At 40.7% G+C, this 60,948-nt stretch overlaps 3 protein-coding genes across 5 annotated transcripts; 1 reads left to right on the top strand and 2 right to left on the bottom strand.

Moving 5' to 3' along the window:
• Positions 1–3,993: 3,993 nt before the first annotated feature.
• poll (polymerase (DNA directed), lambda) lies at positions 3,994–12,695 on the bottom strand. Its single transcript, XM_057844737.1, has 9 exons — positions 12,680–12,695; positions 11,197–11,342; positions 10,834–11,128; positions 9,577–9,685; positions 9,138–9,464; positions 7,958–8,131; positions 5,904–6,032; positions 4,434–4,602; positions 3,994–4,355 (listed from the first exon to the last, which is right to left on the bottom strand). Exons 2-9 carry the CDS (start codon positions 11,309–11,311, stop codon positions 3,994–3,996), a joined length of 1,680 nt encoding a protein of 559 aa, XP_057700720.1. The 5' UTR covers positions 11,312–11,342; positions 12,680–12,695.
• Positions 12,696–13,312: 617 nt separating this feature from the next.
• dpcd (deleted in primary ciliary dyskinesia homolog (mouse)) lies at positions 13,313–20,383 on the top strand. The gene is made up of 6 exons (XM_057843884.1): positions 13,313–13,707; positions 14,454–14,534; positions 14,627–14,751; positions 14,832–14,965; positions 17,443–17,545; positions 19,037–20,383. Exons 1-6 carry the CDS (start codon positions 13,644–13,646, stop codon positions 19,139–19,141), a joined length of 612 nt encoding a protein of 203 aa, XP_057699867.1. The 5' UTR covers positions 13,313–13,643; the 3' UTR covers positions 19,142–20,383.
• A 947-nt stretch (positions 20,384–21,330) lies between these two features.
• fgf8b (fibroblast growth factor 8b) lies at positions 21,331–35,332 on the bottom strand. 3 transcript variants are annotated; one of them, XM_057844435.1, is made up of 5 exons: positions 32,509–35,332; positions 28,383–28,419; positions 27,772–27,952; positions 25,045–25,151; positions 21,331–22,077 (listed from the first exon to the last, which is right to left on the bottom strand). In XM_057844435.1, the coding sequence occupies exons 1-5, from the start codon at positions 32,553–32,555 to the stop codon at positions 21,787–21,789; spliced, it is 663 nt and encodes a 220-aa protein (XP_057700418.1). In that variant the 5' UTR covers positions 32,556–35,332; the 3' UTR covers positions 21,331–21,786. The 3 variants fall into 3 exon arrangements, with proteins under 3 accessions (XP_057700418.1, XP_057700417.1, XP_057700419.1); XM_057844434.1 differs by lacking the exon at positions 32,509–35,332 and adding an exon at positions 28,502–29,184; XM_057844436.1 differs by lacking the exon at positions 32,509–35,332 and adding an exon at positions 28,502–29,184 and having other exon boundaries at positions 27,772–27,904.
• Between the last annotated feature and the right edge of the window lie 25,616 nt (positions 35,333–60,948).

Here is a 60,948-nt window from a genome sequence, read left to right as displayed (position 1 = left end):
AAATTCACAATATTTTTCTAACTAAAGTTTAAATTATTACATTAAAATTAGCTAGGTCAGATATCAGAGGCACTAAGAAGTTCAATAGAGAACAATGTGACTCAATAATTAGTAGCACCCAGGATCAGTTTAGAGTTCTACTGATTAGAGTGGTGGTCCAAAAATGCTCCCACACAAGACGTGCCTCACATACTTCTTCAATAACAGAAGAATGCTTTTTTCCCACCGACACTGCTTCTCTCTCTGTCTCAGCCTCCCCTGGTAGCATGTTCTGGGGTCCGGTCTATTAATTAACTTGGATGTTTTTGTTATGTGGGAAGAAGACCACAAGGGCAAAGGGAGAACATGGAAAATTGGCACTGAAACATGAGCTAATGTAAGGCAAAACGTCCTGACCACATTCTCTACTGTCTGTCCCATTTTGCCAATTATATAAATAAGATGCTGGGTATAAACTGTAAAACAATGTACAGCCAGCAGATGACAATGGTAAAATTCATTTTTAATTACTGAATGAAACTGTTCCTTATATGAAACACATTGATTTATTTTTCTTTTCTGCAACAATTCTCACACCTAATTAACCAATTTTTTATGCTTAAACATGAAATTGCAAACATATTCATGTTGAATAAATTATATCAGTGGAATTTACCATGATTAGTTGCTTCAAGTGGCAGCAAGATTTTTGACATTTAATATTAGCTACGGAAAACAGTGCGATTATTAAATGATTTTTTTTTTTTTTTTAAATCAACTTGTTCTGTGAAGCCAGTACTTAAAGGTTGTGCATTATTGTGCAGTATATTTAATTTCCATCCATCCATTATCTTCCGCTTGTTCCGGGGTCGGGTCGCGGGGGCAGCAGCTTTAACAGGGAAGCCCAGACTTCCCTCTCCCCAGCCACTTCAAGCAGCTCCTCCGGTGGGATCCCAAGGCGTTCCCAGGCCAGCCGAGAGACATAGTCTCTCCAGCGTGTCCTGGGTCGTCCCCGGGGCCTCCCGCTGGTGGGACATGCCCGGAACACCTCTCCAGGGAGGCGTCCGGGAGGCATCCGAACCAGATGCCCGAGCCACCTCAGCTGGCTCCTCTCTACGCGGAGGAGTAGCGGCTCGACGTCGAGTCCCTCCCGGATGACCGAGCTTCTTACCCTATCTCTAAGGGAGAGCCCGGACACCCTGCGGAGGAAACTCATTTCGGCCGCTTGTATCCGGGATCTTGTTCTTTCGGTCACGACCCAAAGCTTGTGACCATAGGTGAGGGTAGGAACGTAGATCGACTGGTAAATCGAGAGCTTTGACTTTCGGCTCAGCTCCTTCTTCACCACTACGGACCGGTGAAGAGTCCGCATTACTGCAGACGCCGCACCGATTCGCCTGTCGATCTCCCGCTCCCTCCTACCGTCACTCGTGAATAAGACCCCAAGATACTTGAACTCCTCCACTTGGGGCAGGATCTCATCCCCGACCCGGAGAGGGCACTCCACCCTTTTCCGACTGAGGACCATGGTCTCGGATTTGGAGGTGCTGATCTTCATCCCAACCGCTTCACACTCAGCTGCGAACCGCTCCAGTGAGAGTTGGAGGTCACGGCTTGATGAAGCCAACAGCACTAAATCATCCGCAAAAAGCAGAGATTCAATGCTGAGATCACCAAACCGGACCCCCTCAACGCTTCGGCTGCGCCTAGAAATTCTGTCCATAAAAATTATGAACAAAATCGGTGACAAAGGGCAGCCTTGGCGGAGTCCAACCCTCACTGGGAACGAATTTGACTTACTGCCGGCAATGCGGACCAAACTCTGACACCGGTCGTACAGGGACCGAACAGCCTTTACCAAGGGGCTCGGTACGCCGTACTCCCGGAGCACCCCCCACAGGACTCCCCGAGGCACACGGTCGAACGCCTTCTCCAGATCCACAAAACACATGTAGACTGATCGGGCGAACTCCCATGCACCCTCGAGGACCCTGCCGAGGGTGTAGAGCTGGTCCACTGTTCCACGGCCGAGACAAAAACCACACTGCTCCTCCTGAATCCGAGATTCGACTTCTCAGCGGACTCTCCTCTCCAGCACCCCTGAATAGACTTTACCAGGGAGGCTGAGGAGTGTGATCCCTCTATAATTGGAACACACACTCCAGTCCCCCTTCTTAAAAAGGGGGACCACCACCCCGGTCTGCCAATCCAGAGAGGCACTGTCCCCGATGTCCACGCGATGTTGTAGAGACGTGTCAGCCACGACACCCCCACAACATCCAGAGCCTTCAGGAACTCCGGGCGGATCTCATCTACCCTCGGAGCCTTGCCACCGAGGAGCTTTCCAACCGCCTCAGTGACTTCAACCCCAGAGATCGAAGAGCCCACCACGGAGTCCCCAGACTCTGCTTCCTCAAAGGAAGGCGTGTCGGTGGAATTGAGGAGGGCCTCGAAGTATTCTCCCCACCGGCTCACGACGTCCCGAGTCGAGGTCAGCAGTACACCATCTTCACTATACACAGTGTTAATGGTGCACTGCTTTCCCCTCCTCAGGCGCCGGATGGTGGACCAGAATTTCCTCGGAGCCGTCCGGAAGTCGTTTTCCATGGCCTCGCCGAACTCCTCCCATGTCCGGGTTTTTGCCTCGCCGACCGCCGAAGCCGCAGTCCGCTTGGCCAGCCGGTACCTGTCAGCTGCCTCCGGAGTCCCACAGGCCAAAAAGGCCCGATAGGACTCCTTCTTCAGCTTGACGGCATCCCTTACCACTGGTGTCCACCAGCGGGTTCGGGGATTGCCGCCACGACAGGCACCAACCACCTTACGGCCACAGCTCTGATCGGCCGCCTCAACAATGGAGGTGCGGAACATGGCCCACTCGGACTCAATGTCCCCCACCTCCCCCGGGACAAGGGAGAAGTTCTGCCGGAGGTGGGTGTTGAAACTCTGACAGGGGATTCTGCCAGACGTTCCCAGCAGACCCTCACAATACGTTTGGGCCTGCCAGGTCTGGCCAGCATCTTCCCCCGCCATCGGAGCCAACACACCACCAGGTGGTGATCAGTTGACAGCTCCGCCCCTCTCTTCACCCGAGTGTCCAAAACATGCGGCCGCAAGTCCGATGACACGATTACGAAGTCGATCATCGAACTGCGGCCTAGGGTGTCCTGATGCCAAGTGCACATATGGACACCACTATGTTTGAACATGGTGTTCGTTATAGACAAACCGTGACGAGCACAGAAGTCCAATAACAGAACACCACTCGGGTTCTGATCGGGGGGGCCGTTCCTCCCAATCACGCCCCTCCAGGTCTCACTGTCATTGCCCACGTGAGCGTTGAAGTCCCCCAGTAGAACGAGGGAGTCCCCAGAGGGGGCGCTCTCTAGCACACCCTCCAAGGACTCCAAAAAGGGTGGGTATTCTGAACTGCTGTTCGGTGCATAAGTGCAAACAACAGTTAGAACCCGTCCCCCCACCCGAAGGCGGAGGGAGGCTACCCTCTCGTCTACCGGGGTAAACCTCAACATACAGGCGCCAAGCCGGGGGGCAATAAGTATGCCCACACCTGCCCGGCGCCTCTCACCATGGGCAACTCCAGAGTGGAAGACAGTCCAACCCCTCTCGAGAGGATTGGTACCAGAACCCAAGCTGTGTGTGGAGGAGAGTCCGACTATATCTAGTCGGAACTTCACTGCCTCACACACCAGCTCAGGCTCCTTCCCTGCCAGAGAGGTGACATTCCATGTCCCAAGAGTTAGCTTCAGCAGCTGGGGGTCGGACCGCCAAGGCCCCCGCCTTTGGCTGCCGCCCAACTCCCTACGCACCCGACCCCTTTGGCCCCTCCCACAGGTGGTGAGCCCATGGGAAGTATATTTAATTTTATAAAAGATAAATTATATTTAATTTATCTTTTATAATTTTATGTTTAAGATGCACATTTAAAATTAACATTCAAAGCTGTCTGTTGTGGAGTTAAACTGACCTGGATTTGAAAAGAAAAAGCAAGACAAACCATCACCAGTCCCTTTCACAAGGCTCTCTGTATGGTATACCCAAGAGATTAAAAACATCGCTCTCTTTGGGTGTAGGTAGGGGAGTACCAGCATACACCTTGGCACTACCTTGACGCACCACACTTTGGTTAAGTGAATGTTCTGACAAGCTCATGTTCTTTGTCTTTGCCAGGGCTCTCATGGAGCGGTTGAAGTGTGCAGAACCGGTAAAATACATAAGTGCACAGGCAAACTCATTATAGGGCACCACAATAATATCCAGTCTGCGATGAAGGCGGTCTGGCCCTGGCAGGCAGCATACGCCCATATATTTCTTCTGCTCTCCATTCTCCTCGTGGCTCACAAGGTCATCTGTTAAAAAACCTTGGGAATGATAACACAATGATAACACATAACAATTAAATCCCATTAAATTTAAATTCTAAAGATGACAGAGCTTACCAGTGTCATGAAGACTCTGAAGCACCTTCCTGAATACACCTTTGTGGGACTTTCCATCAGGGTGTGAAATAAGCACGTCAACATCTCCACATGTGCTTTTTCCTCTGCGATATGAGCCACATGCCATTGCCACCAGACCCGGATCAATTGCTTGGGCAGCATTCCTCACCTGCATAATATCAGAAATACCTCATCAAAATCCTGATCCTGTGTTGCGATCACTATGGACATCTCAGGGAGTGAAAATGGGGGAGGTGAGGAGTTACAGTTTCCAATTAAAATAACTTCGAGGGCATATCTTGTCTATTCATTAGAGAAGTGTACATTCTTAAGTCATATTTCATGTACACGTTCTGACAGCTCTGGAGGAATATCGTTACATACAATACAAATAGTTTGGGGAATATTAATTTTCCACGAAAACTAGTTCAACGTTCAGTTAACAATTGTTAAAATGAACAAGTTCAGATCATAAATGAAGATTTGAAGGTCAATTTTCTTCAAAGATGAACTAGTTCATAGTTTCTTTTTGTTCGAGTGAGTCGTTACCCCCAAAATCATGGTATTTGACCAATGTTGCCACCCAATCAGTCTATGTGTATTTTACACCCTGTAATCTCAAAAACATAAGGAAAAACCTGCTGCTTTAATAGTTGTTTTTAGATACGAGGAATTAAAATGTAAAAAGGACCGATTCTGAAGAAGCAAATACCAAAAATCTGTCATGGGATCCTGGCTGAGGTAAAATGCCTAAGATGTACCATAATTTTCGGACAACAAGCCTCTACTTTTCCCCCCTCATTTTGTTAATAGGTAACAGGTTATTTGACAGCGGTGTCATAAGACTGCCATATGACTGTCATAATTATGACATGACATTGTCAAGGGCATTAATGAATGCTTATGACAGATCATTAAGTGGCATCCGGCACATTATGTCACTAACTCCATTTATGCCCAGCTCGGATCTTTTACATCCATTCAATAGGGAGATATTTTTTTTGGATGACACAAAATGACATCTGTCATAAGCATTCATCAATGTTCATGGCAGTGTCATGTCATAATTATGATGGTCTTATGACAGTCTTATGGCGCCACTGTCAAATAGTGTTACCAAATTCCATAACTGGCGATTAATGAAACAACTACAACAGTAACTGGAGAAACAATTAGCACAGAACATGAGTTTTGGTTTTGTTATTTACATCTGTAGCACTGCATGCTAGGAGGCATGTTGGACGACACCAGTGTTGACAACAGGTGTCAGCAAAGGTTGTCTGTCTCTCCCAATTTTTTTTTTTTTTTTTTGGCGTAAAGAAATACAAAATACCGGGGTCATGGATATGCATTATTACTAATACAAAGTGTATTAGTAAGAAAAACAAAAAAAAAGCAAAAATAACCATGTGTCAGTGAGTGGTACCTTGTTTTTGGAGATACCAAATATAGAAAAAAAGATGTATTTACCACTTTCTCAATGGCTGAAGCTTCTTCCCTAGGCATTCTGTCAAGAAAGTCATTGTAGTACTTGAGTCCTATTTTTTGATTGTTGTTCAAGTGGGCTTTTGTGCGGATGTCCTCCAAAGTGCGGAATCCCTGACAAATAAGTAAACATTGAAAGTCCAACGCAGCACTGATTCTTCCAAAACTACGGTAATACATGAAAGGGATTATCTTTTCCAGTCCAAAACACATCTAATCATGTCACGTTAATACAACCCCGAGCAAAAAGTGTGGAATCACCAGTCTCGGACAAGCACTCACTCAGACATTTTATTATGTAGAGCAAACTCAGTTAAAAAGCTTGTAAAAATAATGAATTAGTTCAAAAGTGCAACTCCTTGGCATTCAGAAACACTCAAAGAAATGAATAAAAAAAACATTGTGGTGGGCAGTAAATGTTACATTTATACAGCAAGTGCAGGGAAATAAATATAGAATCGCTCCATTCTGAAGAAAAAAATATGGAATCACTCCATTTTGAGTTGAAAATACAGACACATGCCGTCAATTTCCTTTCCTTAAATGGGCCTCTGCCCCATATTAGATCTGTTCGTTAGTCAGCAGTTAAAAACAGTGCAGTTATCACACCTTGGAGGGCTGCTGGACCAAGTGGATTCACAAGAATCATGGCTCCAACAAGAGAGATGTATCTTGAGACCAAGGAGAGGATTATCAAACTTCTTGAAGAAGGTAACGCTACATGTATGCTTGCCAAAGATGTGGGCTGTTCACAGTCAGCTGTATCAAAAATCTGGACCAAGTACAAAAAGCATGGCAAGGCTGTTAAAGTTAAGCATACTGATAGACATCCAAATGTCATGACAACAACTAAAGGCCATATGTCTTGAAAACAAAGGATGTGCAACAAGACCAATGAAGAAATGGGAGGAAGCTGAGTCAAGAACTGTGCAAAATCGCCTATAGGAAATGGGATTTTCATACAGGAAAGCTAAAAGGAAACCATCATTGACACTTGAACAGAAAAGAACTAGACTGCAATGGGCTAAAGACAGGCAATCATGGACTGTGAATGACTGGGTGAAGGTTATTTTTAGTGATGAGTCAAGAATCTGCATTGGACAAGGTGATGATGCTGGAACTTTTGTTTGGTGCTGTCCCCGTGAGATTTACAAAGATGACTGCCTGAAGAAAACATCAAAATTCCCTCAGTCCTTGATGATATGCGGCTGAATGTCAGGCACAGGCACTGAGGAGATGGCTGTGGTTAAATCGTTAATAAATGCACAAGTTTACATTGAAATTTTAGACCGCTTTCTTCTTCCTTCAATTGAAAATATATTTGGGGATAATGAAATCATTTTCCAAGATGACAATACATCATGCCACAGAGCTAAAACTGTTAAAGCATTCCTTGGAGAAAGACTCATCCAGTCAATGTCATGGCCTGCAAATAGCCCAGATCTCAACCCTATTGAAAGCCTGTGGTGGAAATAGAAAAAAATAGTCTACAGCAAGGCTCCGACCTGCAAGGATGATCTGGCAACTGCAATCAAAGAGAGTTGGTACCAAATTGATGAAGAATACTGCTTGTCACTCAACAAGTCCATGCCTCAGAGACTGCAAGCTGTTATTAAAGCTAGAGGTGGTGCAATTAAATACTAGAGATGTGTTTTGATTGTTATTTCTTTGTTTGTTTCTCATGATTCCATATAGTTTTCCTCAGAATGGAGTGATTCTATATTTATTTCCCTGCACTTGCTCTACAAAAGTAACATTTACTGACCACCACAATGTTTTTATTCATTTCTTTTCGTGTTTGTGAATGCTAAAGAGTTGCACTTTTGAACTAATTCATTATTTTTCAAGGTTTTTATCTGAGTTTGTTCTACATAATAAAATGTCTGAGTGAGTGCTTGTCCGAGACTTGATTCCATACTTTTTGCTACTTTTGTGCTTTTTGCTCAAGAGTACTTTACAGCAAAGTAATTCTGAACCTAAATCTTAGCTTATTCCTTCTTGGAGTGTGCATGTGTGTTTTGTGAGAGTAGGTGTTTAACCTGTTGGTACCACTGCTGTGCAGTCTTTGTTCCTGCACCCCAAATGTTAGTGAAAAGCTCCATTATTGGCACAGCTTCTCCAATGTGATCGAGCTTGCGCAGATGACCGCTTTCCATGATTTCGTCAATTTTGTCTGCCATGCGTTTCCCAATTCCAGGGATAAGACATGCCTCCTGTAACAAGAGTAGAAACAAAAGGAAGGGGTCATTGTATCTTGTCAATGGAGGAAGTGATGCACAACAATTAATAGTAAGCAGAAGAGGTAAAGACGCAAAACTGTGTTTTAAGAAAAAGATACAATTATTGGTCGCCGGAATTTTAGTTTTTTTTTAAGTACTCTTCTATGTAGCTATAAAAATGTTATATCACATTCACATGCCATTATGACAGTTGTGGACTAAATTGTTAATATTCTGAATCGTATTTAACCCACTGGCTGCCATTGATGGCAAAAGTTGAACCAGAGTTGCTTTAAAATGAGCTGTTTTTACATTGACTACACAGTAGGTTTATGAAATTATCACTTACAATACTGAAACTAAGTAACAATTCAATAACATTTAATGGTTTTAATAAACGACCTCACTGGCTGTCACTGACAGCAAACATAGTCAAATCCAATCAGGTCAAAATGGATTGGACATCCATGGCTGTGAATGACGCTTAAGTTCATTCAATGTCTATCAATGTCAATGGCAATGACTGGGTTAATTTCAGAAGGATTTTCAACAATGCATCTGCTAATTAAAGCCGGCATATAATAACCACCGTCAAGAGATTTATATTACAAAATTAAGGAAACAAAATTATAAGGGTTTTAAAATTATTATAAGGGAAGCATTGAATTTCTTTCGGACCAGCTCAAACTAATATATAAAAAAATTAAAAACCTAACATCATCACTGCACACAGTTAAGGTAATTATACTATTACATGTAAATTCTGTCATTAGGCGTTAAATGGCAGTGTTGAACAAGTACAGTACATGTTTGTGTCTATATTTGCAAATCAGGACAAATCGTTTATTTTTAAAAAATCATTCATTCATTTACCATACTAATCAGGCCTCTCTTGTCCCGTGTAGATAGAGTATATACGCCATTAGGACTGTCTATTGCTACAGATAGGACATGTTTACTGTTTAAGCCAGTAGTATCTCTTCCATTCGTGTTAGATTACCTGATACGAAGTAACAGGCTTGTGATAGCTCTTCAGTGCATTGATTGCCTTGGAGTAGCCCAGTGCCCTCCACTTGTCTCCTTGGTGTGTGTAAGCCTTGGCCAGTACTTCAAGTTTGTCAGTAATATGTTGGTTGAAGTTATTACTTTTGGACTGAGAAGATTGTGCACAGACCCACTTCCCTGATACCCTCGCAGTCTCCCGAGTAGGATCAAGGCTAAGTCCAGGGGCCTCTTCTTTGGGCCGCTGGCCTGTGATCAGAGCTTCCATGTGACTTTGAGTGATTCCGTCTTCTTCTCCTTGCACATCTTCTTTGTCTAATATGCTCTAAAATAGAGAACATGCGGACGATAAGGTGTTTTTTTCTGACAAAGGCAACATTTATTTGGAGAACTTGATTTGACTTTATGACTTCTCTCCTAATGTGCTAGACACTGACCATATCGAATGTCTCCCCTTGCTCGCTTTGACCACACTCTGGCTTTAGAGTCATTTCAGTCGTAGATTTTTCATTTGATAAATCTTTTTCCTGTTGAGTTTCTGAATCCCTAAGAAGAGAAGATATCAAAAGACTGAAGATAACACCAACTGACATCTATCAAAGGGCCTCATGTGTAATATCCAGAAAACACCTTCACCAAATCTATTGGAATGTCTATGTTAAGTCTGAAACAGATTTAACATAAGTTACAATACGCATGTGCCGGTATGATATTTTTACGGTATGATAACCTTAAGCCAAAATTTCACAGTATCACGGTATTGCATTTAGAGCTCTAAAATGTTTTACTTTAAGATATCTGGGTCTAAAAAATAGATAGTAAACTTTTTTCCATTGAACAGGATTTTTATTTTTCAAAACATAGTAGCAAATTGGAACATAAGTATAATGTTAAAGTTAAAATGAATTAAAAAAAATAACAAAATATTCTAAATAAAATTGAAATAAATGCAGTCCTTTAGGCGAGCCTAAACCCACAGCCACAGTTCAACATTATTACCATCAGAACAAAAATACTAGTAATTAATTTCCATAAAAAGCACGTGTGTATGACTTGTGGCATGTTTACATTATACACACATTCTCTTTCTCAACACAGACGGTTGCCAGAGAAAAAAAACACCATGTTTTACCATCGCTAGACACTAAAAACACTGTAGTTCACTTTTGTAGCTGGTGGGAAACGTTCATGATAGTGTTTACTAACATTTAGTTTTGAATAAATGCGAAATCATATTGGAGTAATTGCCTCCTTGGCAGACACCCCCGCAAACCTGTTTTACACATTGGTTGGCCCTACTCCTTTAAGCCGCGGCCATCTGTAACTAGTCTGTAACCGAAGTATTCCCATACCAGCAATTTAGTTTTCTTTGATAAGGGGAAAAGTTCAGGAGTTTCACCTCCTCCAGCCGTCATGTAGCACAGCTGACTCACTGACACTGAGCAACAACAGTGGGGGAGGGTTGAACCATACAGCTGCAAGATAGGGATTTCTCCATGCATTTTTGGGATATAAAAAAATGCTAATACCTTAGGGACGGTACAACGGAAAATTTTTGCGGTTTTTAAACCTTGACGTTTCCATACCACGGTATACCTTGAAACTGGTAATCGCCACATGTCGAGTCACAAATGCATGTAAATCTGTATTCACAAAGGTTTAACCACGGCAGTGAAAGCAATGATAGTCATTACCTCTTTGGTAAAAGACTGTAGCTTGCTTCATCCAAGAGTTGTTTCTCACTAATACATGTGCTTAACCAACTACATTTCACCAGATGGACCCCAGAAGGCATTGTATCCACCTTGATGAGACGCAAGGCTCTGTCACACTCCATGCTGTCATCGACAACGACATGAGTGACACCAGCACAAAGAGACGTCTCCGTCTGGCCTCCATTCTGTTGAATTTGTCTTTGGAAGATTTGACATCTTGCGTTTCCAATTCCCGCAGGCAGAATGTACACTGAGATACCATTAAAGGTATTTCCTACAAAAGAGAGACAAATGTAAAATGTGGTGCATGATCTGACTAGAAACAAAAACAAAAAGACTCACCTGTGACCTCAAATTGATCAGATTTCTTCTTTAGAGGAGGAGAATCTTTTCCTTGACAAACTCGAGCCCTTTTAACTTTGGTAAAAGCTTTCATAATACCTTGACATGATTCCATCTTCAGGCTGAAAAGGGTAAAGCCTAGAGCCCTGCCAAGAGAATATTAATTAAAACTGTGGACATGATCTAACTGTATATCAGAAAATGCTTTCAAATATCAACTTTTCAGGTTGTCCTTTGTTGGCCATTTATTGTATTTCTAAAAATATTGGGCATTAATGAAAATTATTCTAAAAGTGTATTAAGATTTTTACAAAATTGACAAACCACGATTATGTTTCCTGTCTACCAAATTGAATTCATGCTATATATCAAATATGTGGGTTTGGAACACCATTTGAACAAACTCCAACCATGTCCTAATGTCCTTCATTTATTTGCTGGTTTACATAACATTGTGAACAATGTAAAGATTGAACCCCTGGCACAAATTTTATAATGTCACTGGGAAAAATCCTTAGATCATCCTCCCTTTGTTTTTTTTGTTTTTGTTTTTTTTGGGGGGGGGGAGTTTCAATTTTCAGAACCATGGTTACACAGCTTTGAGTTTTTCTCCCCCCCTCCGCAGAACGATATTACTAATTTTGTCAAAAGTGACTAAGAATCGGTCACTTTTGAAGAGGTCATCATTAAGTTATATACTGAAGTAGCTGTATGAGATTATTCACCTGATTCCATACGTGCAGAAATATTTTTTCTCCTTTCAATTAGGTGTCAATTTGTGAATAGTGCAATTCACAAGTGGATTATGTGTGGCTGATTTTGCAAATCTGTTGATAGCCGATCATTTACTGCCTGTTGGCAGGAGTAATTAACATTTACTGGGATTATATAAATCTTAGGGTTGTTTCATTAATTAAGGTCTATTTCTGCATTTTGAAAGTTCTAGTAACCTGATCATGGGTCAACAAAGGTTAATTTTAACAACAACAACAAAAAAAGACCATTGTAATAGGGCAGATGAGTCCGCAATGTACATTATCTGAAAGTTGTACGTGAATACCTAAAGAATTTTGAAAAGTACAGGATTTTCCCGGCTGCAATACAACTCGGGTGGCCTTTTTAAAGTTTTTTTCGAATTCAAATATTGATAACTTTTTCATTGGATTGCTAATTTGCAGGATGTAACTATTTTTTGAAAATGTTTTAAGCATAACTAAATTTAGCACGTTTCGATTACAGCATTAATGATACATATTCAGCATCGTTATAAAATATATGACATTAATGTCATCAGTCTGCATTTCTTGGGCTGTTTCGACGGAACTGATTTAAAAAACACATATCTTCCCGTTACACAGCTAACTTTAGCTTCTGCTGTCGTTGCAGACAAAATTGGTTAATAAAAAATCTGTCCGTGTATCTATTAGTTACAATCAAATGCACTCACGCACTTTAAAAATCATTTCCAATGTTCTGTACTTACCCCGTCAATAGGAACCGTTCACAAAATAAATAAAGTGACAGAAACCACTTCCGGTTCAATATTCAATATTCCCCAACAGAATTCATTTTTGTTTTCCCCATTTTTATTTTTATTATTATTTTTTTGAACCGCTAGAATTGAAGAAAGCATCTATTATTCCAACTACAGGAGTTGTTGTATTTTTTTTCTTAAATGTATGAGTACATGTACATTTATAATGTCCTCAGACGGCAAAACTCTTCCGGTTTATTTAGCGCTGCTCTATTTTGCCCATAGATGTCAGAGAGCTAGATGCGGAATGCGCGCTCTGAGCGAACTTGGACAGCCATTATTACTTGTCGGCCATTTTGTGTCAGAGTCGTTTGATAAGTATTTTATTGTAGTCAAAAAAATCTATGTACAGTATTGCTCAGTTTTCAAACCGGAATCAAAGCCACGTTCGTTTGAGAAACCGTCATTATTTTTGCTAAGTATTTTAATGGAAAAAAATCACTCACCTTAGGTTCGCTGTAACAGACCCCACCTGAAAGGTATACTGTTTCAAGATGGCCACTGGTAACTAACGCCGCCCATTCCGACACTTTGCATCTAGCGCTCTGTGCATGCGATATTTATGCCCCCCTGCTACCCGGCCCGTCGTTTTACTTTCACTGAAATACTGAATTACAATTGAAAAATACAATTACTCTATGCTTCACGCGTCATGTTTTCAAGGATTTTCAAATCCAGGCAGGGAATATTTTGATGAGCTTGTATGAAAAACAGATAAGTGTAGTTTGAAAGCAAACAAAACATATTATTTCAAAAACGTGTCACGTTTTTTCCCTTTAATATATAAATATATATATATATATATATTACTTGTCTCGTTGTAATATAAACGGCTCCGATTCAGTATCTTTAGTTTACGGTGAGTTGCCGTGGTTACGGTTTTATTCCGGAAATTTCTCTGCACAACACAAACATGGCTGTGCAAAACTGGATCGATAATCTAAAATCGTCCACGAAAACTGCTTTGATTCACGATGGTGAGTAAAAGAGGTGAAACAGTTTGTGCATAGAATTAGAATTGTGGCTTCTCAATATTGTTTTTTCCATTTTTTTTTTCAATACTTGAATGTTTGTGAACGTTTACTTGGGAGAACTAAAAAGGAACAGCAAAATTACTGTTTGAAAAAAAAAGGCTATAGTTATTCAGTTAGTTTTCAGTGCGGTACTTTGTATTTTTCTTTCCTCATGAGGCAAGATATTTATTACTTCATAGCACTGACTTGATAATTAATTGATTGCTTTAAAAAATGTTTTAAAGCCTTTATATATACACTACAGTATTAACGATAGACACACAGAGAAAGAGTTGCTTGGTATATTGGAGACTAAATTAGCCATTTGTGTAAATTTGAGTGCGAATGTTTGTTTATGTACCCTACAAATGGTATGCCACAAGTCAAGTCTAATCCAGAGTGATTCCTTTTATTCCCCCCCATTTTTTCTAACCTGTCCTGTTCAGCTGCTTAGACTGGGAGAATATGGATCTGAGTATCCTTATGGTCTGAGCAGTTTTAATGTATCACAGGAGAGGTCCAGGGTGATTGTTATTGTCAGCAAGAATAGGCTCCAGGCCAGCTCACCTGATACTCTAAAATGAGGACAAGCATTTTACAAAATCAAAAAATGTTATTTAAATCCATGGCCATTATTGTGAGTACCCAAACTTAATTGAATATGCATGTTTGCTCCCTCATTTTCATGTTCATCCATTCCAAAACATAAGGGAGAAGGAAGATCCACTACCTCTTTGCAGATGGAAAAGAAATGGCAGAAGAGTATGACTTGAGAACTGATGAGCTTGTTGGTAAGTACTGCACAGTACATCATTCAATAGCCACTAATTTGTTTTCATGAGATGATATAGGCCGATTTTGTGGACTGTTTGGTGATCTGTAGTGCGGAAGTGGCGTCACAAAAGCACACTTGGAGCTCAGGGTCAGTGGCAGGTAGAAGTTGGGGAGCCACTTGTTGGTCCTGTCACTTCTTTGGAAACTGAGATGCTCAAAGAAAATTGCTCCAATGTATGTTTTCTCCCTGATTTGTATTTTTTCATCAGCACACACTGGGGGACACTGAACAGAATTCCATTTTATTTCCACAGCCTGTGTTTATGCGTAAAGATACAAAGAGCAGCTTTCAATGGAGGATCCGGAACCTACCTCACCCCAAAGATGTCTTTAATGTTTCAGTACAGCCACCTGAAAGAAGTATAGTCATTAAAACTTCCAACAAAAAGTAACTATGCTTGAATACACACTCTCTACCCCTCTGCCTCTTCTGCCCCCCCTCACCCTCTTCTGCCCCCCCTCACCCTCTCTCCCTCCCTGTCCCTGTAATCCTAGTATGATTCCAATAGATGGCAGTATTGGCTCGACATTATTCTATCCCAGTGTTTACCCAACCAAAAGCATATATTACAGTGATACAGTGAAAAGTTTTGGCACCTCTGCAATTCTGTCAGATAATACTCAATTTCTCCCAGAAAATAATTGAAATTACAAATGCTTTGGTAGTAACATGTTCATTGATTTTGCTTGTAATGAAAAAAAAAAAAAAAACACAAAAGAGAATGGGGGGAAAAATCATTTTACACAAAAATCTAAAAATGGGCCTGACATTGGTATTGGCACCCTCAGCCTAATACTTGGTAACACAACCTTTAGACAAAATAACTGCTAACAACCGGTTCCTGTATCCATCAATGAGTTTCTTACAATGCTCAGCTAGAATTTTAGACCATTCTTCTTTGGCCAACTGTTCCAGGTCTCTGCATTTGAAGGGTGCCTTCTCCGAACTACCATTTTCAGATTTCTCCACAGGTGTTCTATGGGATTCAAGTCTGGACTCATTGCTTGCCACTTTAGAAGTCTACAGTGCTTTCATTCATTATTTTATTCATTGCAATCATTATCATTTTACACAAAACTCCAAAACTGGGCCGGACAAAAGTATTGGCACCCATTGAAAAATCGTGTGATGCTTCTCTAATATGTGTAATTAACAGCACCTGCTACTTACCTGTGGCACATAACAGGTGGTGGCAATGACTAAATCACACTAGCAGCCAGTTAAAATGTATTAAAATTGACTCAACCTCTGTCCTGTGTCCTTGTGTGTATGACATTGAGCGTGGAGAAAAGAAAGAAGACCAAAGAACTGTCGGAGGACTTGAGAATCAAAATTGTGAGGAAGCGTGGGCAATCTCAAGTCTACAAGTCCATCTCCAAAGACCTGAATGTACCTGTGTCTACCGTGCGCAGTGTCATCAATAAGTGTAAAGCCCATGGCACTGTGGGTAACCTCCTAAAATGTGGACGAAAAAGAAAAATTGATGAGAGATATCAACAAAAGATTGTGTGGCAGGTGGATAAAACCCCCCGACTAACTTTCAAACAAGTTCAAGCTGTCCTGCAGTCCGAGCGTACAACAGTGTCAACCCGTACAATCCGTCGGCGTCTGAATGAAAAGGGGACTCTATGGTATGATACCCTTGAAGACCCCCCTTCCTACCCAGAGACATAAAAAATGCCAGGCTGGAGTTTGCCGAAACATACCTGAGAAAGCCAAAAAGTAGAGCTTTTTGGGAAAAGCCATCAACATAGAATTCACAGGAAAAAATTGAGGGCTTCAAAGAAAATGACACGGTCCCCAGAGTCAGACATGGAGGAGGTCCCCTAATGTTTTGGGGTTGCTTTGCTGCCCCTGCCACTGGGCTGCTTGGCCGTGTGCATGGCATTATGAAGTCTGAAGACTACCAACAAGTCTTGCAGCATAATGTAGGACCCAGTGTTAGAAAGCTGGATCTCCCTCAGAGGTCATGGGTCTTTCAGCAGGGCAATGACCCAAAACACACTTCAAAAAGCACTAGAAAATGGTTTGACCGAACGCACTGGAGACTTCTAAACTGGCCAGCAATGAGTCCAGACCTGACTTCCATAGAACAGAACTGAAAAATAGCATTTTGGAGAAGGCACCCTTCAAATCTCAGAGACCTGGAGCAGTTGGCCAAAGAAGAATGGTCTAAAATTCCAGCAGAGCATTGAAAGAAACTCATTGATGGATAACTGAAGCGGTTGTTCGCGTTTATTTTGTCTAAAGGTTGTGCTACCAAGTATTAGGCTGAGGGTGCCAGTACTTTTGTTCGGCCCATTTTTGGAGTTTTGTGTAAAATGATAATGATTTTTTTTTTAAATTCTCTTTTGTGTTTTTTTTTTCATTGTAAGCAAAATAAATGAAGATATTACTACGAAAGCATTTGTAATTGCAATCATTTTCTGGGAGAAACTGAGCATTATCTGACAGAATTGAAGGGGTGCCAGTACTTTTGGCCAGCACTGTATGGTTAAATAAATTGCAATATTGAAAATGTTACAAATCTTAGATGAATCATTGACCAAGTCTATATGTTTTTTTTTTTAACACGTTTATTTTGAATACTTGATACATAGGTACCGATAATCGGTGACAATAAACATCAAGTGTGAGAACAATTATTTTCTTAACTTCTTACTATATGTCGCCTGGATTGGTAGTTGAACAAAAATCCAATAGGTTTGTTTTCCAAACAATTAGAAACAATGATAATTTCTCAGAGAATACCTGGTAATATCTCAAAGCACATTCATAAGCTAAAGCACAGTGGTTGGGAATCACTGGTTTTATGATTGTACCTTATGGTTGTACCTAAAGTTGTCCTCGCTGTGCATTACCAGATATTATAAGAAGTTTGGAATTCCCGATTTGGATCGTATGCAACTTCCACTGGACAGCTCTGCCTTAAGCTTCACTCATGCAAATAACACCTTAATAGTCAGCGTAAGTGTACAACAGAATTGTTGATGCATACCTTCTTTAAGTGACTTAATTAGTTTACTAGAGATTAGACTGCTCTCAAACATTTCATTGAAAGTTGCATGGCTGTGTCTTCCATATTCTGTAAAGCTCATTTGGAAGTTGGAGACTATTCTAGCTGACAGAAAAGCTGGAGAAATCCTGGACTGATCACCAACCTATCACAGGGCTGAAAAATAGAGACAACCATTAAAATTAACATTTGTTGGAATATTGCATTCATCACTTACTGCACACATTTACATGCAGGACATAGCGTAGTACACACACAAATGAGGGGACCATTCAAACACAACAAAGAAAAGTCATAAAAAATTTTCAAACAAAGATAAACTTTTTCATGTATGTATATTTCATTTTGTTTTCCATCTTGATCAAAAATTAATGTTGAAAAATAAAATACATACCCTACAGGAAGTGTGGCATAACCTAATACTTATCCTCAAGGGACATTTTCAAACTCTCTATACCGACTAAGTCACCAAATACACAAAATAAGGATGTGAAATATGGTTAACCTAATATCATACCTGCCAAAGTATTTATTTCACCTGCTGTCACTATATTAAAAATACCTATTTTTCTTTTGGTCAGAGTAGATTTTCAAAAAAAAAAAAAAATTCTAATAATAAAATGAAAAAACAAAAACAAACCACAATACCTATAATAACATAACCATCCAATTATTAAGGTGTCTTTTTTTTTTTTTTTTTTTTTTTTTTTTAAACAATAAATACAATAGCCAATTACTATATGATAAATAAATACAGAATCTTAAATTCATACTTACATTTTTCATTAATTTGTTCATACATTTGTTTTTATTTACAATAGTGTATTTTATCAGATGCATCAAAACATATAGTACATACATACAAGTTAGTAATTACTTCAAATTCATCCATAATAAAAATAAAATGATTGTTCATTTTACTATCAATAATTGATCAAATATTTTAACGACCGGTAACCGAATTTTTTTTTTTTTTTTTTTTTTGGGGGGGGGGGGGGGGGGGGGGTCTCAGACGACTATTTTCGAGTCATGTAAATGATTGTGGGGGGCCAGATTAAAAATTGGAGTGGTCGCCTAAATCTGTTCTCCAGCATGACTGGAATTAAATTGTTGCGTTACATTTTTACACCTTATTCTAGACCCAATGAATACTCTGTTGCTGTGTTGTCTTTCAAAAATCGTATGTGTGTGTACTATTTTTTTTCTTCACTCATAAGAAAGGATCCCATAGCCTTTTACAGATTACCTGAATGTATTGAAGTTTTGATAATTTTTCTTTGTTTAAAAACAAAACAAACCAAGCAATACAAGTATAAAAATGGTTCAATTATATCATCTTGTTTTTTTTTTAATGAAGCAGTTTAAGTAAAAAAAATATATATACATATATATGGATCACATAGATTTTAATGGCTCTTTCTTCTGTATTCACTCTTGTACAGTACAAAAAACCCAAAGAGATTTTAACCTTCGAGCAGGACCTGTTGAAGGAGCTGAAGAAGCTGAAGGGGACGAGTGAAGGGGACATTGACTGCAAAACTCAGTGATTTCTGAAGGATAGAATGCCATATGTGAGCTCAATTAATGTTTTATTAAACTCTCCTGACATGTTTTTCATACTGAAAATCTTTGTTTATTAATGTATTGCTCTTTGAAACTTTTAGAATAATTTAAAATATGACTTCATGTCACACGCTTTCTGCCTCTGTCAAAGCCAGTGCACCGTAGTCTTGATGGGAGTCACCCAACCTACCCAACCTCCTTTCACTGATGTCCTTGTAAAGCACTCAAAACACACAATGACCCATCCCTGTTCGTTCCAGGGTCACAGTTACGAGCACGTCCCATTTGTGTTAACTGAATACCTTCATGTTCCTTGCATGTCGTGGGCCACCCTGAAAGCCATTAGTGAACTTTTGCTGATTGAGCTAGCTAAAACATGTATGACTGTTTGCATTTTATTTTTACTCTAAGGCATTTATGTGATTTTGCTCCTGCAATCAACATCATCGACATAGATTTGCGTTAAGTACAAAACAGTGCAACTTTGTTCCAAATTGATAGAATTTTGCCCTTGACGTCGCAAATATTTTGGCAACATTGTTGTTCTCCCAAGCAATTAGTGTGATATCTGATGACAAGTTGTGGCCTTTAATTAGCAGCAACCAGATTTTTTTGGATTATCCAACAAGCTTTTTGATCATTTATCCTTCCACTAATTTTCTAGAATATGGTAATACTTTACCCCTTGCCACAAATGCTTTGAAATTAAAGCAGAACATAACATTACAATGTCATAATAATTTTTTTCTGCATGACAGATTTGCTCCATGTTGATTATGTTTGCCTTTCGTGCAGACAGTGGGTTTTATTGCTCATCATCGCCAAATACCACTTACGTGAGTGACCTCTTAAAGTGACCCCTCATTGGACATGCTAAAAGTCCCAACAACTAGCACGTGAAGAGGTTGTCTTTTTCTTTCAAGTTTTTGTGGATTTAAAAAAAACTACCAAAACAAAATTGCAATGTCACTGTTTGAAAAAAACATCATGTTCTAAGCCAAACCCCTTCAAACAATGGCATATGACTTTTGTTTTCAGCACAGCATGTTTGGCCATATTTGTGGAGTAACTTGGTACAAGAGTCGCCAGTGTTTTGGAATTCGTCATCTCATGGAGCTCAAGCGGGCACAGTGAGCGGGTGTGGGGGGACCCTCCCGTTATAAACCCGTTGTAATGCTTAATCGTGTCTGAGATAATAGTACCCGAGGAAGAGGGGAATATGTTTTTACCCCCCATCCCCCCCCCCCCCCCCCCCCCCCCCCAAGGAGAAAATAACATTTAGATATGCAATGATTCAAGTAAAGAGTCCTTTCAAAAACAATTAAACCCATTGGCCTCTCTGACTTTTGTGTTAATAGTGAAACTAACTTCAAAATAGTCATCATTCTCTATTAGTATTGAGCATTATTAGTTACATGTGATGGATTGGCTACCAGGTTTATTTAATCTGATCTGGTTTAAATCTAGGGCACCTGAAAATTTAATGACATTACAGCCTTCAAATCTGAAATTGCTCTTAAGCAGCAGCATAAAAATTGACCATCCATCTCATGCATCGTGAGCCCATGCAGTCAGCTCCTTGTGTTCGGGGTCTTCTTCCTCCCCTGTCGTTTGGCCTCTGACGGTCATGCTCAACTGCTTCTGGGAAGAGGCTTCCTTTTTCTGCCTCCCTTTCACTCCCGAATGCCTCTTCCCAGCCATTGCCCCCCTCTTTCAGTCCATGCCACATTTCGCCCTGATGTTTTTTCTGCCCCTATCCTTCCCTCCGATCCCTCCCTGTGTGACTGGCTTCTTTTTGATAACTGACCCCTCCTCGTGTTATTATTCGAACCCACTATTGTATAACATGCCCTTTTATATGAGCTTTCACAAAGACCCATTTGATCAGAGGGTTACGGTGTGCGATCGTGAGAAATGCAACTACATGGTGGTAACCTTTGTTTGGGCCAAAATAGTGGGCTGACCTCATCGCTTTTAATGTGTAGCTCCAGCCATTCAGGTCCAAGTCTCACTTGCTGAGCACATTCAACACTGTGGCCTGTCACAGATATTGCCCCTCAGTTATCTGGGTCTCCAACTTAAAGGGGGGAGGCAATAGTTTTGGGGGACAAACATTCGCTCAATTCCAAAACAATCACAAGAGAAAAAAGACACGGTGCTTTTGAGTGGATTCTTTAGTGGTTTTAATATACACTCTACAATAAATATCCATTTGTCGTAATTTACATTTTTACAGTAAAAATATCTCATATATGTTGAAAAACACCAGAATTACCTCCTGAAAGGAATTAGAATTTCCAATGAAACTCGGATGCTTTACCATAACAATAAAAACTGAGATAGCTGCCATGTATAGCTTCATTGAACATTTGTTACCCCCTGAACTTGTAACCAATTGATCTCTTCCAATTCATCAATTTCCCACTGAGAAAAAATGTACTGTATCTAACATCTTCTCACTAAATTGGAAATAAACATATTAGACAACGCGTAAATCAAATCCAGAGCCAAGAATGACATAAAAAGTCCACAAAATGAACGATAAAGTGGCAGTTCACTGTGAAAGGTAAATTTTCCTCCCCAAACCCGTAGTGGGTTGTTTGTCATATTTTGTCCACATTGTCAGCCATCAACGGCCCACTGAGCGATGCTGATGGGAATGTTTAGTCCGTTTGCTTAAAGGTAGAACAGAGAGAGGCAAAACATCAAACGGTCTTCTCTCACTCAGCAAATGCCCTCTAGGTAGCCGCTTCATGAAGTGGGCCTCTCTCTGGTGCTGCTTGGTCTTTGAGGCCTTCCTTGGACGGCCCTTGCGTGTGAAAGCCATGTACCAGCCCTCGTATTTGGCGTTCTGCAGTGCCGTGTAGTTATTTTCCAGAACGATCTCAGTAAAGATACAATCTTTGCCTCTTCCCTTTTTCTAAGAAAAAAAGAAAAGACATTTCATGATGCGCGTGTATTCTGACAACCAGAAAGTGGAAACATATTCTACTATAAAATTGAAACTATTAGTTCAAATGTGTTCCCACACTTTTAGTGCAAAAGAGACAGGCCCCTGCTGTTTAATTGGCAACATCCATTGGTAATTGATGCCTCCTTTAAAGGTTTAGAATTGCCAATAAATGCCACAAGATGGCGGGAATGCACTACTCATTTTTTTTTTTTTTTTAATGAAGCTCCTCAACTTACATTGATGGTGGCGCTAATGCAATACTTTTATGTACAGAAATATGTATCATGCTTATCAGGGCTCTCAACAGACTTGCAGGGGCCCGGGGCAAGAGACCATCATAGGGCCCCCACACCCAACCCCACCCCTGCCACCGGCTTTTCACAACAACATACGCAGTACTTATAACGCTTTGCAAACAACGACAGTGTAGATTTTCAAATTCTTTAATTTGAGATGGACAGTTAAATTTAACAGACTGTAATGTGATGTGACACAATATAAAGAAACAATTTCCATCTATTCTCCCATGTAGGCTATAATACAATACAACTGAGAGTGCTATGCCTGCCTGCTAAGCAACAAAACAGTATAACTAAACATCCTGTGCTTGCCCCCTCCACATCCCTGGGGTTATCAAGCCCTCAAACAGTGATGCACCTAGATTTTTTTGACAGCACAGTCATTTATAACTTCTGAGAAATCCAGTTTTTGAGCAAGCTCATGCTCAATGAGGAGCATGGCGAGATTATTAACATGCTCGTTTTTTGCTGTTTCGGTGAGCGTTTGCTATAATACACAGTGGGTTGTAAACCCAAGATAAATCCGGCCGCCGGACCCAAGCTAACAGACTAACATGCTAGTATATCCCTGATCTCCTATCACCTTCTCCCTCCTCAGCTCAAAGCAAGCAGCATGTCTTGTCATACCGCAGCTCAATAGACTACAAGCGGCCGGTGACAGACTCGAATCGGGCTTTGGTCACAGTGATCGGGAATGTAAACCATTCAGTGTTAGCGGCTGTTGTTCACTTACCGACATCACCGTCCACAGCCAACTCTAGCCCTAATTCTCTGGCTTCTCCCCCTTTTAAAACCTTCATCATTTTTTCTCGTTCTCCTCTGTGATCTTCATCTCTTTTTCTTTTCTTTTCTACGCACCCGATTTATGACGACTCGCCATGTTTAGAGTTTAAAATGACAGATTTTAATTTCCCGCTTCAGGGCACGTACATAGTAGCCTTGAGTGCGCCAGAGCTGGGTCAAACCATTCTCTGCTAAGACAGTGTGTGTGTGTGTGGTGGGGGGGATGCAAAAAAAGGAAAAAAAATATATATATTTGAAATATTTAATATGTTAAGGTTTTTAAGTATATATCGAGTAGAACATAATATTTAATCAGACAATAATTTAAATAAAAAAGAAATGTGTGAATGTAGGGTATAATAAATTAAGGGTCATTCAGGAACCCTTATGGTCCTGAGGCCCGGGACAACATACCTGGTTGCCCCCCCCCCCCTTTGTCGACAGGCTTAATGCTTATAGTTCTGTGTTACGTGGCTGTTCAAAATTCTGTTTCTGTCTGATAGTTTGCAATTCAAAAAGCTTAGTGAGCATGGATAGAATATGTAAATTATTTGATTTGCTGATGAAGACATTATAATTGAGCTGTATGAAATCTGATGTGTGATGCAGTGTTCCAATTCATCATGAATACAGGAAATTGAATGTTGAAAAGGTTGTGTACATCACATTGTGTGTTAAAGGTGGCGACTAACCAAATATCTTCAACTCCATCTGTCTTCAAACATTCATTAAAAGTCGCAATTCTTTGTTCGGTGAATATAAGTGCTTCATTGTTGATTTATTGTTTTCGTTAGGACACTGCAAAGTTTTCTCCTTTCAGCATTAGTTAGCAAAAAGGGAAATATAGCTTTCTTTATAACAGCAAATTGAGGAAGATTCCTCATCGAAAAGTTCATTAGTCTTTACATATTGGAGGAGCTCTAAACATCTGCTCACTGCTGCCGATGACTTTTTAACGGATGCTGTTGTCAAAAGGTGCATTTATCCTTTTTAAATAGAGATGTGCCGATCTCATCACATGGTTGGAAATTGGACCGATTACGTCATTTTCAGACAATCGGAATCTGGTGCGAATAATTGTCATTCTGCTCTGCCTGATCAAAACATTACATTCCATAAAACTAAACACAGCGGAGAAAATTAGCCACACTGTGTGTTGAAATACAAAACAAGCGCTATGTTCTTTTGTTCCTGAATTAGTTCATTGAACCAGGTAGTGAAAAAAAAAAAAAACGTGAATTGGGACAGCTCTCTTATAGAAACTTTCCTTATGACTTTATTGGAAGAACACATTCTCTCGGGGTCACACCTAAATGATTTAACAGTAAGAAGAGTTTCTTGAGTTGTCTAGTGTTTACATAGCTTTTTTCACGCCGATGAACTGTTCCACATTTTTCATCAGCAGATAGATCTTTCTTTTTCACTAATATACATACACTTTAACTTTAATCCTGTATGCATTTGATTTGGAAGACGATATAAACTACTGTATATTCCAATTAAAATCTATACACGGTAGTTTATTCTCAAAATGATTGTTTAACAAAACTGGTTGTACTAGAATGTGTGTAACAATATACATCCCTTCTGCATAAAGTTGTTTAGCTAAATTATCTAAATGACAGGCAGCTAAAATAATATTAGGTGTCTATTCATGACTGATGACAGTCATACATTATTTGGGAACAGCTGCCAAATTTTCAGTTGTCAACATGGTTATTCTTATTTCTTTGCATAGTTTGATAACAAAATAACAGATAAATGTTTTTTTTGTGTGTGTGTGTGTGCAATTGAAAACATTGGAAGACAAGTGTTTTAAAAAAGTGCATCACACAATAAGACATATTTTTACCTTTCCAATCAGCTTTCCTCTCTTATTCATGCATATGTAGTATCCGCTCTTCACCCCTCTGATCCGCACACGACTCCCAAAAGAGTCTGTCTCCACCTCGAGTTTAGCTGTATCAGAAAAGACAAACCATTTATAAGAAACTGTGGGGCAAGCAACAACAATATGATGTTACAGAGACACCAGTGACCTCTGTCTTTTCTCTGAATAAGCTTAAGAGGAACAGTGGCCATTAGGATGTCTTGTCATTAAAGGGCATGCACCGAGAATTTAAAACATCCTGTCCAATGAAGCAGAATTTCTAAAATGACATTGGTTCCCTCTTCTCGTTATGATCCAGTAGACAAAAACAAAGTGTTCTAAAGAAGTCTAGGATGATGTATCAGGGTCAGTAAATGCTGTGCTGCACTTCAAATGAGGGAGGAAGGAAAGTGCCGCTGGCAGATTTAGGCCACTTAGGAGTGTGACACCCACTTAAAGGTAGGTGTGTGTGAGGACTAGGGTGTGGGAAGAGAAATCCAAATGACTGCACGCATCAAGGAAGGTTCTCACCGCTCTGTTTAAATGGAATTGAGTAAAAAAGTGATGCAATTGATCTATGAACAACCAAAAAGTAGACATTGACAGGATAGATGGCGGCAGTCTGAAGTGGAAAGCTATACCTATAACCGATTTAGGGTCAAGACTTTTGCGACGTAGTATTCCTTTCCACAATAATCTCCCCAGAGGTCCTTCAAAGTAGACCACCAGCACGCAAAATAACTTGTAAAACATGTCTACGCATAACTTTAAGCTTCTGTTGCAATCACTCACTGGTCCTTCTGTGTAAAACGGAGAGGTGGGTAGGCAAAAATTTTACTCAAGTAAGAGCAGCGTTACTTCAAAATAATATTAATCAAGTAAAAGTAAAAGTTCTCCAAAAAAATGTTCTCAAGTACAAGTAAAAAAGTATTTTGGTGAAAAGAATACTCAAGTAATGAGTAACATTGTGAGTAACTGCTTACATTTCTGTTGGATTTTTTTTTTTTTTTTTAACAATAGTATTTTTTTCTGTGCCAAATAAACACTGGGAGAGGGTTTAAAATCTGTGCTTTCGAGTCATGTTGAGGGTAGCACTCCATATCAAATAATTCATTTTTTTTTTTACGGTGCTTCAAAGACACCACATGATTGTACTGGCTGGCGTGAAGATGGAACGGCAAGTTTGCATCTGATTGATATAGTGGAGTCATGTGATTATTTTTGCGACGTCTCATTGGTGAAATCGGTAGAGCTACACCAGTAATACACCAGGAATTTCTTTACTCTTGACATTGCTGGCCAAAAAAATAAATAAATCTGATATGTAGAATAAAGAGGAAAAATGTAACGACTCGTGTAGCCCAAAGTAGCGGAGTAAGAGTAGCGTTTTTTTCTTCACAAATCTACTCAAGTAAAAGTAATAAGTATAGCTTAGTAAAACTACTCTTTGAAGTACATTTTTTAATATTCTAATATATAATAATATATTTTTTAATTGAAGTATGAATGCAATTACAATACTGCAATTGCACACACATTGGCCACAGGGATACACGTGGCTCACAAAGGTTTGGTCTCAACATTGGTAGGGACAATATGGCATAACCTGCATGTACAAGTTTTGCTGGGGACAGGACATTCTTAATGATCAATGCAAAAAAAATCTGTATTGACTTATACAAACTTTATGTGTATTAATCACCTCTTAACTATCCAGGATTGAAAGAAAAAAAACATTTGTCTTAAGACCACTCAACATTGTCTAAATAAAGAAATTAAATATAACTGAAAAACTTCTTTGTCAGGGAATAACAACAACAACAACAACAAAAAGAAAGCTCCTGTGGGCTGCTTTAAGACCGCTTGAATAAAATAAAAAGTAAAATGGGGAGAAGGGGGTAAAACTCTGTTCACTACATTTCTCACAGTTTAAATAACGTTCACAGTAGAAAACACATGAAGGAGGGTTAGGGTTTTCTTCTGTTCCCCCATAACCCCTTCCTCTTCGCTGCTTTGTCATAATAAACGAGGTATGTTGAATGATCACAATGGGAGTATGTCATACTCTCAATGTGAAACATTAAAACTGTTCAGACCAAATGGGCACTTAGATTTCCATTCTCCGTGTCAAACAGCTGAACAGGACAGGTTTAAAAAGAAGAAGAAAAAAAGAAAACATATACAGGAGGACACTTCTCTCAAAGCACCGATCTACTCTAGTTTTGGAGGTTAGCAAGTTCACACAGTTTAATGTTATGCTAACTCTGATGCAGGTCGGACTTTAAGTAGCAAAATTAGTGGTGTGTTCCCCACTTTCACAACATTGACGTGTTTTTACATTTCTTACAGTGACCGCTGGCTGAAAAAAATCTAACATCGAACATAATGAAAATAATTCACTTAATAATGGTGGGGTCAATTATAACAATTAAAACATATGGAAAGACAATCTAAATGACCTATATAACTGAAGTAATTATATAATGCAAATAAGGTTGCTTAAAAGTTGTTGGGGACAATTGGAGCATCCTGAAAAGTTGGTAGTGTTTTGTGCCTACCGTCCCTATGCAAACTCGCGCATGTCCAACCATAGGTGTATTATTAATTGACTTTCTGGAAAACAAAATTTAAAAAAAAAATGCTGAGAGTGGAGATAAACAGTTGTTTTTGTTTCCAAACGAAGGAGTAGGAGTGCTTTTTGTGATTTACCGTTCGCCGCTCCGTCTTCCCCATTGGCGTTGATCCTCTTGTTGGACAGCACCTGGACGTGTTTCCCGCTGGTCCGGCTGTACAGTTGGTAGGTCCGAGTCAATCGACGACTGGTCCGGTCAGACAGACGACTCTGCTCGGTGACATGGTGCTTGAAATTAGGGGGAGACTGCACTGTGTTCTGCAGGACAACAGTAAGCACACGCATTGATTTCAGTTTAAATTTTAAGGCAAACTGCGGAGAACCACATGATTGTAAATGTAACGATTAATTCAGATTTTTTTTTGACAGTGGTGCTCGCTGCTCTTTTATTCAGGGACCCTCGGGGATGACAATTCCCCTGCTCGTTATTTTCCTTTACAGGCAGTGATCTTTCACCCTCTTCGTGACTCCCCCGCCCTCAATACAGCCGTCCACATGTGTTTTAACAATCACCTGTCAAAGTGGGATCGTGCCACTTTTCAAGATGTTTGAATTTTTGCCAATTGCCCTTCTAATAAAATGTTTTCATTGTTATTAGACTGTACCCAAGTGCATATGTACAACAGTGCATACCTATGTGATTATTTTTCTTAGTTATTTATATTTGAGTCATGAAAAAATGTCATACCTGTGCGTAAAAGCAAAGCGCGGTGAACTGGAGTAACCTGGAGAAAAAGAATGAAAGTCAGTTATCTGCATTTGAGCTCTCTTAATTTAATAATCCATTAGTTTAAAAAAATAACTTACAGATAACCTAACCTCGATGCTCTCAGCCTCATTTTGTAGTAATTCAAATATTGATTCATGAATACTCCGCTGGTTCCCCGTTGGAATGTCTCAAAAATGAAGTTCCACCTCTCTCGGAACCAGCAGAGCTTTAAGCACCACTTGTTTGGTTGAATTGAAAGGTCCGAAAGCTCTCTCTCTCAATGTCCCTTGCAGGTGAAGGTCCGCATCTCCATTTCATTCAAACCAGTCGAAATAATTGCAAGTGACAATCCAAAAATGAAACTCCGTTATGAGCGTCGGCGTTGAAATGACACGTGGAGTCTATGTTGCTCAAATATCTAGTTATATTTAAATTCTCCAGATTTTTTTGTTACAGCTCCTAGCGTGACGCGCGCCGCATTTAGCGCACCAGAAATGCGCACCGCAAAGATTTCAAGAAGTCAACGTCACTAAACAAATTCTCGATATGCCATGACTTCTTCCTTGTATGAACTGTATGTTGTATAGATAATAAAAGTCCAACGTCACTCTCCTGTCGCGCGTGTATCCACTCCATGCAGTCCACTTGCAGCATCTGCCTCCCTCCAACATTTAAATAGCTAAACTTGTGGGAAAGTCAACATCCTCAGCAAGAGCAGGCGGGGCCTTCAAGCTGGAGCACATTTGAAACCAACTAATTGTTTAAAATCTTTACATGCACCTATTTGCCTCAACTGGGAGTAAAATGAAGGTGAGAAGTGAAACACTAATTAGACCCTGAAGTTTATTTGTTGCTAAACATGAAAGATCATGTACAATTAGTGCCCTTCTCCAAAAATTACAAACCACTTGATTGTCTTTGACATATGTTTATCTTCATCCACATCAAAATCACATTGCTATTGTTTTTCTATTAGCACAAATGTCCACATGGAAAACTTTCCTGGGATGTACTTAAGAACATCTCCAGTTACATTAACATATTCCCTGGCTGCAGGTTAGAGGTGCTTGCCTGTCCCACAGGGTAGACCTCGATGTACTTTTTCATCCTACATATGTAAGTAATATGTATTCCATGTGAACACATGACACAAAATGGTTTTCACATGACATAGCTGCATGGATACTAGCGAGCTCTCTCGCAATGATTCCCTGCAGTTTATTTAAAAATCTGGTTTGATTTTTAAAGTTTGGTGCAGGGCCTTATGTACTTTTCTTGTCCCCTTTGTGCACCAAAACCTTGAAATTACACTGCCTGTACCTGTTTTTTTCTGACAAAGATATAGAGGACCTCCTGCACAGGGATATGCACATTAGTCTTAGTTCTGTCGGAAGCTGGAATTCGGCATTTATTAGTTGGAATTTTTTTTTAAAAACAATTTACAAGCATTCACTTTTGTAAATGCTTTGACGTAATTAATATATATACAGTGAGGAGCAGAAATATTTGCACTCCTTGGGATTTTGCAAGTTCACCCATTTAGAAAATAGGTGGAGGTCTGAAATTTTAGTCATAGATGCATTTCCACTTATCAATGCAACGAGGACATCCATCCAGCCAGGGGTCAGGATAGTCAGGCGACTGCGGCTGAAAAAGTAGCCTCTCCCCAGAGGGGAGGGAGGAAAGGGGACACTGGGTGACTAGTGATGAAAAGACTAGTCAACTAGATATTAGAGTTAGAAAAGAAAAATAAAGTAAAGATAAGTGGTAAGTAGAGTGAAAAACAGGGGTTAGGACTCAGTGGCTGTACTTCCCCCAGCATTATAGCTCCTAGGGCAGCTTAGACTGAACTGTGAGTCTAGTCTGTTTTCAACTAGCCCGACCATAAGCTTTGTCAAATAGGAATCTTAAATGTACAGACTGTGTCGGCCTCTTTAAGATTAGCTGGAAGCTAATACCATAAGACAGGAGCTTGGTAACTAAAGGCTCTAGCTCCTACTGTACTTTTAGAGACCCTGGGAACTACCAGTAGACCTGCATTCTGATAACGAAGTGTTCTGTTGGGGTGGTGTGGAACCAGAGCATCTGTGAGATAAGATGGCCCCAAACCATTAATGGTCTTAAATGTAAGAAGGAGGATTTTAAATTTAATTCTGAACTCGACTGGAAGCCAGTGAAGGGCTTGGAGCACAGGGGTGATGTGCTCTCTTCTATTAGTTCCTGTTAAAAGTCTTGCTGCTGCGTTCTGGACTAGCTAAAGACCTTTTAGGGAACTTTTAGGACAAGCAGCGAGTAAGGAGTTACAGTAATCCAATCTAGATGTAACGAATGCATGAAATAATTTTTCTGCATCGCTTTTAGACAGAATATTTCTAATTTTGGCTATGTTGCGCAGGTGAAAAAAGGCTGTTCTGCAGGTTTGTTTAATATGAGCTTTAAATGATAGGTCTGGGTCAAATAGAAATCCAGGTTTTTAACTGTGGTGCTGGAGGCTACACTCACATTGTTCAGAGTGACTATCTGGGAAGTTAGAGAGTCTCTCACAATGGTGAAATGTATCGTCAGATTTTGAGCCAAAACCTCCTTCCCTTAGTCAGAGACTTGAATATGAGTCGTGGCTGGATCTTCCAACATGACAATGATCCGAAGCACACAGCCAAGCTGACCAAGGAGTGGCTGCGTAAAAAACACATCAAGGTTCTGGAGTGGCCTAGCCAGTCTCCAGACCTCAGTCCAATAGAAAATATTTGAACAGAGCTGAAACTTCGTGTTTCTCAACGACAGACCTAAATCCTGACAGGGTTGGGCCAAAATCCCTGTTTCCATATGTGAAAACCTGGTGAAGAACTACAGAAAGTGTCTGACCTCTGTAATTGCAAACAAATATCAGTAAATTACAAATATATTATTGAAAAATCATACAACATGAGTTCTGGATTTTCTTTTTAAGATTATGTCTCTACAAGTGGAAATGCATCTATGATTTAAATTTCAGACCTTTACCTATTTTCTAAGTGTGTGAACTTGCAAAAACACAAGGGGTGCAAATATTTCTGCTCCTCACTGTATAGATTTCTTCTTCTTGGTTGCCATTGACAGTGATAGACATCAAATGCATTTGAACTGGGAGGGGCTGGCAGTGATCGATCGCTGCAATCAATCGATGCCAGGCCCTCCTGGTGTTCTGGAATTACTTTCTACCCCACGACACGTCCTACCAATTCCAGTGTGCTTGCGCACGCATGCGCACATCGATTAAAGGCTGTTAGGGCCTCCGCCCCTCCCTCCTGACACCTAACCCACCTGGGGCAGGTGCACATGTTTTTATCTGATTACAGGTTGAGACGGGTGGAGCGGCCACAGGTGAGGGCAACTAACAATCAGCCTTCCTTAAAAGCCAGTGGACGCCACCACCTCGTCGCCCGATCAACTCGTCTGGTTACTTCCGTCAGTTGTATCTCGCATTTCCCTGATTCATCGTTTTGATTACTAGTTGCTGACATTTTTGCTCTTGCCCCAGGACTTGTCTTATGCGCGCCGATTGTCGGATTCCACGCCTGCCTCTCCCCGAGCCTCCGCTTCGCCTCCCTGCTAAGCCCTCCAAGCCTGACGTCACCCGCCTTCTGCCTCGACGCTCGTGTCATCATTTTGTTCACCAATAAAATATCCATCCTCACAACCGGCTGTCTGCTTTGGGATCCCCTCCTTGCTCACGCCTCCCTAACAGATTGATCGGGCCACCATGGATCCCGCGGACAACACAGCCGGCTCACCCACGTCACTCGCCGACCACCACCAAGCCATAGACTATCTCTTCAGTAAGGTAACGGACATAACTCATGCACTCCAATCCATCCAGGCGCAACTCACACCACTACCTCAGGCGCGCACGGCCCCGTCACCCCTACGTCACCCCACCGCCTCGCCAAGCCACACGCCTGTTGCTAACCCAGCGTCATCGGCTACAGGTCGAGAACCCCACGTTCCCGCACCGGCTCCATACGACGGTAACCTTGGCACGTGTCGGGCTTTCTTAGTCCAGTGCAGCCTTGTTTTTGAGCAACAGCCGTCCATGTATCAGGGGGACAGAGCAAAGATAGCTTACCTTATTGGTAGCATGAGAGGGACCGCGTTGGATTGGGCTTCCTCCATATGGGAGCAGGGTTCCCCGTTGTGCACGTCATACTCCCGCTTCACAGAGGAGATGCGCAAAATCTTCGACCATCCCGTTCGCGGCAGAGAGGCCGCTAAGCGAATTATGTCCGTGCGTCAAGGGTCTCGGAGCGTCGCAGAATTCTCAATCGAGTTCCGGACACTAGCCGCTGAAAGCCGTTTCAACGACGCGGCGCTCCAGGAGATTTTCACCGGCGCATTGAACGAATCTCTTAAAGACGAATTGGCTACGAGGGACGAGCCGGATTCATTGGACAGTCTGATCCGATTATCGATTCAAATCGATAATCGCCAGAGGGAGAGACGACGACAACGCAAGGAACAACCGGGCGCTCCGCGCACTCGCTTCGCGGCCCTTCCGTCCCCGCCTCCACTTCCTGTACAGGTCACAGACGCTGCGCCGGCGACCCCGCCCCCTGCTGACCAGCCCGAGCCCATGCAATTGGGTCGCACCAGGCTCTCCCAAGAGGAGCGCACACGCAGGTATGCTGCTCAATTGTGCATTTACTGCGGTCAGGGAGGGCACTTTATACGCAGCTGCCCGGTGCGTCCGGGAAACTGATAGGCTCGCCAATAGAAGAGGGACTACTGGTGAGCCACGTTTCCCAAAATTCCTCACGTCGGCTCCAGCTCACCGCTACACTCTCTTGGAGGGGTCACTCCCGCACAGTCACAGCCCTAGTAGACTGTGGGTCAGATGAAAATTTCATAGATCAGAGCCTGGTGAACCAGTTGGGGCTGGAGACACACCCACTTCCTGCCCCGTTAAAGACAACTGCGCTTGATGGACAGCCTCTTTTCAGCGTGAGCCGACAGACTGAAGCCTTCGACGTCCTTTTATCTGGCAACCACAGAGAGGTGAGCTCCTTTTTCGTTTTCCGTAGTCCTCGTACACCCTTGGTCCTTGGTTTGCCTTGGTTGAGAACTCATAACCCCACCATAGACTGGACACACCCCAAGTTAACGGCGTGGAGTGAATATTGTCACACTCACTGTCTGAAATCTGCCCTAGTGCCTACCCGATCGGTCCGCGAACTGGAGCAGCCTGACCTCTCGGCGGTACCAGAATGCTACCACGACCTGGGGCAAGTTTTTAGTAAGGACCAGGCAATGTCACTCCCTCCTCACCGTCCATACGACTGTGCCATCACTCTGCTTCCTGGTGCGACTCTCCCGAAGGGACGGCTTTACAACATCTCGCTACCAGAGAGGGAGGCAATGAAAGCTTACATCACGGAGTCCCTGGCCTCAGGTATTATTCGTCCTTCTTCCTCCCCAGTCGGTGCGGGGTTCTTTTTTGTGAGTAAAAAAGATGGCGGCCGTAGACCATGCATCGACTTCCGAGGCCTGAACAACATCACAATTAAAAACAAATACCCTCTTCCTCTTATGGATTCTGCCTTCACCCCCCTCCGCGGGGCTACCCTCTTTACGAAGTTAGACCTGCGTAGCGCCTACCACCTCGTCCGTATTAAGGAGGGTGACGAGTGGAAGACTGCTTTTAACACGCCCCTGGGCCATTTCGAGTATCTAGTGATGCCCTTTGGGCTCACTAACGCCCCTGCAGTCTTCCAAAACTTGGTTAACGACGTCCTAGGTGATATGATCAACAGGTTCGTGGTAGTCTATTTGGATGACATCCTAGTGTTCTCAAGCACGCGATCAGAACATGAGATCCATGTCCGTCAAGTCCTTCAGAGGCTCCTCGAGAACCGGCTGTATGTAAAAGCTGAGAAGTGTGAATTCCATGTTCCGGAGACTACTTTTCTTGGGTACATCGTAGGAAAGGGGGAGCTACGCATGGACCCGGCAAAGGTAACGGCGGTCCTGGACTGGCCTCGCCCCTCCAACAGGAAGCAACTGCAGCGCTTCCTCGGGTTTGCCAACTTTTACCGAAGGTTCATCCGCAATTACAGCCGGGTAGCTGCCCCCCTCACGGCTCTCACCTCCACTGCCACATCCTTCCTCTGGTCAGACGCTGCGGACGCCGCTTTCAGTGACCTTAAGAGCCGGTTCACCTCCGCCCCGGTGCTGGTCCACCCCAGCTCATCTTTGCAGTTCATCGTGGAGGTTGATGCCTCAGAAACGGGTGTGGGCGCTGTGCTCTCCCAACGCCAGCCCGCCGATGGCAAGGTCCACCCGTGTGCTTTTTTTTCCCGCAGGCTCTCACCCGCAGAACGGAATTACAGCATCGGGGACAGAGAACTCCTGGCAGTCAAACTAGCTCTGGAGGAATGGCGCCACCTCCTGGAAGGCACCCCACAGCCCTTTGTCGTGCTCACTGACCACAAGAATCTAGAGTACCTCAAGTCAGCGCGGACATTAAATCCACGACAAGCCAGGTGGGCAATGTTTTTCTGTCGCTTTGACTTCACCCTGTCCTACATTCCAGGATCCAAAAACATCAAGCCCGACGCCCTTTCACGTCAATTCCAGACTATCGAACCTAAGGAAGAACCTGCCCCGATACTCCCACAAACCCGCTTCCTTGCCTCCGTGGAGTGGGATATCGAGCGTAAAATAAAAGACGCCCAGGGTGAGCACCCAGATCCTCGAGACGGTCCCCAATCTGACCTATTTGTACCCCAGGAGCTTCGTGCACAAGTATTAGAGTGGGCTCACTCATCCCGCCTCTTCTGCCACCCCGGCATCCGGAGGACTCTGAATGTCCTGCGCCAACGATTCTGGTGGCCAACCATGCAAGAGGACACACGATCCTATGTCCAGGCCTGCACCGTATGTGCTCGCAGCAAGACATCCACCAGGCCCAGCAGCGGACTCCTTCGCCCGCTACCCATCCCGAGCCGGCCCTGGTCCCACATAGCCCTGGACTTCGTCACTGGTCTACCCCCTTCCAAAGGAAACTCCGTGATCCTCACTGTAGTGGACAGATTCTCCAAGGCCGCCCATTTCATCCCTCTACGCAAGCTCCCATCAGCCACGGAAACCGCAACCCTGCTCACTGACCACGTTTTTCGTCTACACGGCATTCCGGCGGACATAGTCTCCGACAGAGGCCCTCAATTCACCTCGCAGGTCTGGAGGGCGTTCTGCACAGCACTTGGGGTGGGTGTGAGTCTCTCCTCCGGTTACCACCCGCAGTCCAACGGCCAGTGTGAGCGTGCGAATCAACAGCTGGAGGCAGCCCTCCGTTGCATCACGCAAGCTCACCCCAACACCTGGAGCGATCACCTACCTTGGGTAGAATATGCCAACAACACTCTGCCGAATGCCTCGTCAGGCATGTCCCCGTTCCTTTGTTCGTTGGGGTACCAGCCCCCATTGTTCCCCACGCAGGAACGGGACATAGCAGTCCCCTCGGTCCAGGCTCACATCGAGCGTTGCTCCAGGGTCTGGGAGCAGGCGCGCTCGGCGCTCCTCCGTGCCTCTGAGAAGTCCCGTGCGCAGTCCGATCGTCACCGTGCGCCTGCGCCGGTTTACAACGTCGGCCAAAAGGTATGGCTCTCCTCCCGATCCCTGCCTTTGAAGACTGAATCGGCGAAGCTCGCCCCCCGGTTCGTCGGCCCATTTGAGGTCATCAAGGTGGTGAACCCCAACGCTGTGCGTCTTCGGCTCCCTGCTCATTACCGGGTGCACCCCACGTTCCATGTCTCCCAAGTCAAGCCGGTTTCCACAAGTCCCTTGGCCCCCCCTGTTCCGCCCCCTCCGCCGCCTCTGTCGGTCGACGGGCATCCGGCCTACAGGGTGGAGCGGCTTCTGGACGTTCGCCGCCGTGGCCGGGGGCTCCAGTACCTGGTCGACTGGGAGGGCTATGGCCCGGAGGAGCGGTCCTGGATCCCGGCCCGGTGGGTGTTGTCTCGTGCACTCATCCGGGATTTCCACCGTGCCCATCCCGGGGCTCTTCGTCGTGCGCCAGGTGGCGCCCGTAGGCGGGGGGGTCCTGTTAGGGCCTCCGCCCCTCCCTCCTGACACCTAACCCACCTGGGGCAGGTGCACATGTTTTTATCTGATTACAGGTTGAGACGGGTGGAGCGGCCACAGGTGAGGGCAACTAACAATCAGCCTTCCTTAAAAGCCAGTGGACGCCACCACCTCGTCGCCCGATCAACTCGTCTGGTTACTTCCGTCAGTTGTATCTCGCATTTCCCTGATTCATCGTTTTGATTACTAGTTGCTGACATTTTTGCTCTTGCCCCAGGACTTGTCTTATGCGCGCCGATTGTCGGATTCCACGCCTGCCTCTCCCCGAGCCTCCGCTTCGCCTCCCTGCTAAGCCCTCCAAGCCTGACGTCACCCGCCTTCTGCCTCGACGCTCGTGTCATCATTTTGTTCACCAATAAAATATCCATCCTCACAACCGGCTGTCTGCTTTGGGATCCCCTCCTTGCTCACGCCTCCCTAACAAAGGCGATGAGGACTTATTATCTTACCCTTTTCATTGCCTCAAAATACTTTTAGTGTGTGTTTCCCTCTCATAGGTTTTAAGCATTGTGTGTTCTTGTGTTAGCTTTGAAGCAAGTGTTGTCACGCAGTGTAAACAACTCATATTTGATATCACTAAATTTAAGTGTTTTCTTAAGGCACTTTTTAGTGTGTTCATCCTGTACGGATCCAAACAAAAGCTGAAAGCGCACGCTGGTACATTGGTTGTCAAATTCGCCTTTGGTAGGACATTTCGCATGGGTAGAACATTTTGGCAGAACACCAGGTCAAATGGATTGAACATCTATCTAGTGGCAAACTAATTTAAATTCACAGAAGCATTAATGAAGATGAGCACCATGAGGCTATGGTGCCACAGTATGTAGATATCTATCATTGTCATTGCTCCTGAAAGAGTTACATCAGTGTCAAATTACATTTAACATGGACAGATAAATTTTCCCATTAATCTCTAAGATTTGGTCGATCGCGATTGACGTAATGGGCACCACAGATCTAAAGACATCCACATCACAACTCAAGAAAATGGCTTTTTTGAAAATGGTTTTTACATTCAGTTTAAATGGCAAATCTAGATCAAAGATTTACCTTAAATAGGCTGCTAAATGAGCTCTAGCACATTGTTTGACCTTTTCTTCAAAAATGCAGCCCCATATTTCACACACTCAGAGCAGCTGTGAAAGAGTTAAATCCAAAATATATATTACATTGTGAGTTGAAGCTGTCATATAGTCGTAAATCAGTCATTCTACGCAATATAAGGTATTTAAAGGGTGAAAATGGACCTGCCTCATTAGTTCCAGTGGGACGCTGGAACAATGGATTTTGACACCTGGAACAATTCAGCACCTTGTTCAGCTTTGCTCTTGACCCCCTCAAGCAATCCACATGCTTGATAACTCATCATAACATCAAGTTAGGTTAGGCATCAAGTGTCTTAAATCCCCTTGTTAAAATATAATTTTTTCAGATTAAAGATTAGACTCAATGAAGCACATTAAATGGTGTTTGAACATGCCTTCATGTTTTGCTTTTATTTACCTTAAATTCTTGTACAATTGTATGTTTGATTTTCAAAATATAATGTGTGACTTAATTACATAATGCAATAAAATATGGCTTTGTTGCTGCAATTTTTCTCTTAGGAATGTGAAATGTAGTTGTAATTATCATGTGATTAAAAAAAAACAGCATTTAACTTTAGCACACTTTCTCCCATAAAAACCAAGCAGTGTATTTCCCTAAAACATCACAGCGCTATTATCAATGTGACTGGTCACAAACACACAAAAGTTGAACCAAAACGTCTTTACAATACAGATTTTAGATGGATTCATTTTATGGATTAATTTAACCCTCTGATGTCCAAATTTAATTTTAGTAACAGGAAAAATTTACTCTCCAATAAAAAAGGCTCATGAAATTTCAATGTTGAGTAATTAGGGGATTTTAGTTGAATTTAGTTAATTTAGGTGATTTTAGTTTAATTTCTTGTAAATCTGCAACACCTGCCTTTATAGGGTTAAGAGAAACAGCATTGGTTTTATCTGTGGTTTTATTTTAAATAACTGTTTGGTAAAAGCCAGACTTTCTTCCTTGCTATGTCATCCACATAACCAGACCAAAAGGCAATTCCTTGGGGCAATAAAGTGATATGTTTTTTTTATAAAATGTTATATTGTTCTTAGCATGGTTTTTGGAGAGTCATTCTTTCACTACATAAGTGCATGTTGGAGATAATATGGACAATTTTGGTAATTTAATTTCCTAGCAACAAGATTCGATTTGGGATTTAAAAAGCATGCATACCCCAGAAGGTACAGCACCAAAAACCTTGGCAGAAACCCCTAGAGTGATAAGAAATGCCATATTTTTCCCGAAATTCTTCATAAGATAAAATAATACCAACTCTGTTAAACAACTGATCCACCAATACACTATTATTGCTTGAGTTGAGTTGATATTGTCCAACTCCAAAATCTGATACCAATATCAAACTGATACCGATATATGCGGTCGTGCACTTATCGTGTTATTGCTAATTGCATTGTGATGCCCTACTGTAGGCTTTAATAATGATAAATGTACCAACTTCAAGATTTTCCAAACAAAATAAACATTATGTGAAAAATAAGACAAAAACTTCATCTGAAGTCATAGGAAAATAAATGTCCCATATAAATAATATAAATTGAAACGAGTCAAAATGTCCATAATTAAATACAGGTAGTCCCTGGGTTCCGTTCCTAGGCTGGCGATGTAACCCGAATTTCTGCATAGGTCGGAATACCCCCAGACACCCCCTGAACCTAAAAGAACTGTCCAAAAACATATATTATACGTCATATTAATAGGATAAAGTAAAAAATAAGATACTGTGAGGTACCTTGTGTTAAATGCCGTTCTATTGAAATATATATATATATATATATATATATATATATATATATATATATATATATATATATATATATATATATATATATATATATAAAGTACTGTGCAAAAGTTTTAGGGAGGACACCTGCCTAAAACTTTTTGTCTATATATATCAATATATTATGTTATATTCTATTCATGCTTTACTCTTGAGTGAGTCGCCTTGCTGAGAGAAAAGGGCGCTATAGAAAGAGTAGGCAGGCGAGTGAAGGGGGATATCGTGGCCGCTCAGGTTACTAGCGTCCCCTCTCTTAACGCGAGCTCGCCAAAAAACAGATAAGGACTTGCATGAGGAGTCGGCGCCGGGGGGAAGCAGCCGCAGCAGCAGCATGAGAACTAGGAAGTGGGACCTGATGCCGTCAGAAACTGCAGGACGGTGGCGATGCTGCTGGGGGAAGAGGGGATCCTGACATGTCAAGACCTACTGTTCTGTACTGTATTGTTTACGTGACTAAAAAAAAGGCAGAAAGGCGGAAGAGACTCAAGTGTTGTAAAGTTGAAATCACGTAAGTTGGGTGCGTCTTAACACGGGGACAACATGTATAAAGATTCACAATTAAATTATGTATACAGTAGTTACCCCATAGAGCCACAAGGAGGCAACCAAATCATTACAAATACAGGCAGGAAATCATCGGACACGCCAGTGCAATGACAATTCCCAAGATGCATTTTGGTGGGCTTTTGCACATATTTTTGTGTTTTATTACTTTTCTTATTGACTATTTCTTTCTGGTAACGCAGAAGTTATATTTAATGAGTCTATAATTCATCATTGTTCAATCATTTATTTTTCCTTTAATTTTTCCGCCATGAGTGCAAACATCACAAATCCCAATCATCTTCCTTTGAAGACATCCAATGGAACCATGCTGAATTGTGATCAGTCTTTAGACAAATGCAGAAGGCTTCTGCATTCACTTTGAAGACGAAATTCATATTTGCTTAACACTGATTATGAATAACTGATGTTGATTGTAACAGACATCATCTGAAAAGGATTTTATCATCTGATGTTATTGGCTATCCTGAAGAAATAGATAACTCTAATTATTGCTAAACCAATGATCCCAAAAAAGAGCTGTGTGATTTATAAAATGTCCTTGTTATTTCATATATAATACATTGCAGGAGAATAACTGTTTGTAGGTCAGAGCCAAATCTATGAAAGATTGCCGATAAAATGAACTTTCATAGGTACCTTGTCAACTCTATAATTACAAGATTGAAAAAAATGTCAACCCATATGTGAAAGAGGGTGTTGAGGAATGACATTCCAAATGGAGATCCAGTTTGTAAAAAGATGAATTTATTTTAAGAAAATTATTCATTTTGTAAAGATGTAGAGAATTTAGTCCATCAAATGAAACAATTACACCAGCCTTTTTCAAGTAATGAGTCCGGTTTTCATAATTAAAAAAAAACAAACAAACAAACAAAAAAAAACTTGTCAATTTGTTTTACTAGTTATAGTTTAATAGTCATCAAAGTAAAGAGCCATTGCATCATATATGACATTTGAAATCCCTTTTGCCTTAGTTAGCAGTACTCTTCCTTTAAAGCAAAAAAAAAAAAAAAAATTCTTTTTTTTTTAAATTTACGTTATCAAAGATTGGTTTAAAGTTAATTGCTTTTCTTATCTGCTCATTATTGGAAATTGCAATTTTTAGGAAGACTTAATTGGAATGCCATGATGGGAAGATTTGAAACGATCCTTGATTGTCATAAGATCACACTGATTTTTATTTAATTATAGTCCAGATGCTTTGGAGAACTCTTCTCTTACTTCCAATGTAACAGGAGTTTTTTTCATCCCGTAAAAACAGTGTTAAATAATCTGCCAATTACAGTACTTAGTAACCAACTCTCTATGAATCAAGGAGATACCGCTCACTTGGCTGGATTTCATATGGTCTGCAAGGAACCCCTGTCAGTCAGAGGTACAGAGACGTGGCCAAATTAAACCTAGGGGAAGTCTCACCCTTCATCTTTATAGAGCTACTACCATTCTCAACAGGTTATGTTCCACGTCAGAGTGCAGAGGCTGATGACGTAGCTACCACGGATGAAATAACATTTGACAAACAGTAAGTACAGTGGGGTATTTAGTCAACCTCCAATTGTGCAAGTTCTACTTGAAAAGATTAGAGAGGCCTGTAATTGTCAACATGGGTTAACCTCAACCATGAGAGACAGAATGTGACAAAAAACAGAAAATCACATTGTTTGATTTTTAAAGAATTTATTTCCAAATTAGAGTGGAAAATAAGTATTTGGTCACCTACAAACAAGCAAGATTTCTGGCTGTCAAAGAGGTCTAACTTCTTCTAACGAGGTCTAACGAGGCTCCACTCGTTACCTGTATTAATGGCACCTGTTTTAACTCATTATCGGTATAAAAGACACCTGTCCACAAACTCAGTCAGTCACACTCCAAACTCCACAATTGACCAAGACCAAAGAGCTGTCAAAGAACGCCAGAGACAAAATTGTAGTCCTGCACCAGGCTGGGAAGACTGAATCTGCAATAGGTAAAACGCTTGGTGTAAAGAAATCAACTGTGGGAGCAATTATTAGAAAATGGAAGACATACAAGGCCACTGATAATCTCCCTCGATCTGGGGCTCCATGCAAGATCTCACCCCGTGGCGTCAAAATGATAACAAGAACGGTGAGGAAAAATCCCAGAACCACACAGGGGGGACCTTGTGAGTGACCTACAAAGAGCTGGGACCACTGTAATAAAGGCTACAATCAGTAATACAATGCGCCGCCAGGGACTCAAATCCTGCACTGCCAGACGTATCCCCCCTGCTGAAGAAAGTACACGTCCAGGCCCGTCTGCGGTTCGCTAGAGAGCATTTGGATTATCCAGAAGGGGCCTGGGAGAATGTGTTATGGTCAGGTGAAACCAAAATAGAACTTTTTGGTAGAAACACAAGTTCTCATGTTTGGAGGAGAAAGAATCGTGAATTGCATCCGAACAACACCATACCCACTGTGAAGCATGGGGGTGGAAACATCATGCTTTGGGGCTGTTTTTCTGCAAAGGGACCAGGACAACTAATTTGTGTAAAGGAAAGAATGAATGGGGCCATTTATCGAGAGATTTTGAATGAAAATCTCCTTCCATCAGCAAGGGCATTGAAGATGAGACGTGGCTGGGTCTTTCAGCATGACCATGATCCCAAACACACAGCCAGGGCAACAAAGGAGTGGCTTCGTAAGAAGCATTTCAAGGTTTTGGAGTGGCCTAGCCAGTCTCCAGATCTCAACCCCATAGAAAATCTTTGGAGGAAGTTGAAAGTCCGTGTTGCCCAATGACAGCCCCAAAACATCACTGCTCTAGAGGAGGTCTGCATGGAGGAATGGGCCAAAATACCAGCAACAGTGTTTGAAAAGCTTGTGAAGAGTTACAGAAAACGTTTGGCCTCCGTTATTGCCAACAAAGGGTACATAACAAAGTATTGAGATGAACTTTTGGTATTGACTAAATACTTATTTTCCACCATGATTTGCAAATAAATTCTTTAAAAATCAAACAATGTGATTTTCTGGATTTGTTTTTCCACATTCTGTCTCTCATGGTTGAGGTTTAACCATGTTGACAATTACAGGCCTCTCTAATATTTTCAAATGGGAAAACTTGCACAATTTTTGGTTGACTAAATACTTATTTGCCCACCTGGAAATACTTTATTAACTAACTTTTCAACAAACTAACATAAGTTTTGACTTTCAGCCACTACTTTTTCTCCCACTTTGAGCCCACTGGCTAATAGTCCAGTGCAATTTTTTTAAATTGTTTTTTTACCAGCAAATGAGGTTTGTTGTAAATATCTCATAATACAACGTGGACACTTGCGTCTTATAGTTCAGTGCGGTATGCATATGAAAAAATGCAGTTTTCTTGTCACATTTGGTGGGTGCGGCTTATAGTCACCTTATTGTCAAAAAATTACAATAGATCTGAAAGCTGTTCCCCGATCTTGGGGCTTGGGAAAAGCCTGTTAATTTTTGAATGTGACAGCTTGGGACTATTATATTTCAAGCACCATGTAAATGTAAAATCAATAAATAAGTATGGATGTTTAATAAAATGCCGAATATCATCATGATGAGTGTTTCATTTGACTACATCATAATTCATTACTAAAAATCCAACTGTATTTTTCTTGTGAAATGTCCGTACTAAAATTACATTAATATCTTTAAAAAGAATTTGTATCTGCCTCACAAAATAAATGGTTTAAATATTTGCTGTCTAAGCGAGTAAATAATGTGAGTAAATAAAGTGGCCACTTATATTCCCTATGTCTGAAAGCCACAATCTGGTTAGATAGCGGATCACATCACCTGGTAATTTGTGGGATGTTATATCTGAAAGCGGCACAAGTAGGATGTGCAATTTCTTATGACTATGCTCATTATTACACTTAAAAGCATATCATCGAAAATCCTTGAGACTATGCAAAGTGCGCCCTTTATGAACTGGGAACAGAAATGGCACCAAAGCCTGATATCATTGTCAAATAAATAATAATAAATAATGATAATACATTTTATTTATAACGCACTTTACATTTGAAAAACAAATCTCAAAGTGCACATTACCATGTAAAAAAAATTAAAAGACTAAGAATAAAAGAGTAAAAGCAAAAACAGACAGAAACATGGATAAAATCAGATACAAATCAGATAAAAATAATATAGTCAGATAAAATTAGCCAGAGTAAGCTTTAAATGCATAAATGCTGCAACATTACTGTTGGTATTGCTTTCAAATGGGATGTCCAGTATTTGGGAACTGATGTTGATTATTTTTTTGGAGGATAAGAAATTTAAGAGGATAAGAAATTTTGTGAGTATCACTGAGCATCAGAGGTATAGTGCTGGCCATGTATTTTTCCAAAAGGTGGACCACCAAAGACTCCTACACGTAGAAGAATGTAAGAAGTGAAGAAAAGATGAGGATATGTGAACTGAATGGACTCATAAAAATAGCAGGAAGACTCAAGTTTATATGAGACACTATTCACTTTATGCTTTTGTCATTTTTGTTTATGTTTTAATGTCGGCAGTTGACAATTTAATTAAAAAAAAATGTGTATGATAGTTTTAAATTATAATGCTTTTATGACACTCACCCAGATCAGATTATTTCCATTTCAATTGTATATGGGAAAATTGCTTGGGAGGTCGAGTAGTGATCCGGGGTAGATTTCGTTCCACCTGAGAGATTCCATTGTACTTATTATTGCAGCAGTAGTTTTCCACAAGTGCATAAAGTACTAAATGGGTTGACTGAGATTGAACACAATTACTTGGATGTAAATTTCTCAAAATCTACTCATGAGTAAGAAATGACAATATGTAGACAGTAATGGTTATTACTGTATTTTTATTGGAGGTGAGGCATGTGTTTGTGAACTCTGAAAAAGGTTCTTAAATGAAGTAGTTTCAATGAAGCATATGTAGAGTATATCCAGCATATAAAACCGCATCAAACTCAAATGGAGGCAGCCTGCTAGAGCACATTTTCAACTCGGTTATGGCTTTAATTGAAAAATTTCAAGAACTCTTCAATACTTTAAAAATACCTTATTTAAGTGAAATAAGATAGTTTAAAGGCAACTTCAAAAAGTACATCAAAAGATCTTCAATTACTATACATAATAATATGCTGTATATTTAAAGTCTAAATGTCTAGAAACATTTTAGCACAGCTCATGAAATGTACCTGTATTGGTCTTTGTAATATAGCACAGGTGTACCTAATGAAGTGTCCGGTGAGTGTTTAAATATATTTGACATACCTAACTGACTGCCGCCTCTTGGGGTTCTCCCCCAAACCTTCAGCTTCAAGGCCTTCAGAAAAGTTGAAACATATCCAAGTTTTGCCACAGATCCCCATTCTTCTCTCCCTTTTCTCTTGGCCTTCCCAATGCTGCTTTTCTCATTTGGATCACGTCACTAACGAATACAAAGTACTGTATCAGTGAGTGAGGACAAAGGCAGAGATCACTGGGAGCTGAGAAAAGGGAGAGAAACATTTTGGCAAAGATGCACTGCAGTTATTCTCCAGGGATGACTGACTGAATGTCTGAGACTGCACTTGAGTAGACTACCATTAAGTAAGAGGTATCATTCTCCTCACTAATGTGAGACATAAAAATACATGCTGCTCAATGGTGAAAATTGAAAGGTAGATACAAAAGATGAAAAACAAAAAAAGAAAAATATGGCATATTGACATGAGTGTCACCCAACAGCAGTCACACCCAAAACGTCCAGCATTTTAGTGTGGAAAGCGTCTATGGCCTGTTGTAATCATACAATGATGCCTTGTTGTCAAACTAAAAAATAAACATAAACTCAAACAACTGCAACTCAGTTTGAACTCTTTTGATAATTTCACCACATTAAAAAAAAAAAAAAAAAAAAATCACGTACAATCGACATATAAAATAGGATAGTGCAATGCTCTTTTCCTTGAAGGCCCCCACCCCCAAAAGCGTTCCTCATTTAACTACTACATAAAGTACATACAGTGGTGTGAAAAAGTATCTGACCATTTTTGAATTTCTCACATTTCTGCATAAATTCACTATCAAATGTGATCTGATCTTTGTCAAAATCCCACAGATGAAGAAAACAGTGCTTTAACTAAAAACACCCAAACGTTTACAGGTTTTCATATTTTTATGAGGATAGCATGCAAACAATGACATAAGGGGGAAAATAAGTAAGTGAACCCTCTGCCTGAGGAGACTTAAAGACAGTTGAAACCCATTTTTAACCAAACAATTTAAGTCAGGTGTGTGCCCAGTCACTGATGAGTGGTTTAGAGCTACCCTGCCCCACTATAAAACACACACCTGGTTGGAATTGTCTTGATGAGACGCATTGTCTGATGTGCATCATGGCTCGGTCAAATGAGCTGTCTGAAAATCAGCGATTAAGGATTGTTGATTTGTATAAAGCTGGGAAAGGATACAAAACCATCTCTAAAAGTCTGGATGTTCATCAACTGACAGTCAGAGAAGTTGTCTACGAATGGAGAGTTTGGAACTGTTGCTTCTCTCCCAAGGAGTGGCCGTCCACCAAAGATGATGCCAAGAGTTGAGCGCAGGATACTCGGAAAGGTAAAAAAGAACCATAGAGTGTCTGCTTAAGACATACAGAAATCACTGGCATAGTCCAATATCTATGTGCACACATTAACTACATGTAAAACTATGGCCAAGAATTGTGTTCATTGGAGGACTCCACTGTGGAAGCCACTGCTGTCTAAAAAAACATTGTTGCTCATTTAATGTTCACAAATGGGACACCACACAAGTTTTGGCAAAATATTTTGTGGACCGATGAAACCAAAGTTAAATTGTTTGGAAGTAAAACACAACGTCATGTGTAGAGGACAAATGGAGCAGCTCACCAACATCAACACCTCATCCCCACCATGAAGCATGGTGGAGGGAGCATCATGATTTGGGGCTGTAACGCTGCCTCAGGGCCTGGACAACTTGCAATCATTAATGGAAGCATGAATTCAAAAGTTTATCAGGATGTTTTGCAGGAAAACCTGAGGCTGTCTGTCAGACATTGGAAGCTAAAATGAGGATGGATGCTGTAACAAGACAATTATCCAAAACACAGAAGTAAATCAACTTCAGAATGGTTACAGAAAAACAAAATACACAGAGTGGCCAAGTCAAAGTCCAGATTTGAAACCCCACTGAGATGCTGTGGCATGACCTAAAGACAGCCATTCATGCCAGACATCCCAGGAATCTGACTGAACTACAGCAGTTTTGTAGGGAAGAATGGGCCAAGACTAGTCCTGATCGATGTGCCAGACTGATCTGTAGCTACAGAAAGCGTCTGGTTGAAGTTATTGCTTCCAAAGGGGGGCCACAAAATATTAAATGTGATGGTTCACTTAATTATTTTCCCATTCTGCCATTGTTTGCATACTATCCTCATTAAAATATGAAAACCTATAAATGTTTGGGTGGTTTTAGTTAAAGCAGAAACTGTTTTTTCATCTGTGCGATTTTGACAAGGATCAGATCACATTTGATGGTCATTTCATGCAGAAATTTGAGAAATTACACTTTTTATACGACTGTATTCAATTGTCATCATTATTCTTGCATGTTTTTTTCACCTTGAATTGTTTGATTTGAAATTTGCTGTCAGAAAGTATTGAACCAATCATTCTATTTTTCTGATACTTGAAATATCTATTATAATAACGGTCTAATGAAATTGAAAGGGAACAACTGACTGCTAAATAAAAACTCTAAATATTTAGGCCCATGGTCTTATCTATTTGAGGAGAATTTTAATTTCCTGTCGTTTGTCAGTTTGACTTGAAAAATTCTTTAGCCTGCTTCTTTTCTAATGAGATGCCATCCTGAGATGAATTTGGAGTATTGGCAGCTTGACATCGTTGTACTCATACTGCAAAGTTCTATTAAAAGAAAACGCCAATCACCATGAACTGGTGAGTCAGCTGATACCTTTCAATCTATCAGAGCAGCTCAAAAGCAGATGATGTAGTAACAAAATCTGAGGACTTTTTTTTTTTAACAAATAGAATTCGGCATTAGTGCTACGGAATGACATTGGAAGCACTTGTATATGAGCGGAGCAAAAAGCTTGAATTACTTTCTAGCTGGAATAAACCCCTGTCTGGGAATTACCCTGTGTGTAGAAGTGCTTAAGGGATCCCAATTTTACCATATCCCAAAAGTGTTTGCATAACCACTTTGAGCCATGAACTCTCTCCTGAAACCTGTCACAACATTTGCTTTTAACTAAACCAGGATTTATTTTACTAGTTTCATACATTATTTTAGTATCGGAACGTTTAAATAAAACAAAGAAAAAGTCTCTTAGGAAGTGTTAATTGTTATCAGTTTCCTGTCAAAAAGCAGCAACTCAATGATTTGAATGTCTTTGCTTAAACTGTGTCTACAGGGCACTGCCATGAACAACGGTGGGGGCTCCACGGTAAATTGGTTCCTTAATTGAACATTATGGAGTTCATCCAAGATTTTTTTTTTTTTAAACATAGTGCGCATCTAACCCCAATGACAGTTCCACTCATCCATTTTCAATACTGCTCATTCCGTTAAGGGTCACAAGCAGGGGTAGGAATCTATCCCAGCTGACTTTTGGCAAGAGACCGACTACACACTGGAATTGTCGCCAGTCAATGATGCTGTAGGATTGTCAATGGGGCAGTGAATGAGAATCAATTCCACGCCAGCTGCAAGTCAACTTTGAACCATTACATTACCAATGACTCCCACAATGGAAGTTAAATGGCAGCAAAATCTTCCATAAAACACTGCATGTCCAGTAAATAATGGCTTCTACTGTAGGATATCTATAAGAAATGTCTACAAGCAACCCAGACAAGATTTTATTCAGCCATAAAGATTCTATCATAGATACTATTTCGTTCTATTATAAGCTACAGAACCTTTATAGCTTTATATTCAATATGAAAGATGATCCTGATATAGATCGTACTATGACTAGACGAACAGTCTCGATCCCTTCTTTGCTTGCCTTGGTTTTTTACGCGGCGAGACGTCCAACAGGGTTAGGGTTAAATTGGTTAAAAGTGGTGAGTACTTAGTATTTGTGTTTTTATTGTCTTTTATTACCTTTTCGTTGCCTCAAAATACTTTTTTCATGTGTTTCCCTCTCATACTTTTAAGTATTGACCTGTTGACCACATTAGACACATATTTTAACCACTGTTAAATGATATAACTATGTTGAAGTATTTTCTCAAGGTACCTTTAGTATGTTCTGTCTCTCTCCATCTAAATAAAACAAGCTGAAAGCGCACGGTAGTACTTTGGGTGTCAAATTCGGCTCCTGTAGAATGTTTCACTGGTGTAGCACATTTTGGCAGGGAACTGGTTTTTTCCCCTTACTCTCGTCTCGTCACATCCCGTCTTTCCTGTTCATTTTGCTTTTGCTGCTCGTTTTGTGACATATCGACAGTGCTGTCATGCCCATTAATGTTCCTCTCGGGTTCAAATTGAAAGGGTTGACCAGATGACGTTTATGTTGCTAAAGCCATACTCTAGAAGCCCGGCAGCATAACCATGTGATGTCACCGCCCTGCGACGTCAACAACAGCGGCGACCTACTAGTTAAACTTTACAAATTGTATAAAAACGAAAACATCAAGAGGGGTTTCAATATGAAATGATCTTTTAAGAACTACAAGTCTTTTTATCTGTGGATCCCTTTAAGTCTGTGTCATGAGGAAACTACATTTCAAAGTAGTTTTACATCAATGTCATTTTCAGTTTGCGTTTTCTTTACCAGAAGAGTAAAATAAGTAACTTAGCCTGTGAGTGGAGATGATGTGGAATCATAACATCTTTCGTCTTTCAGCCTAACACGTTCACATTGTACTTCTATTGAAAATTTCATTTTAAAGTTGGGAACAGCTTTTTCAGTTGGTCTTGCCTGCATGCCATGAAATAGGAAAATAGTTCAGGGACTGGAAAATGACTTTTGTCAATGACAATGCCAGTGACAACCGCAACAGGTTGCATCAGGCCAGCATCACCTCTTTTTTTGATTGAGAAATTTGATTTCTTTTGTGACCATATGGAATAAAACTATCCATCGTTTATTTCATTGTGGGCACCTGCATTGGAACAAGACCTGAGTGAACCAAAACCTATGAACAAAATGTTAATATGGGCTAGTTATTCGGCAGACAGAATAGCACATAGTTTTTATTCTTCGTATGTATTATGCATAGTTTAAGATCATTGGCTCCCACAACATTAGCCTTCTAACTCGTCATTTTGAACATCAAGTAGAAAATATGACATTTATCTAGATTCATGACAAATGTGCATAACTTTGAAGATAGTGGTTTATTTGATCATACAGTATTAAAAGCTGGATAAGTTCCCCATAAAAAGTCAAAAATTGTTCTGATGAAAGCATTTAAAAGTCATCATTTAATGTTTTAAATAAGAAGTATAACAAGACTAACATTTGGTTGTCATGCCTTGAGTTGAGTTTTGTTAGGATTTTGCCATAGTGTTTCTTGTCCACGTGATTACCCATTGATTTCAGCTGTTGTGGCCTGCTCCTTGTGTCTTGACCAATCCGCTTCCTTTTGTATCAATCACCTGTGTCTCATTGTCTCGTTACCCTATGTATGTAATTAAGTTCCCCGTGTGCTGTCTGTTCATACTACAGGTCTTAATGCACAAATTCGATTTTTTGCCATATCTGTTTTTTTGGCGTGCCCGTTCAGACTGCCTTTGTCTATTGAGACCTTTCAAGTATCACGCATGCGCACTAATTCGCAGCTATGCTATGCTATGCTAGCTGTATGTGATTCCAGAGTGATCATATTTTAATTTCCAAAAAGAGGACACAAATAACAGACATTACTGATCCGTCTTGTATTCAAAGTTTATGTGGACTGATAGAGCGCATACACGCACACACATGAGCCTTGACGTGTGTGCGTGAAATGACGTGGGTGCGTCAGTTTGCCCCGACTCGGCCATGTGTGCAATAATGAAATATTGGTTATTCGGCGCACAGAATGAAAATCAAAAATTGTAAGGCTTATTCTTTTCCTCATTTTATTTTTTTATGACTGTGGTCAAGCCCGCTTCGTGCTTAAAAGCAGAGTTCAAGCTAGGCGCTAGTGCCTACATGGCTGCCGTCCTCCGTGCCTCTTGCTCTTTGCTGACGTAATTGCTGCATGAATTCCGATTTGGGAGTCTTGACAGTTCAGACCGCCAGTCACGTTCTGAAAAAATGTGGCCCAGATCGGATTTGAACCACATACGAAAGTGACTCCGATCGGATTTGAAATGGTCCACTTCTATGCGACTTGTTCCGTTCAGACCGTAAAGTTAATGCCTGACTCGAGTCGGAAAACACGAAAAAATCTGATTCGTGTATTAAGACCTGTAGTATGAACCTAGCCTAAGTGTCTACCCAGCATCTAGTTCTCTGTCCAAGCCCTCGTTCCTCTTTAAGTAAGTTTTAATTCCTGTGTTAGTGCCAGGAGTTTTGTTTTGCTTTGCTGTTTTGGATTTTTGTTTGAAAATTGTGGAGGTTTTTTTTTTGTGTTACCTTTCATTAAAGCATTTTTGAGTTTTCCACCACCCTGCCTTAGCTTTCTTGCCGCCTTTTGTTTCCCTGCTATGGGTCCTCCATGCCGCCCCCATGTCACATTTGTTGGTTACGCCTCAACCCTGACAATACCGTATGTCACCATGACATCAGTCAATCTAGTTTTGCAATAAAGACCCCCAAGAATCCTCAAAGTCAGGCACACTTCCCTTAATTCTTCCGATGAAGAGGCACTCTAAGAATTTACTTTAGTTATCCAAATACTGAATTCCCACATTGTCTTGCGTGAATATATGCTACATGATAATGATTAAGACAAAGGGCCCCCCAGATGGAGGAAAAGTGCACATGTTGCATGAAGTCCTTAAAGTGAGGCCAAAAGCTGCCTAGCTGTTGTTGCCCAAAGTCTTCTTTTGACCCGTCATATTCCATGTCTTCTACTACAGTATCTTTCACGACCCCCACAGAGCACAAGCTGTGATTTACTGTCTTGTAAACACATAGGAAGTAGCATTGAAAACGCTTTAACAAAGTCAATAAAAGCAGACATCATTCCTGGTATCGGGGGTGGTGAGGAGGCGGGAGGTCTGGGCTGACTGGGAGCATGGATCCAGCCCTCCCTCACGTTTTTCCTCTTCACTCCATTGCACCATCTCCACAGTTACTCATCTATACCCTTTCTTCCATCATTCTCTCTTCACTTTCTCTTCATCCATCTGTTTTAACAGTGTCCTTGTTTTCATTCTCACCCTCTATATATTGTAGTCTTTCCTTTCTTCCTTGTTTCCCTCTCCTGTTGCCTTTCTTTTTAATTTTTCTTTTTTATTTCATGCGGTGGGCAGTGGACAGCCAAAGCAATGGCTTTAGCAGGCCTACCTGCAGGGCTGCTTATGGCAGCTCTTTCATCTAAAGCCCCTGGCCCACAAACAGCTGTGCAGACCTGGGAGTGAGAGGAGCATAAAATGAGAGGTGAACAAAAAGGAAAATTTACAGTCCCCTGTGGCATTGGTTCTCAAAGTGTGGTACGAGTACCATCACTGGTACAGGACCTCCCTCTAGTGGTACGTGAAAAATTGACTGAATTAAATGTTCAAACGATTATTTAGTTCAGGGTCACCAAATCCGGACCTTGAAGCCACCTGTCCAGGATTTTTTTTTCCCATATCCCTCTCCTCTAACATACCTAAATCAAATGATCAAATCATCAACAAGTTGTCCAGAAGCCTGATAACGATCCTGATTCAAGATTCAGATGTGTTAAAGTAGGGAGACATGGAAAACACCACTGGATAGGTGGCCTTGAGGTCCCGATTTGGTGACCCTTGCTCTAGTTGTATGTGAACAATTGAATAGTAGATGTTCAAACAATCATAAAACCAAAATCAACAATGCATTTATCAAGTACAGCTGTATTCAATTTAAACAAAAGATTCACAATCACAGATTTATCTTTTAGTGTTTTTTTTCTTCAAAGAAATTAAAAACAACAGAGTGTGATAACATTTAACTTGATTCTCATTTCCAATGCCTTTTTTCCTGCTGAAATAAAAACACGTATTTTAACATAATTAAAAGCAACAGACGTCGAATTAGCTTCCATTGGGAAGGATGGCAGTGTATGGTCACGTTTCTATGTTTCCATGCCACTGATGGCGCCATTTGACCTGGGAAGGTGCGCAAACACAAGCATAGTCTTAATGATGATTGGCTTGATGTGAATGTTCATGTTTCCGTGCCAATGTGGTGGATGAATGTACAATCAGTTTGAACTGGAAAAACTCGCATTGAATGCTTATGCTTCAGTGCCATTGACTATCATAGATGTTCAATCCATTTTGACTGGGGAGTGTGGTAGCTCCTAGTCTGTATTGGATGTCTATTGCTGTCAATGGCAGCCAATGAGTTAATGTTGGTTCTGACAGTGGTACTCAGAGCCAAGTGTTCCCACAAGTGGTACTTGCTATAGACAAGTTTCCTGAGAGAAACATGGGTGGCACCATCTTTTCTGCTACGGACCTCCGGTTTAGACGGAACACCAAGAATTGCAGTTGGAGTAGACTGCTTTAAACTGCTAAATCAAACCAGAGGAACCCACAGAATCTCCAAAAATCGATTCAGCAAGACGTAGATGGGACTCCAGGATTTTCTGCGCTGTGCTTGGTTGTGTGAACTCCTGGAAGCGCCTATAAATATGCTTGGAAGTGGAATGTTTTGAACAGCATCCAGCTTCAAAGTGCCAATGTGGCTCTACCTCTCCATACGCCTTATATCAAAACCAGCCTGTGTTAACGTGGGGTGTGGATTGTTTCACCGGCCACTTGAGTGACCAAAATGAGGCGAAATTACAAGTAATATTACAGCTGCCGAATGCAGAAGGGCTGACACGGATTATGTTGTTACAAGGAAATAAGGTAATTTTCATCTGTTTAGATTATAGTTGTGGTATTCTGAGCTCATCGCATATATATAGACAAATACTTTGTCATTCTTTTTTTTTTTATTGCAGATATTGATCACAATATGTCAATATAGGCTTTGGACAACATGATTCTTGTTTTATTTCAAACAATTGGTGCATGTGCATGTAAACTGGAAAAATATTAATAAAGGTGGAGCACAAATCGAGCCTTCCATCATCAAGGTAGAATGCACGTAGTCTCGATATATGCCCATCAACGTCAGTGTTGTTGTGAACTTGTGATGCACATTAAATTGTCTTGATTGGGAACCACTGCCCTATGGGAATCAACCTTCCTGTGCTTTTAACCTTTACATGCACAAATGACTTGACACTCTTCCATAGGTAGGTCAAACATGACCCATACTAAAATCAATGTGTTTTTATGTCATTTTAGTTAAGAATAATCCGTTGTATAATGTTTAGTATTATACACAGGGGTGCACATAAGTGGTCCGCATGCGCGCATGCGTACTGGACGTAGACAAACGCGCTGGCCCTCAACGGCATCCATACGCTTTTGCGTACCGATGGCTGACCACTGTATTTGCGGCGAACACGAGAAAATCACTACTCAAAATGTCTCAGAGGCAGGCCCCACTGAGTGCCGGTAATTATTTCCGTGTTCCCCCCACCCCCATCAAAACACAGACAGACGACAGAGACATCACCGGAGCTACCGAAAAAATAGGACTTTTGCTGAAAAGTGGCTGCAGGAGGTACCATGGCTAGAAGCAAATGATGCTCGCATGGAAATGTTGTACAAAATTTGCCGTGAGAATCCCAATGTCGCTGATAAGAGCAGCGCATTTTATGTAGTAGGGTCAAAGAATTTCAGCCATCCAAACTTTGAAAAGCACGAAAAAAACAGAGCATGTGGCAATTAAGCAAACTATCGATGTCAGACAGCACCCCACTCGCCCTATGGACAAGTGGCGGAATAAAAATGAACAGCGCCATGCACTGACAAACGCTTTTTTGCTCGCATTTCACAAAGCTAAACATGCACGTGCTCTTATGAGGAGGAGTGCATCCCACTTTTACAAAGGCTTAGAGTTCATGTGGGAGCCGCATAATGCCCTTTATTTTGAATTAGTGCTTTTATGTTTATCTCTTTACATTTCACTTCAAAGTAATGTCAATTTTGTTGTGCCAGTTGATGTTAATCGAGCATTAATTGTTAATATAATTAATTAAAGGTAATTGGCTCTAAGTAAAGTTTGTCATAATTTTATCGCATCAGGCGGGTCTGCTCTCAAGCTCAATGAGGACCAAGTCACATCTCCAGGTCCTCCTCTGAGAGCCTGGGCGAAAAAAATATGTGCAACCCTGATTATACAAATATGTTTTGAAATATGTTTTTCACTTTTTAACATTTTTGAAAATAAAAATTACAAGAACGGTAAAAGACTTCATCCCCTCTTGTATTACAGCCCCTAGCAAAAAGTGTGGTTTTTGGTTGTTCGTATACATGTTGGTACATGTTGCTTTGTTGTGATAAAACATTAAAAAGATTTGACTAATAAACATTGTGGTGGTCAGTAAATGTTACTTTTATAGAACGAGTGCAGGGAAATATATATGGAATCACTCCATTCTGAAGAAAAAAATATGGAATCATGAGAAACAAACAAAGAAATGACAATTGAAACACATCTCTAGTATTTAGTAGCACCACTTTTGGCTTTTATGACAGCTTGCAGTCTCTGAGGCATGGACTTGGATTTGGTGCCAACTCTCTTTGATTGCAGTTGCCGGATCACCCTTGCAGGTCGGAGCCTTGCTGTGGACCATTTTTTTCAATTTCCACCACAGTTTTTGATAGGATTGAGATCCGGGCTATTTGCAGGCCATGACATTGACTGGATGAGTCTTTCTCCGAGGAATGCTTTAACAGTTTTAGCTCTGTGGCATGATGCACTGTCATCTTGGAAAATGACAAATTTTCAATTGAAGGGATAAGAAGGCTGTCTAAAATGTCAATGTAAAATTGTGCATTTATTGAAGATTTAACCACAGCCATCTCCCCAGTGCCTTTGCCTGACATGCAGCCCTATATCATCAAGGACTGAGGGTATTTTGATGTTTTCTTCAGGCATTCATCTTTGTAAATCTCACTGGAACAGCACCAAACCAAAGTTCCAGCATCATCACCTTGTCCAATGCAGATTCTTGACTCTTGACACCTTGTCCTATGCAGATTCTTGACTCTTGACAAGGTGATGATGCCTATATGACTCGCATTGTCATCAAACTTTGTAAGAGGGTGCGTGTTGTTAAGGGGAAGAATGAATTTATATTTTTAAAGCAAGTGGTCAGCAAATGGCCCCAAAATCAGTTAAGATAGGAAGGAGTAAAAATAATTCAAAGGATTCGAGTGTTTTATATTGGCACTGTACAGGGCACGGTAAAATTGTTTTCCAATTTATGGGGTACTACTGATTTTTTGTGTTGAAAAATTCAAATTATTCTCAAGTATTCATTTCTTTTACTTAATTTTTATGTATTTATTTTTTAAAATTTGGTTTGAGAACAACTACATGTATTCGAAGAGTGTGACTCACAGTCAAACTTGGTGTGAAGGTATTAGCCAGAGGAAAAACGTTATATATTTTGAAGCAACATATAACATTAAAATCGGTCAATATATGACATTAATACAAAGCAAATTATTGTTTCCATCTTTGGGTTATTTGGAATTGTGGGATTTAACATTTCATGTCACTGCATAAGACGGATAACCACATATTTCAGTAAAGTAATAAAAAGTATGCAGTACCAAAACAGTGTTAAATGAACATCGGGATCCTTCTTGGACCTCCTTGGGCCTGTTTAAATTGTTATCTAAAAAAAAGCAAAAATTTAAGCGTTGCCTTTTACAAAACCAATATAGGTTTTTATAGAAGCCATTGATTCTGTTGGGGAAGGGCTGAAAGGTAATTAAAATAATAATAACAATAATGATGATAAAAACAGTTTTGTCCAGAAGGGATATATATTACACTGATTGGTGTTTTCTGAGTCCATTCAACACATAGATTTAAGTAATAAATGTGTGTATGGCTACATGCAAATGGGCAATATTGGAATGCTATTTTGGATCTCAACACATGCATAAAGCAGCTTTAGAACCAAACTGTAGCAAGAATACATTTCCGGCTCACCTTTTTAGAAAAGAAAGAAGACCTAGAGTTTTGAAGCCAAACGTAATGTCCCTCATGCATCATCACCATCAGTCTACACTGTGGTGAGATCACCGTCCTACTTTAAGATTCCTCACAGTCCTCCAAGAGGTGCGGTTCGATTAAAAAAAAAAAAAATTAAAATAATAAAATACAACGGAAAAATTTGTTCGAACCTGTACAATCGTGTTGGCAAATCCTAATGTTGCACCTCTAGAATCACACAGTGTACTGTCTGTATTAGTTGGTACTGTATGTTTGTGTTGGATGGTGTTTTACCTGCTGGAATGTAATGTTTTGTCGTGAATCATGTCATGATTGCTTTCAGTTGCATCAAGTGTGAGCAATGTGAAGATACAGTAAATGCATTTTTTGTTTAGTGCGTGGGTGTTTGGAATCATTTTCTTGGTGAGAGTATCAATTTTTTAGGTTATAAGGGGATGTTTTGTTGTAAAACAACAACAGAGAAACAATTATCTTCATTATCTGTAGACTTGGTGAAGAATCCACTTTTTTCAAAGAGTCAATAACATTTTCTTAATTTTCATCAGTACTCAGAAGCTTTTTTTCATTTATTTATTTTTTAAAGGAAATCAGCTGAGAAAACTCAGTTCTTTTGCAATGAATCTTTCAGTGAATTGATTGTTTGTGTGTATATATATGGCGGAAAACACTCAGGTGACTCGAAGATCCGCTCTGAGACCCCCAATTTGGCCAAATTTCAAAATTGTCCGATATGCATGTGTGATACATCATTCTAAGGCTTAAAATCTCAATCTTCTGGGGGAAGAAAAATTTTGAACTGGAGAGCATTAAAAAAAAAAAAAAAAAGTTTTTTACACAGCAAAACCCTATCTGGAGGTGAGAGCACCCGAGAGCAGAATTACAGACGCCATTACTTTAACAAATTATTATCACGTACTTACCTTGTTTCGATCCAAAAACTTCATGTAGCATGTATGTAGCATGAGTGTCAAGACACAGCTGTGAAAGGCCACAGCTGGATTTTTTTGGAATTTTATGGGTGAAACATGGTAATATGACAAGGGTAGCAATGCAGAAATCACAGACATCAAGGAGTGGTCGAGATGTTCTTTTTCATATGTTTACCCTTTTAAATGTTTTTTTTTTGGGGGGGGGGTCGATTATTTATCATCTAACATATCGGGGAAAATTTGAAAGTAACAAAAAAACAAATACAATTAAGCGATAGTTACGAGGCAGATATCCGTGACTTTTTTACAGACACCAATTTTTTCCATTCTGACTTAATTTGTTTAAAAGTTTAAAATATGCGAGTGCATAATTTTTTAAAGTTTTTTTATTTTTTTATTTTATTTTTTTAAACGAAATATTGGACATCGAATAATGAATATAAGCTAAAAATGACAGACATCTTGAATAATAAATATAATTACTTACCTTCTTTTTATGGCTGGGTTGAAAAAAAAGCAGTTGGGCGACATCTGTAAACGGGGGTTTCCAGGGTAAAAGGGACAAATTAAGAATAGGGCTTAATGGGCCATGAATCTGCTATGGCAGCATATAGACATATTGTTCTATCAAACACAACAGTTCTTTTGGCTTAAAATACAGCACTTTATTTTATAGAGGGTTGCAAGAGCAGAAATTGCTTTTTCAGTCTTGCCTACCCATACGCATACGTCGGACGTTGTTCCTGGTATCTGTTGGAGCCATGCACCCAGCTTGGGGGTTACTGCCCCTAGTGTCCCGATCACTACTGGCACCACTCTTGGCTTCTCTCCCCACATTTTCTCCAACTCTTCCTTCAACCCTTGATATTTCTACAGCTTTTCATGTTCTTTTTTCCTGATGTTGCTATCGCTCGGGATTGCTATATCTATCACAACTGCTGTCTTCTGATGTTTATCCACCACCGCTATGTCAGGCTGGCTGGCCATCACCAGTTTGTCTGTCTGGATCTGGAAGTCCTCAAGGATCTTGGCTCGGTTGTTCTCGACCACCTTTGGATGTGTTGCCCACCTTGACTCTGGGGTCTCCAGTCCGTACTCGGCACAGATGTTCGTGTACACTATGACGACTACCTGGTTATGTCGTTCCATGTATGCCTTGCCTGCCAGCATCTTACACCCTGCTGTGATGTGCTGGAATGTCTCAGGTGCCTCTTTGCATGGCCTGCACCTGGGGTCCTGTCTGGTGTGGTAGACCCCGTCCTCTATTGATCTTGTGTTCAGGGCCTGTTCTTGTGCTGCCATGATCAGTGCCTCCGCGCTGTTTTTCAGTCCAGCCTTTTCTATCCACTGTTATGTTTTTCCCATGTCAGCTACCCCCTCAATTTGTTGGGGGTACATACCATGCAGGGGCTTGTTCTTCCATGATAGCTTCTCAGGGTCCTCCTCCTTACTGTGCTTCTGTTGCCTGAGGCATTCACCGAACAGGTCGTCATTGGGGGCCATTTTCATGATGTACTCTTGGAGGGATGTAATATATATTTATAATATATACGTATGTATGTATTTTTTTTTTACCTTTTGCATTCTATATGGTAATGTACTTTATTTTATTGTTGATACGAGGACTAGTTAAATAGGGCGGACTGATATAATTGGGGTATAGAAAAGGGGGTTAGGTTTTAGTAGCAAATGCTTCATCCTACTCCTTTTTGGACACAATAAATAAGTTCTGATATTATTTATTATTGTTCTTATTGTATTAACTATTGTTGCTGTTATCTCAAGTATATCATTGATTTTGTCAGATTAAAAAAAACGTTTTTTTCTGTTTATTTTTATTTTCTCATGTCCAAATAAAGCATTCATTCATTCATTCATTCATTCATTCATTCATTCATTCATTCATTCATTCATTCATCCATCCATCCATCCATCCATCCATCCATCCATCCATCCATCCATCCATCCATCCATCCATCCATCCATCCATCCATCCATCCATTCATTCATTCATTCATTCATTCATATATAGATCTAGGGAATATAAACAAATAAACAAAACCATGAGTATGTTTTTTTTTTTTTCTTCTCACTAAGTCATGTTCTTTAAGTCTTGTTTTATTGATGACATTGTAATGTCATGGATGAATTCAACAAAGATTTTTTAAATATATATATTTCCTGTTGCACATCAGACAAGTACTATAAATCAAATATTAGCTACATGCACTCATGCAAGGAGAGGAATCAGAATAAAGGTGTGTGCAAGCAATACTGCACCACTTGAGATAGCTTTGGAGCATCGGTAAGTTGCTCAAGGGCACCTCAACAGAAGTTAGGGTAGAGCCTAGCATATTTCCAACATCGACTATTTTAGTACCGTATTTTCTGGACTATAAGTCGCACATGAGTATAAGTCGCACCAGCAAAAATAATGCATGAAAAGGAAAAAAACATATAAATCGCACCGGAGTATAAGTTGCATTTATGGGGGAAATTTATTTGATAGAATCCAGCACCAAGAACAGACATGTCATCTTGAAAGACAATTTAAAATAAAAATACAATAGAGAACAACAGGCTGAATAAGTGTACGGTAAGCTAACATTACATGACGCATAAACAACGAACTGAGAACCTGCCTGGTATGTTAACCCTTTAAGGTCTGGGCCTATTTTGTCTGATTTTGCATGCCTTTGAAGTTGCCTTTATATTTCAAAGAAAGAATTGTTTACGATGGCCTGCTTTGGTCCCTTTTTTTGTGACACCTTGAACTTCATGTCCAAACTGTTGTTTCCTTCACCGACCAA

The sequence above is a fragment of the Corythoichthys intestinalis genome, chromosome 8 (genome assembly GCF_030265065.1).
Source record: "Corythoichthys intestinalis isolate RoL2023-P3 chromosome 8, ASM3026506v1, whole genome shotgun sequence".
NCBI classification, from domain to species: domain Eukaryota; kingdom Metazoa; phylum Chordata; class Actinopteri; order Syngnathiformes; family Syngnathidae; genus Corythoichthys; species Corythoichthys intestinalis.
This window is presented reverse-complemented; position numbering and strand designations above follow the sequence as displayed.

What these genes read in the sequence shown, in the direction of transcription:
- poll (XM_057844737.1), bottom strand. Translation starts at nt 11,311, where the DNA reads ATGGAATCATGTCAAGGTATTATGAAAGCTTTTACCAAAGTTAAAAGG. An exon ending in TACAGTCTTTTACCAAAGAG is followed by an intron (nt 9,686 to 10,833) that starts GTAATGACTATC and finishes TTCTCTTCTTAG; the next exon opens with GGATTCAGAAACTCAACAGG. An exon ending in TCAGAGTCTTCATGACACTG is followed by an intron (nt 4,356 to 4,433) that starts GTAAGCTCTGTC and finishes ATCATTCCCAAG; the next exon opens with GTTTTTTAACAGATGACCTT.
- dpcd (XM_057843884.1), top strand. Translation starts at nt 13,644, where the DNA reads ATGGCTGTGCAAAACTGGATCGATAATCTAAAATCGTCCACGAAAACT. An exon ending in GAGAACTGATGAGCTTGTTG is followed by an intron (nt 14,535 to 14,626) that starts GTAAGTACTGCA and finishes GGTGATCTGTAG; the next exon opens with TGCGGAAGTGGCGTCACAAA. An exon ending in ATAACACCTTAATAGTCAGC is followed by an intron (nt 17,546 to 19,036) that starts GTAAGTGTACAA and finishes ACTCTTGTACAG; the next exon opens with TACAAAAAACCCAAAGAGAT.
- fgf8b (XM_057844434.1), bottom strand. Translation starts at nt 28,560, where the DNA reads ATGAATCAATATTTGAATTACTACAAAATGAGGCTGAGAGCATCGAGG. An exon ending in CGCTTTGCTTTTACGCACAG is followed by an intron (nt 27,953 to 28,382) that starts GTATGACATTTT and finishes GTTGTCCTGCAG; the next exon opens with AACACAGTGCAGTCTCCCCC. An exon ending in GGAAGACGGAGCGGCGAACG is followed by an intron (nt 25,152 to 27,771) that starts GTAAATCACAAA and finishes TTTCTGATACAG; the next exon opens with CTAAACTCGAGGTGGAGACA.